A 72,089-nucleotide genomic window follows, 5' to 3' on the forward strand; every position below is an offset into this window, starting at 1 on the left:
GCCGCGGGTAGGTTTTGTTTTCTCTAAAGCTATGTACTTGAAAAATGGTGAAATGAAATAAACTTTTTGTCTGAAAAAGTGTTACATTGGTACATTTCGTGCATTGCATCGCATTGCGTCATATTACACCTCAATGTAAATGAGATTGATCTCCTGTCTGAAAATCAAACACTTGCATTGTAATAACCAGATAATGAACCGGCCAACAGCAAAACAACTCAAACAACCCACTGCTTATTCTGAACACTTGGCTCGTAACACAGTGCTTGGTTTAATCTGCATACAGCCCATACACACAGCTCATACAACGCGCTGCTTGTTCTGAAAACTGCTCATTCTGAACTCATGGCCCATAACACAATATTCTTAGTTCATTCTGCACACGGCGAAAACAGTCCAAATCTGAAAAGACGGAATACAAAGGTAGAATCGGTAGAAGCTGAAACACACTTAGATGCAATCCGGAACCCATATGTTCACTGTTTCCAAGTGACCCGGGTTGAACCCCTGCGGTTTTACAAAAGAACCAAACCTGTTTTGCAGAAATGTGGAGAATGGCACAGCACTCTGAGCACAAAATGATTTGAGAAAAGGGTTTTCAACCGAGTATTGAGCCTACGACTGAACACAGTGAAAAAGACTCAATAACGAAAAACAAAAGGTAAACAACCTAAACACAACGAGACACGCTCGGAACCGACTCAAAACAAGAGTTGAGGTAAACAAAACAAAAGACACGACACACAGACATGTTACAAAGACGAGAGACCTCAGATCACAAGGAGCCAGTTTCTTCAAGTATTGTTTCCCACCCTACTTATTTGTGATTCTCACATCACTCGGCCCTCAGGCTCGGTTTTTTTCTCTCAAAACCCTTCTGCTCACTTTTCTTTCATCGCACATGTCTCTGTTCTTTAATTTCTCATTTCTCATCCCTCTCCAGATATGGTCGGTGAATAAACAAGAGGTCGTGGGTTCATGCCCAACACTGTTAGCTCGCAGCTATTTCCTCCGGTGACGTTTAGTCGATGTTCCTGATAAGGGAGTGGAGTATCTTGATCCATTCCGGTTTGCGCTTCGCACTTGGCTCGATACCTCGTTGCTCGGAGGTTGAGAGAGCTTTCAACCCTTTAATGACAGTTTCAGCTGTGCCCTTTTTGGCAAGTATGCTGGCGATGGGGGAAAGACAGGAAGCCTGACTCAACTGTGCCCTTAGTTCATCATTTTGACCATTTTTTTTTGGTTTTCTACTAAAACAATTTTAACCAAAATGAGAGTCACATTAACATACTTGTTCGATTTTTGATTTAAAATCATGCAAGTTAGGCTATGAGCACTGAAAATTTTCCTTTTTGGGTCTAAGAAAATGGTCCAGTTTTGGAAAAGATGGAATAATTTTCGCGAAAATTAGTCAACCTCAGTAAAAATTCTCAAAAATCATTTTTGCAAAGGGGCCACTGCTCAACGAGCACGAAACCTACTCTCGAGATGTACAACCTCGGATCGGAGGCAATGGAAAATTGTCCCTTGTTCTAAAGGGCACAGCACGACAACGGAAAGTTGTCCCTAGTTTGGATGGCGACTCATGGCAACGGAAAGTTGTCCCTTGTCTGGATAACGCCGTAGCATACTGTAGTCAGTCCTCATTAGTGATGATCGCAATCGAACTCTCGGATACAGAGAAGATGAAGATGGTCAAAACCAATATATGGACACAGTAGCTTTGAAAGTGCGTGTGACTGGACTTCAGGATGAAGTTGTCTACGTATCCCAAACATGGGAATCAAGCCTTACGTAGTTCAAGTTAAGGTACACTCGTGTATTAACCCTCACTTTTCTACGCTCTAACTTTTGCCAATGCCGCCCTTCTGGGTTTTCAACCTTGCGAGCTTTGTTTTTCTTTTCTTTTCAACTCTTCTCTTTTTGTATCTTTTCATTCCTTTTTCTCTTTTTTTTTCATCTTTTCTCTTCTCTTTTCTTTTGCATTTTTTCTCTATTTTTTTTTGTATTTTTCTCTTGCTCTAACTTTTGCCTGGGTCACCCTTCCGGGTTTTCAGCCCAGCGAGCCTCTCAAAGGGTAAAAGTGTAACAAGTCCATGCCAAATAGTTTTAGGGTTTTGAAGCCATCCGTATTCAGGAGAGTGGCTGTTGTATCGATTTACAGAAAGATCCATCTTCGACTCTTCGAGCACATCGGACATTTTTGCCCCTAGTTCGAGGGGCGCTTCTGATTTAGCTTTGCAAGCTTCTTATGATGAGGTCTGATCTTCTTGATCTGACTTTCCTTGCCTCTTGTTCGAGGGCTGCTTCAAATCTGGCCACACAGGCCTCACATTGCGGTTGACTGTTGATCATTCTGAATTCAAGGTCAAGGTTTTGAGAGCAAAGAGATTGAATCTTGAGGCTGAGAGCGATCTTAAGCTGCACAATCTCAAGAGCGATTCCACACAGGTCTCCGCAGGACTGCGCAAAATATTTTATTTTTGAAAGTTTTTTTTTTAAGAAAGCGACAAATCGCTCGCGCTGAAGATAGTGCGAAACCAATCTGGATCAAGCCAGGGTCCTTCTCAGTACTCATGCTAACAAACATGATTTCATTCATTAAGGGCTTAGCAAGCCTCTCTTTTTCTCAATTGACCAAGTTTTTGCAAAACCCGAGGAATTCTTTCCTCTTTGTTTTCATCACCGCAGTGTTCAAAAAGTTTTGAAAAACTTAGGTCAATGCAATGAGTTTGGGGTACAGAAGAGTAAGTGAGATGCTCCGCCGTTTCATTCAAATCCTCTGGCACAACTAGCTTAAGGTAGTAATAAACACGGAAAACATGATAGCCGCAGCCGTTTCATTTAGATTTCCCTGGTTGCAACTGGCTCCACAGCAGAGATAGACTCAAAAAGAAAGCAAAAAGATAATTACAAAACAAAATGGTGTTCGAGGCAACAACCCCGGAATCACCTGACATTCTATACAATGGGACTGACTCGATACAACAAGACAGACCTTTGAGCAAAGAGACTGACTCAAGACAATGAGACAGATTCAAAACAAAAACAAAGAACTGGCTCAAAACCCAAGCCAGAAATTACAAAACTGCATTCGCAAATGCTCAAAACAGTGCGTGCCAAACGCCACATTTGAAATACATCGAGCGTCGCCCGCAGGTGGTCTAACCCCTGATCACATACTTGTAGTATCCTCGAAGTCCAACAGCTCAGTGGTATCAGACTTTGCTGAGGTGGGTGGGAGGATGACCTCATTGTCGATCAAATCTTGCACTTCGTGGCGAAGGCGGAAATAACCGTCGGTGCTGTGACCGGTTTGCTGGTGGTACGCACAGTACAAGGCAGCATCATGTGTGAGAGGAAGATTTTTCGGGAGAGGTCGAGGCTCGAGGGGTTTAAGATGCCCATTTTTAGCCAAAATTTGAAATGCCCTAGACAAAGGCATGTAGAGGGCATGAAAGACTCTGCGCCCTCGAGGTAGATACTTTGAAGCCTGAGGGTTCTTGCTAGACGCACTAGTGAAAGGGTCGGCAGGCATTGCCTTGGCTTTCTGATCTTTTCTCGGTGCAGGGTTGGGAGTAGAAGGAACTGTTCTGGCATGACGGGGCCTATCCCGATTTTCTGCCTGGCTTGAACTGCCTTCGGTTGGAGTGGGGAAAGCATCATCCATAGTCTTAGCCATGACTGCGAGTACTTGTTGCTTATTCATCCCCCCGACTTTCAAAGCCTCGACTGCCCACAGTAGTTGTTTAACGGGATCAACATCTGTTCCCACTTTATTCTTACCTCTAGCCTCAGTCTGATCGAGGGTTTGGGTTGCTATATCAGAGCAGAACCCAGTTGTTGTTGACATGTCATTGCCATAGCTTGAGACAGCCTCAAGCTGGCTGAGCTCGATCACAATTCGTCCTAGTAGCGGGGGCTCTTGCGGTATGAAATTCCCGACATACGATGTGATTGGTGGCGAAGCTGACATTCTATAGGTGAGATTAGCCACAGACCTCTGAAGGTCACCAATCATTCCCATCAAATCAAACGTGGTGGGCTCATGAGCTTGAAATAACTGGGGTGTCCAGATCGGGTGTGCGACAGACGACCTGGGTGGATGCGGTACATCAACATTGGTCTCATCCTGCAAGATGATTCCTTGGTCTAATGCGGCTGCCATAACCACAATTTCCTCTGAACTTTGCATCATCATAAGTTCGCTGAACTGAATGGTGACTGATGGATCAGACGTCTATCTTGCCTCAGCAAAGAAGAACACTGGCTATTCTGTACTAGGTCTCTGAACTAAAAGAGAAAACACGCAGCATTTTGGCCCAATCAGAACAGACACAAGCATAGCTGAATAACTGTACTCTACCAATGATCACTGTTCCCCAAAATCACTGCCCCAAAAAATTGAATCTGATACCCGTAGATATAACCGATTCCCCAAAACACTGATACTGATGCCCTCAGGCCTAGTACTAAATTTGCAAACTGATATGTGCGTTCCTGTAGAGATACACTCTAAAAGCACATAGCAAGTAAATGAGAACCAAAACACCCCTATGTTGGGGTAGGGTTTTCCTGTCTTATTTTGTCAGGAGCTAGGGTTTCACTACGCACGCAGCGGTTTCAAACAACCTATAATCGGGTAAGCAACCTGTCCTAGTTTGGAAAAGTCACTACGGATTCCGAATATGCACTAGGTCGAATGGTCAAAAAGGGTGCCCCGGTAAAACCGGGGTTTGTGTTCCCATCGTGGCAGAGCCCGTAATCGGTCAGTCTTATGGCACGCTTAACAAAGCAAGCCTCCGGCAAACCGTTCAGGAATAGCAGACAGCAAACACGGTGTCCTAGGCGCACCACATGCAATGCAAAGAAACACATGAGTGTAATCAAAACAAGATATCATGAGTTCGAGTCAAGCTCTCTAAACTCCCTAGCAGAGTCGCCAAAAACTGTAGACGTCCCCTCGAACGCCCCGGAAGGAATGAATCCCCCGTTCTGTTCGTTTGTGGGTTTACTATAGTTCAAATTGTCACGGTTCTTAATCTGATCTCACAATGCGCAATGTGAGATTGATAAATCACCAAAGAGTCCAAATTCGGCAAATTATTTTTGAAAACAGATTTTTTTTAGAAAGAAGTGCCAGACATGAACTGCTTTGCCAGATACAGAGTCGCCACCTAAATATTTTTATGGGGGAATTTAGGAAACCCTGACCCGTTTGCCTAAGGCCACGTGTCCGTCATCACCAAAGTTGCCTCGGCTCGGGAACTTGGGTACGATTGGGGAAGGTCAGCTATGAGCACCCCCTCTCGCCCGATCAAAGATCAGCCTCTACTAACCATGATATCCAGTTTTGAAAACATTATGCGTTCTTATTCCGATTAATTAGCTAATCTTACTATGTGATGCGCACGACACAAAAGTATAGACTAGATCGCCTAATTTGGAACAAAGCATCGCATATCCGTTTGTTTGGAAATCGGTTTGAAATTTGCTACTCGCAAGTAGGCTAAAACATGGATTTCAACGAGTTGTTCCAACTCAAACAATCCAACCTTCACCCACAGGCACTCAGGCAGATATATCACATAAGCATATAGCCACATGGTAAGCATACTGTCATGTTAACATTCACACTCATGCGAGATGCTAAAGCATAAAACACTTACAGTGTACTCTAAGCCAAAACATGTTAGCAATCAAATGTATGATCCAAGTCCATGTTAAATGGCTAATGCATCGCATACAAAACGCAATCTAGAATAGGCTCGGCTAATCTAAGAATGGCATGTGGAATGCAACAAGTAACACGTATTCAAGTTAGATTTGAAATACTATCCAGTTAGTATGATGCGCCGAGCCCTGTGCATGCAATACAAATGAATGGATGCACGCATGCATAGCATAAGGATGCTAAATTAAATATGTCCTAATACTAACCATCAAAAGCAGGTAAGTAAAAGGGAGAAAGAAGTAGGGGTTGGAAGACATGCACACACGCACCCACACTTATTACAAATTCGCCCTCGCTCGGAGGGACCGAACGAATAATACAAATTAATTAACCTACAAGCTAATTAATTAATTTATACAACACTCAACCAATTAACGAATCAATTAAGCTACTGAAAGCAGTAAAAGGCCTCGGGAAGAGGGATGCACGCATGCTCGGATTGGCTTCGCCCGGAAATCCGCCGCCATGCACAAGCTGCCACTGTTTTTCCTGCTTTTCTCCTCTGAGACTAACACAAATCCCAAGAATGCTTCAGTATCACTCCCTGAGGGTTGTGGGATGTCACCGGCTAAGGGGAAACACCACCGACCATAGGGAATTGGTCATCGACCAAATATTCAGCTCTCGACCAAATATTATTGGTCGGTCGGCACTTTAGGCAGTCGACCGGCCATCCATTCCTGCAGAATCCTATTTTGACAGCAGCAGAGGGAAAACATGGCATGGCAATGCATTTCAAGCAAATGTGTGCACCAACACCCTCCTTATCATGTTCATGACTCAAAGGAGGATGGTCCTTGACCCTCGGAACACCAATTGCGCATTTCAATGCATGATGGCCAAATGAGTCAAGTTGTGCATTTTGATGTCAAATGTAATGCACACAAACACATAAGGCCCAACCTCTATCATAATCAATTCAAGAGGCAAGGCATGCATGCCAAATGCAACCTAAGCATGCGAGCTAAGTATGCAATATGAGCATAGGCACAAGCAATGTATGTTAAGCACACAACCTAAGCAAACAAGCATGCGAGGCATGTAACAACATATGCAAGCTAACAAGCATGCAAGATGCAATGCCAACATGCAAACGTGCAAGACATATTACATGTTGAGCAACCAAGACAAAAGAAAGGATGCATGCCAAATGCAATGTGATTCAAGCATGCAACACATGCGATAGGCCAAGTATGCAACAACACACAAGGCGAGCATGCAACAACATGCGAATGATGGACTTACACCAAGATGGACAGCTCTCTACTAGGCCCAAAACAATGGCCAAATGCTAAGGAAATGAAGGCCAAAACACACACAAACATACATGCACACATGGTTCAAAACTTAAGCATCAAAGAGAAACTTTTAAGCACACTTAAAAGGGACAAACATGGACACATGGCATGCATACTAAGCTCTGAAAATCATGTTATAAAGGTGCCAAATCAAGTAAACAAGACAAGCCAAGCATGCAACAATGTCCAAGACTCAAGAGGGGGCTTAAACCAAAGCTATATGAAGCAAGCCCCAAAGGGCCAGGAGGACCTAAAACAGGTCCAATGTAGGTCTAAACAAGACCAAAGACGCACCTAGATGGCATCTAAATGGTCTACACATGGAAGCATACATAAAGGTCCAAACATGGAGCATAAGACACAAGCCTTTTAAAACATTAAAAGGCCATCAAATGCAAGCATACAAGCATACCACAAGGACTGAAATGATGCTATAAGTGGTGCCAAACCACTGAAACAAGCAAGTAAAGCATGCTAGAGGAGGTCAACACTCAAGGCTCACAAGGGGGACTACATGGTAGCTATACAAAACAAAGCATGGATGACCCGAGCAACCAAAAATGAACATTGGGCATGCTAAAACTTGCATAAAAGCTTCACAAAGCTAGTCCAAAATAAGTAAGCATGGTAGTCTAGATGCTAGGAACATGTTAAGGCAATTCATGGCATTACGAGACAAGTATGCTAAGCATGCATGGTGTGTCTAAACCAATTAAAAACAGTGCTATATCATGGAAAAATAAGCACAAATAACACTTAAGGCATGGCCAACATCTACTTAAACAAGATGCTCACACATGAGGCTAAAATGGCCAACATTGAAGGCAACAAGGAGAGGGGATGACCCTCTCCTTCTTAGGACCTTAAAGCACCATTCCCACCACTGAAATCCCTCTGAATTTCAGTGGTGAGGAGGCCCAAACAAGGTGGTCCCGGAGCTCACCAAAAATGCACAAAATGGGGGCTAAACAAGGCCTAAGAGGGGTCAAACAACCCTAAACAACAAAGTGACCTTAATAATAAACTATTTAGAGCACTAAAAAAAAAGACTTTTATTAGTTATGCACAAAGTCTAAAAATAGATGCAAGGTAGGTTAAAAGACTATGCAAAAATGGGAAATAAAAAGCAAGAATCTTACCCTTGTAGACCCCTTCAAGGATGGATCTCTAGCAGTCTTCCTTAGCTCAAAACTAGCTCAAAACTTTGAAAACAAACCTTTGGCACCTTAAAAACCAAGGTAAGGTGTAGCACTAGGTGTTTATGCACAAAAGTAAGACACAAACACACTTATACACGCACAAAGGCAAAAAGAGAGAGAGATATAGAGATAGGTGATACACAAACCCTAACCCTAATCCAGACCTCTGGAACTCAACGTTCTAACCCTTGAGGAGGGAGGAGAAGACCTCCCTTTATAGAGGATCATTCTTGCAAAGCTTACAAAACAAGCTAAGCAAGAGTGAAATCCCCCCATACACGTGTATGGAGGAGGGACAAAGTGGGTGCCAGCTATCACAGCTGGCACAAAATATCTACCAAAAACAGATGCACAGTGGTCGGCCAGCCAAAGATGCCAAATTGGCCAAAACAATGGTCGGCCGACCATCAATAGTGCCGACCGGCCAAACATTTGGCCAATGGCAACAAAACAGTGGCCGGTGGCCTCAATCCATGGCCGGTGAGGTGTGGGGATGGCCAACAAGCCATTCCCTGCCCTCCAAAGCAAAAACACCAGTGTTTGGTGCAAAAACTAAACACAAAACAGTCGAGTCGAGAGATCCTGAGGCAAGACGCGTGGCCGAGACCTCCGGGAACTCAAGACGAACACAAATATGGATGATCACCGAGTGTTCAAATGGTGACGTCCAAGTCTTGAGGACGGTCAAAAATGGGGTGTCTACATTGATAGGAACAGAAGCATGAAGCAATAAAGCAATAGTTGTTTCGACTATGTGCCTGTGCTTCCTTTCTGTAACACCATTTTGAGAGGGTGTGTAAGGATATGAATGCTGATGAACAATGCCTTCAGAAGCAAGAAAATGAGTTATTTTATTATTAAAAAACTCAGTACCACCATCTGTTCTGAGGACTTTTAAAGAAGTTTGAAGCTGTTTTTCCACATAAGCTTTAAACTTAATGAATTTGGTGCAAACTTCACTTTTATATGACAAAGGATAAAGCCAAGTGAATTTAGTAAAATCATCAACAAATAGAACATAATACTTGTAAGGAGAAGTAGACTGAAAAGGGCCCCATACATCACTATGAATTAAAGAAAATGGTTGATTGCTAGTAGAATTAGACAAGTGAAAAGGAAGCCGGTGGATTTTAGTAACACAACAATCAATACAAGTTTGAGATGGGGATTTATTAAAAACAAAAGAAAAATGTTTCTTAAAATGAGAAAACTTTAATAAACTTGGATGACCAAGCCTATTATGCCAGATGTCTGCAGAAACAGATACTGAAGAAGCACCAATCTTAGCACTAAGATGTGCTTGTGACAGCAGGGAAAATTCAGCAGATGAAGATGGAAGAAAATGGTAAAGACCATGGACATTAGTTCCTTTGTGAAGCACTCTCTTCGAATGCTTGTCATGGATAACAAAATTAGCATCATCAAATGTTATGAAACAATTGTTATCTCTTGCTAACTTGTGAACAGAGAGTAGATTGGAAGAAATGGGTGAAGTATGAAGAAGATTGTGTAATTTGAAAGAATGATGAGGAGTAGGTAATATGCCCGTACCAGTGTGTTGAATTGGTATAGAATTACCATTGCCAATAGTGATTTGATCAGTTCCTTGATATGGTTGATAACAACTCAAATTACCTATGTCATTGGTGATATGATCTATAGTTGCAGAGTCAAGATACCAAGGCACTGGTGATGAAGATGAACCAGAGACAGCAGATCCAGAAGATGCCACAAATGCTTTGGAGTGTTGAGGAGACTGAGAGGAAGCAGCAGATGAAGATTGAAACTGAGAGTCCATGCGATACCAACAATTAAGAGCTAGGTGACCAAAACCACCACAGATCTGACATTGAGGTGAGGAAGAAGATCGACCTCTACCTCTAAAAGCACCTCTATTAGTATTATTATAATGGCCTTTGGACTGAAATCTACCTCCTTTATTACCTCGATTGGAATTTCTACCTCTGAAATGATTAGGATTAGATCCCCGAGACTGAGAATTTCCTTTAAAAGAAGCAAATGCAACTGTAGGATCAGTGGAGGACTTCTTGAGTTTAGCCTCCATATGAATTTCTTCGGAGCAAAGAAGAGAGGAAACTTATTCCGGAGTGACAAAACCTGATTGAGCTCGAATAGAAGTAGCAAATGCATCATATTCTGCTGGTAATCCATTGAGAGTGATTAACACTAGATCCTCATCTTGAATCAACACTGAAACAAGTGCTAATTGATCAACAATTTCTCTGATCTTTGTAAGATATTCAGTCATTGAATCAGTTTTCTTCGACACTGTTCAATTGATTCTTTAACTGATGAACTTGAGATTGAGAGAATGAAGTGTACCGCTTATGTAAAGCAGACCACACTTCAGAGCAATGAAGATAGTGTAAGACAATATAGTAGATAGATGAAGAAAGAGTTGCAGTCATACAACTCAGTAGATGTGCATCCACAAGATTCCATTGTAGTCATTCAGGATTGGGAACAACCTTTCTCAAATCATCACTGACTGTTAATGGAGGACAAGAGACTATATCTTCAACATATTCAAGAAGATTTGTTGCTTTTAGAATGTTTTGCCATTGATTCTTCCAAATGACAAAATTGGATGCATCAAGTTTAATTGTAACAAAAGAGGATAGATTGGAGATAAGCAAAGAAAGATTTGAAGGAATGGAAGAATGTAGAGGTGTAACAATGGTGGAAGGAGAAGCCATGGATCTCTGTGTACATGATGGTTATATACATATCAAATGATTACAACCAATCCATAACTAATCTATTACACGTGTACACTAACAAACACTCTAACAGATTCCTAACTAACTGGCTGGAGTTGATTCGGTGACAGCACCTGCATGGATGAGTTGCTAGATCTACACCGGATGTTAGAGCTGATGCTATGTATCTTATCAGATTAATACAAATGAAGATTTAATTTTGAGTTGAGAATATACCTTTCTTTTTCTTTTTTTCTTTTTATTCTTTATTTTTAAATCATTGAAAGAAATTATTTTTATAAGTCTTTTACATGAAATCACACACACAATGACAAATTGTCATACGTCATTAGCAAATTTATTTGTATTTGACTTTCAATTGTTAAAATTTTCTACACATAAAGTATTAAAACTCCAAATTAATTTTGTATTTTAAAAATAAATTTTTGTATATCGCACGGATCACCTACTAATAATCTATGAAAACAAAGTCCAACAATAAAACCAAATGAGTTACATACACCCATATCCTAACTTTAAACAAATCCCATTAGTGAAAAGAACAAAACCAGTCATGGGATGTTTTGAGAAGATGATTAAAAGTTGACTTTTTAATTTTTTAAAAACTTTTTTGACTTTTTTTGTGAGAGACGAAGTAGGTTTAGCTGAGAAGTGGCTTTTAACCCACTTCTCAAAATACCCCATGGTGCTCCAGAGAAACTCGACTGTTAACTTATCTATATCTATAATTATATAAAAAACAACAAAACTAATTGCGTTTAACACTCCGACTAAAAGAAAAGAAAAAACCAACCGAGGACTCTTATTTCCCTCTATTCTCCTATTTTTCTTTCTTCTCTCTCATTCCGCTACCACCACACATCACCGCCACCCAAAATCACTACCACTCCATTAACATCCAAAAGCACTATAGCCAGCCATCTCTACCACCCAATACCACTACAACCACCTATCTCCATCAATCAAAACTGCTATAACAACCATCTCCACCACCTACAAACACAACCACTACCCATCACCATGGCTTAAAACTACCATTAGTAACTTACTCCACCTTGTCTTCCCCAACCAGTGTCACTTCCATCCTTAGTTCTCCCTCCCTAGCCAGTCGTTGCCCCATCTTCTCTCCTCTTCCCTTCTCTCCCATCCTCTTCTACTTTGGTCAACACAACCTCTAATTTGCTTCACCTCGCTACGTCGTTGTAACCTATCCCCTCACCTCCCACACCCTCATCGTCGCAAACCCTCTCCTCCTCCCCTCCTCCATCCCGTCGTTGCATTTATTTACGCTATTTACAAAAGTAAAAGGAAAATGAAAATGAAATGATATCTTTACTGTAAAATTTCCTATAATGAAATTGCTTTTAAGGGAACAAGCAAATTCTCTTGAAAAGCAAGAATAATAGTACGCAAGAATCCTAAACTAGAGATCTCACGGGTTCATCATTACAGTTAATATATGCCAAAAGCTATCATCCAGCAATTCATTGTTAGCAGTACCTACACAATTTTGATCCATGAAAATAGAAACAGACAACTAAATAGAACATCCAGTACCCTAATTACTTGACTCTGAAATAGTATAGCATCCCTACCTCCAATAACAAACATCTTAGGGATGCCTAGAATGTGATCGTAAAAACATAAATAATTCTTGCAAACAACAAACAACTTCACTCATCGTTGGTCGTTGCATTGGATCATCACACACACAACGCATTGCCAATTTCGTGATTTCAACTCCATCATGGACATTGAAGAATGGATCATTCTCAAGACTTTTGTGCACAAGTGACTTGCACTTGCGTTTTTTGTACAGTCTTTTGGCCTACAAATGAACAATAATATCATCTCCTAGACGCTCATGTTCATTCAGATCATACACTCTTTTGCTTATAAGCCCCAGAAGTAGAACACCATAGCAAAAAAGATCTGTTTTGTCCGACCAATCACCAGTTCAAAAGATTTTCAGAAACATTATTAGCCCCAATTTTTCTTATGCTTGTCAGATCATAGAAAAAAAGAAAGAAAGTTCCAGTTTAACATGTGACATAAAAAGATCAAATTAGTGAGAAATAAGTTAACAATACATGACAATATTTAAAATCCCACTTGAATACATACATACTTGACACACAACCAACCTTGAAATGCCATGTGAATATAATCAGACCCAATCAATATTCACCGAGGCTCATTCAACCTAATGCCGTCTAATTTTTGGCAGCAATTTGAATATGTATTCAACCATAAGTTCATCTCTGAAAGGCATGTAGATTATGCTTGCCTATATTTGGTGGATAAAGAAACTTTGCGAGGCCAACTCAAGTACTAGTTTTTGCATAAAAGTATTGCCAGTGAAGGACATTTCACTTGCCAAAATTAAAATATTAAAAAAAAAAAAGAAGGCAAAAGCAACATTTCCATTTCATAATAGTTATAAAAAGTATCTACAGGCTGGAGTTGAATAGTTCTTTAAAATGAAACCAAACTAAACCAAGTGTCCCACTCAATTGGGGTTGGCAAACCATTTGATGATAGTTATAGATCTTTTGTTGTAAACGACCAAATCATCTTAGTGTGTTCTCCCTCAATTTATCCTACTTCTTCCATTTCACTAATATATTCATTTTTAATTCTATCTTTCTTAATCTTACCACACATCTACCTAAGTATACTTATCTCAACTACACTCATTTTATGAACGTGTTGTTTCTAAGTTACCTAATATTTTGTTCTGTAAAGCATCACTGGCCTTATAATTGTTCTATGAAAATTTTCTTTCAATTTTTTGGATACTCCCCCCTCTCCCCCGGTGCCAATTTACTTTGATTCTATAGATCACGTTACCTTCTACTTTACCACCTTATTAATAACCGAACTTAGGTAACAAAAATGTTCCCTGCTTGTTATCTCCTAGTTTTCAATATTTACTTATCCATTATTTATTATTTCTACTTCTACTAGTTTTCAATATTTCTACGAACACAGACATGGGACATAACGATTTTAAAAAATGGGGACATAGCAGGAACATGCAATAAAATATATTTTCATATATTTTTATTTGCTATTTAGATTAATTTTACATCCACAAACAATCAATATTAACAAAAATAACTCTAATTCTATATTTTTTTTTTATGGATGATCTATTAAGTATTTAGATTTAAGAAAAAAAAAAAAATTAGCATTCATCAAAAGCACTAAAGAAAATAGGGACAAAGACAACTTGACATGTCCCTAGTGTGTCTCTGAAGTGTTCCTGACATGTTCTCTAAAAATAAATTAATTAACTAAGAGGATATGTCATGTGTCCTCAAAGTATCCGCGTGTCCCCAAAGTGTCTATGTATCCGACACCGATACGACATTTGTTTTGAAGTGTCGATACTTCATTGAAGAAGAAAAAAGAGTACCTGGCTTTTAGTTGTGAAGCTTCTAAGTCCCAACTTCCAACAAATCTGAAGCTCAAAATCTCTCTTTCCCCCAATTGTTCTTGCCCTAATCGATAAGCTCTTTAGACTTGAGAGAGTAATATTTTATTTGCTTTAGAGACTGTGTACTATGACTTACAGTTGTCAAACAAATGATAAAAGATGCCCAAAAATGTGCCTTAAACAGGATCGCAAATAATGGCGATCCAAAATCTATCCATTACGATCCTATCCCAATCCTGACATAGAGCCGACCCAAAGTACGATTTAGATTAATTTATATAAATTGGATTGTAGGATCGTACAATCGCACGATCCGGATCGCGATCGTAACAACCGTGTTAGTAGTTGTAGGAAAGGGTTCAAGAAAGTAGTTAGAAAATTCGAAGATCCTTGAAGAACAACTTCGAATTCTCTAGAAAATGATGAGAGGCTTAGATTCTTCAATAGTCTCAACTCAAGAACACAAGAGTAAAGGAGATGATGGAGATAAGAGATTGAGTGAAGAAGAAGGCAAAATAGCTAGAGAGAGAATAATGGCAAGGCTCTCCTATGGATCTTCCACTTTCACTCTCAAGGTTGATAATGGAGATGGGAAATTAGTTCTTTCCCGAGAGTCATCTCTCCAAAAATTCATCCCTTGTAAAGCTATGGGTGGGTGCTATTTATAGGCACCTCATGATGTAGGATGGAGCCCATGTGCAAGGCACATGGGGAGTATTCTCTCTAACCACCTTGTCCGAGGAGGTGACCTCTCCGAGGATGAGGAAAACCCCGAAGAGGAGATCAACCCCTCGGCGAACCCTTCTTCTTAGCCACACATAACCAATGATCCCCAATCATCCCAAAGGGTCAGGGGTAGTCCCAGAGGACGTCCTGCCGCAAAATATTGCCGAGTCTCATGGACCCCCCGGGGTCGTGCCACCTCGACCCGGGTATAGGCTAGTTTAACCGAAGAGTGAATTTGTCTCCACTCACCGTCCTCGGGATCGGGTCCTTTGTTCGAACTCCATTACACCCATGGTTCTGGTGCGTAGATCTCGGAAAGCTCCGAGCCCGCAAGTGTTCTGGGACTCATTAACGGAGCGACTTCTAGATTGCGTCTGAATCCGTTCGAAGCCAAGTACTTCGGATCTCTAGATTCGTGGATCCGAATCCTTTCGAGTTCGAGTGCCTCGGATCTCTAGGCTTGCTCAATACCCTTTCGAGTCCGGGCCTGAGTAAGTCTCTAGGTTCGTGGATCCGAACCCTTTCGAGGCTTAGAGCGATTCAATCCGTTTGATGGCGATAAATCTGGGCTCACCGATTTTTGGACTTGCGATAAATTCGGGCGCACTAATCTTGGGTTAATGGGCCTAAATAATTTAGTGGGCTTAAATTAGCTCCTCTTACAGTAGTCCTTATTCCAAAAATAGAGGGAAGTAGAGGTTGGGTTCAGTTTGCTAACATTTGTATGGAGTTTATTATTTAGAACAACGATAAGAGTGGAAAGAAGGGGAAGAGCTTCTGGAGGCAACTAAGGTGAAGAGATGGGCGACATCAAATTTTAGGATTTTGTTCGTTCATGAAGTTCAGGGCTGCGATGTGTCTTGGCTTGGTGGGTTGATTTGGAAACATTGGTGGTGCGGTGTTGCAGCTCGCGGATGTCAGAACTTGGGTGGGAAAGAGATGGAAGGTTCTTGTAAGTTGTAGGTAGCGCGGTGCTAAATATTGCCTAATCTATTAAAATTGCACTGATTTGTATTAATTTGTACTGCTTTATCCGCTAATTACAGTTTAAACTTTAAAATTTATAAATCATCTTTAAAACAGCTCTGTTCTACTATAATTAATACATATATATTTTTAATCTACAATGAAATATCAAAGTAAAAATGAGTGAAAAAAAATTTAACATGTGAAATTTATTATAAATTAGTAGTTATATATATAAAAAATATTATGCAAAATTAGTTTATGTTATATTTATGAAAAATAGTATGTAAATTAGTACTATATTATGCAAATGCTTAATAATTGATTAGAATATTTTTCAATCCATCAATTTACTAATCCGTCATTCGATTTATAATTTTACTATTAAATTATCTGAACCGTACCGTACCGTACCGTACCGCACCCTACATACCCTTAATTGTAGGAGTTCAAGTGTTTGAAATGTTGGAAGTTCTTTTCCTGTTGGTTTTCCCTTCTAGACGAGAGGCAAAAAGGATCTTACAAGGTTGATTGATGATTTTTATGATAAGCCAATTTTCCTGATTGATGGACACTTAAGACACATGGACACACAACCAGATATGGACATGCAACGTACCAAATTTGGTTGATTTAATTTTAAAATTATGATTTGAATATAGAATTTTGATTTAAGTATAGAATTATGAATTAAGTTTTGAAAAAAGAAAATTTATTTAGTTATGAGATTTGAAAAGAATTTTTGAATTTAAAAAAAAAAAAAAAATTGAGTTTTGAAAAAAATTTTGAATTGTATTTTGAATTTCAAATTATATTTTGAAATTTTTTAGATTTATTTTTTAAAAATATTTAAAAATGTTTAAGAAAATTTTATTTTTTTATTTTAAATATATAATTTTTATTTTAAATATTTTATTTTTTTAAATTTTAAATATTTAATTTATTTTTTTTAATATTTTAAACTTAAAACACAACTCTACACTCAAATCATAACCAAACACATAACTCAAACTTAATCCAAAAACTATTTTCAAAACTCATAACAAAACACATAACTCAAAACTCAATTTAATTTTTTTTTTCCAAACTCACAACCAAACCCTTTTCAAAATTCTATTTAAAAAAAATTAAAAAATATATATTTTTATTTAGTTCTTTAAAATTATTATTATTTTTTATATTTTTTTCAAAAAATAATTTTAAATATTTTTTTAAGTATTGGCAAAATAATTTGTTATGATTTAAATATATATGGGGATCCAAATTTTTTTTTTAAAATTAAATATTTAAAAAAAAATAAATATTTAAAAAATTTAAAAATTAAAAAAATATTTATAAAATATTTTAAATAAAAATTGTACATTTAAAATAAAAAATACATTTCTTTAAATTTTTAAATATTTTTAAAAAAATACAACTCAAATATTTCAATATATATATATATAGCGCACAATTGTATGAAATACAGTGCACATTAAAAAAATACAACTCAAAATTCTTTTTCAAAACTCATAACCAAACAAATTTTATCTTTTCGAAAACGGATAACTCAAAACATACCTCTACACTCAAATCATAATCTTAAAAATAATTTTTAAAAACAAAATAACAAAATAATTTAATTTTTTTTTTAAAACAGAGTTTTGAAAAGAATTTAGTTATGAATTTTGAAAAGAGTTTTGAATTGAGTTTTAAATTGTGTGTTTAGGGTTGGTTTGGCAAGTTTCAAAAAAGCCAAAAAGTCAAAAAGTTACTATCCTATTTAAGTCACATCATCTTATTTAAGTGACATCACCTCTCTAATGTATCACTTCAAACCCAACCCATATTTCATAAAAAGTCAAAAAGTGCACTTATTTAGATCATCCCAAACAACCCCAGTTAATGAGTTTTAAAATAAGGAGCTGCCCAACCTATGCACGGATGCTCTAGCCAAATTAGGAGCTGCCCAACCTGAAGACATCCTAGTTGTTCATGACCCCCATCTGAGATTCGTGAGCTGCTTGTGGTTGACATGCTGGGGATGGGAAGAGAGAGGGCTTAGTTCTATGTAATATGTTTTTATTTCCGTTGTATCAAAAAAAAAAAAAATAATAATAATAATTTAGTTTTGAGTTGTGTATTTGGTTATGAGTTTTGAAATTTTTTGATTAAAATCACAATTCCAAAAGTAAACCAAACAGAACCTATAATTTTATAAATTAATTATGTATCATATATATGAACTAGCGTATGCCCGTGCCTAAAGGCACGGTGTAAATAATATTGTGATCAAAATACAGTTGTAAATCATACATATCATATTAAAATTTATAAAGTCCGTAATATTTTTTGACAAAAATATTGAAAAAATATAAAAAAAATACTATTCTTTTTAAAAAATTGTAGCAATTTACTTGTATCATACGCTTTATAAAATTCGAATAAAATAACAACAAAATAGCCCAAAACTCTGGTGATACAGCCCACAAAGAAGCACCGAAATACTCCCACTGCCAGCAAACAAATAATTATTCTGTTGTTTATACCCATTAATATATATAATACTGCCAAAATAAATAATTATTATGTTGTTTAAGAATTTCAATTTAGTAGTTTGTCCATCAAACAATAAAATCTAAATAAATTAAGATTCTAAAAATAAAAATAATAATGAATACAGTATTGTAATTTCCCAAAAATTGTGGAATTTTCGGACCCCCCCTTCCCTGGTTGGTAATGGGTCACCCAAAGCTTTTTTTTTTTTTTTTTTTTCTTTAGACTTCACTCTCTGTCACTTTTCTTGCTTGCTTTTTCCATCTAGCCAATGACATTTTGCCCGCATAGTCTTCCTTTTGATGAACCAATTTCTAGAGCCTTCAAAGCTTACAACATCTTGAAAGTGCTTAAAAAGTTTAACTATCCTTGGCAACAATCATAATTTATCTGGCAATAGATTCTAACACATTCAGATTTTAACACCTTCAAACTACTGATTTATAGGCTGATAAATAATACAATTCTAATTTATGGTGAGTTTGATGAATTTAAAATTTTGAATTATAGTAAAGTAGTTTCTAATCAAGCAAGTCCCCAGGGTTGGTTTGAAGGTTTAAAAACGTATCACCCATAAAAGTAATGAGTCACCTAGTGTACATCCGTGTCTAAATTAATTATAAGATTAAAATATAATTAAATTTAAAAGTATTGATTTAAAATGTAATTTATCAAATTTATTGACTTTGAAATGAATTTTGTAAAAGTACTCAACATAAATACAACCCAATAAAATTGAAGTAAAAATTGAAAAATATAATTTCTTATAAGAAAAACTCTTCTTTTCAGTTTTTGAACAAATCACACTACTATCATTATTTCTATTCTCTTTCTCAAAATTCACTTTTATGATCATTTTTTTAACATAACCCAATCTAAACCTAATTTAAATTTTGAGTTTTAATAACTCAAAAAAAATTTCTACATAAACATAACTCAAAACTCAATTTAAACTCTATTTAAATTTTGAGTATAAATTAATCCACCAAAAAAAAAAAACCAAACATTTTTCAAAAATGGTGGATTTAAAAAACAAATAAAAAAAATTTAAACCCACTTTTTTTTGTGTAGTGTTGTACCGAGTGACCCCCTAACCTCTCTTCACTGTCTCCCACTCATTCTTCCTCTCCATCTTCCGCCCTTTCTCTCTCTAATCTCTCCAAAAAGGTCTTTTTTCTCATTCTCTCCTTTTAATCAACACCTGTTCTCTCTCTTTCTCATTCCCTTGTCTCTTTCTCAATTTTAATGTTTAAAAAAACAAATCTTAGAAAAACAAATATTAGCTCAAATCTTAGAAATACAAACCCAAACATCCCCCAAAATCGAAATTCTCAAACATCCATGCCTCGTGGGTTGCCAAAAGGAGGCTTTTAGCCCGGTCCAAAATAATCAAGAAATTAAAAATTTAAAAATCAATCCACATCCCAATTGCAAAATAAAAATCAATCCACAAAATAACCAAAAAAATTAAAAATTTAAAAATCAATACACATCCAAACAGCAAAATAAAAATCAATCCACAAAATAATCCAAAAAATTAAATTTTAAAAATCAATTCACATCCCAAACAGCAAAATAAAAATCAATCAAAAAAATAACAAAAAAAAAATTAAATTTTAAAAATCAATCCACATGTCCAAACAGTGGCTATGGAGATAGTCTACCTTTCACAACAGTGCTGTCCATAGGGAAAAAAGAAGTAAAGATTCAAACCTTGAACACAAACCCAAACATCCCCCAAAATTTAAATTCTCAAACATCCATGCCCTGTGGGGGTACAAAAGGAGGCTTCTAGCCCAGACCAAAATAACCAAAGAACTTAAAAATTTAAAAATCAATCTACATTCCAAGCAGTAAAATAAAAATCAATCCATAAAATAACCAAAAAAAATTAAATTTTAAAAATCAATCCACATCCCAAACAACAAAATAAAAATCAATCCATCAAATAACCAAAAAAATTAAAAATTTAAAAATCAATACACATCCCAAACAACAAAATAAAAATCAATCCACAAAATAACCAAAAAAATTAAAAATTTAAAAATCAATCCACATCTCAAACAGCAAAATAAAAATCAATCCACAAAATAACCAAAAAAATTAAAAATTTAAAAATCAATCCACATCTCAAACAGCAAAATAAAAATCAATCCACAAAATAACCAGAAAAATTAAATTTTAAAAATCAATTCACATCCCAAACAACAAAATAAAAATCAATCCACAAAATAACCAAAGAAATTAAATTTTAAAAATCAATCCACATGTCCAATCCAATTCACAACAGTGCTGCCCATAGGGGAAAAAGTAGTAAAGATCCAAACCGCCCATGTCCAATTCAAAACCAATTGATTATTTTAACAAATCCAAACACACACAAGTCCAAACCCATTTCAAAACCAATTGATTATTTTGACGGTGGAGGAAGGAGACGCTGTGGCGGGAGAAGAGATGAAGAGGTGCTGTCGGTGGAGATCGGAGGTGACGCAGTGATGGAGGCCACGTAAAGTGGCGCGACTGTGGAGAGTCTCTGTCGGTGGTAGCGGAGGGAGAGGGGGAGCGAGAGGAAGAGAGGGAGAGATCTCTGAGGAGAGAGAGTTTGAGACCTGAGAAGTTTGAAGAGAGAGAGAGAACAAACATGCGATGTTTGCTCTTTCATGCAACGTTGCCGAAGGTTGCGTTGCTTCGTGGGGTAGTGAATGGGGCTGCTGATGCCTGATGATGATGAGATGAAACTGTGGTTTGTAAGCCTTTTTCTTGGGTTGGCAAAGAGAGAACGTGGGTGACAAATGAAAGTTAAGGGTCATCTCAGCCATCCATTAAAATGAATCCTGACCATTAAAATGTCTTAGTAGGACAATTGTCTCTAGGACAAATTCAAAAACTCTCTTCCTTTATTATATAGATATTTGAGTCAAATATAATTATTTTCAACGTCTATAGGGGAAAAACAAATACAAGTTTTTATTTTTTATTTGTTTTATCATCAAATTCTAAATTATTTTATTTAAACTTATAACGTGTTTTATATGTGTTTAAATATTAAAAAATATTTGATGAATATCATGTCATGTTGGACACGAGATATTACTGTCTTAGAAGTGTTCGCGTTTAATAGGGTGGATGCTTAAAGCCGAGTGTGTCACTGAAGAAGGTTTTGGTTCATATTGTGGGTTATGGGTTTTTGTTGCCTATTTGGAATGGCACCACCCCTGGAAACTTACGCTAGTTCTAGGATCCAGTGTAGCTAGAGAAGATGATTGGGAGATAGGGGGCCATGTGAGACCAACACATCGGATGTAGTTGGGTAGTGTCCCTGGGAAGGACCTCCATGCACATGGCACAAGGAGAAAGATGGAGTTAGAGGGAGGGACCGGGGGGGTGCTTTGGTTACGCCACATGGTGAGCCAAGTCATATGGGTAGGATGGATCAGAGAAGATCAACCCAGTTTGTTGGTTAGTTAAGCAGCAGGCCTTCGTTGGCTACTAGGTTTGAGCTTGACCCGTTAATAAGTAAAAAGGAATCCTCTTGAAAAATGGGTTGTAGCTTGAGAAGATTTTCTTGGGCTGAGAAGGGTAGGTGGTCACTTTTGAGTCTAACAAAGATAGTGGTTTTACAAGCCCAACCACCGTTTTGAGTTCCAAGCTTTTTAAGCCCATTTCTTCTTCGCTTGGTGTTAGGTGGGTAAAGAAGAAAACAAACCCAGTTCCTTATCTTATTCTTAGGGCCATTGTTTTTGTTGTGGTTAATGAGGATACCGATGAGGAGGGGAGGGAGTTCATCTGTTCATGATGAGGTAACTTTTCTATGGAGAGGTGTGTGGTGTGGGGTATGAAGGCCCCCACAAAAATAGCTTTCTAACTTGTACTGCAGCCTATGGAAAGATTCTCCCTATTGATATTCTGAGGAAGATGAGACAAATCCATGCGAACTAGTGTTGTATATGTAAGAGGGATTAGCCATTTCCTTATTCATTGTAAGGTGGCTAATGCTTTGTGGTCTTTGGTTTGAATCAGTTGAGTTTTCCTAAAGGACGTAAAGCGTCTCCTTCATTCTTGGAACTTGATGGGGTAGGATATTATGTGGATCATTTGCAAAGAACATAAGAGTAGAACCTTTGAAGGGATGGAAGCACCACTCTAAATTTTTGGATTTTGTTGAGTCTTTTTAATAGCTTTGGAGGTATAGTTTGATGGTTGTATTTCTACACATTCTGGGGTTATGAGGCCCAATTCTTTTTGTATACGGGTGGCACCCCTTCATACTTATCCAAAAAACAAAATTAGGGTTTGATGCACTGTTATTGATAAACGACTAGTGGGAAGATTTATCAGCATTAGATTTATTAAGCGTCTCTAGCGACAACATTGCACTATTATCATCTTTCTCAGATTCTTAGGGTTTGATCAAAAGAGTAGTGAGGTCATTTATTAATGTGAGGTAGGCAAGGTCCATAACTATGCTTAACTTGTGTAAAAAAATATGGGTCAATATGGGTCCTCTCTCTCTCTCTCTCTCTCTCCAACACACATAATTGGTAGAAGGGTATCTCTCTGTTCTTCTCCTGCGAAAAGAATACCAGGAAGACATTGAGCACTCCCTCTTTTATCTTCTTTCTTCTCTTCAAATTATTATATTAAAGGAAAGAAAAAGAAAAAAAAAACAATTTTATTTCTTCCATATCTTCAAAAGTACTATTGTTTAAGTGATATAATATAATGTAACCTTTACTAGGTATAGAGAACAGTTATGGCTAAGAAAAAGAGGTAGTGGAGGATTAAGAATGACAAAGAAGACTGGAAAGGCTTGCCAGGAGAGAAAGAGTTGAGGGATGTCCTCCAAACCTTTATAATATTGGAAACTGATGCATACAAAGATATGAAAATGCTACATATGTACGTATACAAATTATTAAATTAAGCAAAGAGAGAGAGAGAGAAAGAGGAACCTACGTAACTTTTCCTAATCAAAATTCATCACCCTTCATGACAGTAGTTTTAGCCTTTCAAACAGGATTACTTTAGTCCTAAACAAATGAAATAGACCCTTGACCTAATGCCAACTCATATAAAAAACGACTACGTAAGATCTATTCTATATAAATTAGTCTTCCTTTCTTGTAGAGGTTGAACTCCTCTTTCTTCTTTTTTTTTTTACTTTTTTGGTTCGGGGGCACCTTGTCTCAACTTTTAATACAAAAATGGAGAACTTATTAATGAAATCAACTGACCTAGCCTTTTTTTAGTTAGGGTTATTTAAACCAAGAGGGAGGGAGTTATTTATTAGTTAAACCAAGACCCTCTCAACTATTTGTGAATCGCTTTACCTGTCTCATCTATGAACCCGTATATTTTGACCCTCTCAACAATAAAAATGTATCACTCTCACCTCATGCAGATCCCTTTGGAACCCCTCCAAAATAAGTGTATTTATACAATTTTCATAGTTGAAGGGGTTAATATGTACGGATTCATAAATGAGAGAGTTAAAGTAATATTCACTGCTAGCTAAGTGGCTTGTCACGACCTGCTCCTCGTACCTAAAGGTTAAGTATTGTGATGGCCAATAACTGAAGTTACCTTCGGCCAATTCTTGAACAAATTAATAAACGCGAGCGGAAATAATATTCAAGTGAGGGTACCAAAATAATCATTGGAGCTTCTATTTTTATAACAAAATTTATTGACCAAAAAGGCCGATGTTTACATATAAAAACATCATAAAAGTGTTGTGTGTGTCTATTCCGCAATCTCGCATCTAAGACTTCCCAAAAGCTATTTCTAAATTGCACTGTTTCCTGAAAATTGGTAAACAACTATAAGCACATGGCAGAGTGAGAAATATTATGCCAAGAGTATAAGGGACACAAAATAACCATGGATAGTTATGTAACTAAAATATTTAAGATAACTCAGTCTGAACAAATAATCATTTAAGTAGCAAAACTGAGATTATGTAAATAAATAACCATAACTACGGTACAGAACAGAATAGAACAGAGGTCATAGGAGTGACAGTCAGAACAGAGGTACGGATTCAAGAGGTGGCTCGTACTAACAGAAGTTGAAAAACTAATCAGAAAAACAGAAAATTGAAAACTATTTTTTACTTGATGAATTAATGTGATTGTGTTTACACTTATTTATACAAAATGGCTAGAGTTTGTTATACCAAACTCTAACTACCTACTAACAAACTCTAACTGCCTCTAACTACTTTAAAGTTACATTACTATCTCTCTTATATCTATACAACTCTTTGTCTCTCTCTTGTTCCTTCAGATCTCCTGGCTTCTGCTATGGCTTAGGTAGCTTATCATCCCCCCTCAAAGTAATGGGATTTGGAAAAACCATTAGTTTGTCTTTGAGATAATGAAACCTAGAAGAGGTTGAGGGTTTAGTGAATATATCAGCTAGTTGATCGGCAGTAGGGATGTAAGATAAAACAATTTGCTTGGAAACAACACGTTCTCGAATAAAATGGCAATCCACTTCAATATGTTTAGAGCGAGAGTGAAAGACAGGATTAGAAGCCAGGGCCATGGTAGAAATGTTGTCACACCAAAGGACCAGAGGAGAATAGCTTGAAACAAATAAGTCTTTGAGAAGTTGCTGCAACCAAACCAATTCAACAGCAGTGTTGGCCATAGATCTGTACTCAGCCTCAGTTGATGATCTAGAGACTGTGGGCTGCTTCCGAGCAGACCAGGAAATTAAATTTGGACCCAGAAAAACACAGAATCTAGAAGTGGATCTTCTGTCAACATAATCTCCTGCCCAATTTGAGTCAGAATAAGCATGAAGAGTAAAGGGTCCAGGATTGAAAGTGAGACCATGATGAAGGGTACCCTTGACATATCTCAAGAGCCATTTAACTATTGCAAAATTGCCAAGTGTAGGAGCTTGCATATACTGACAAGCTTGGTTGACAGCAAAGGCCAAATCAGGTCTTGTAATCGTCAGATACTGGAGAGCACCTACCAAACTCCGGTAAAAGGAAGGATTAGAGTAAGGCAAGTCATCTGAAGAAGAGGAGTGGGAGGATTTAAGAGCCAATGGAGTAGAACAGGACTTGCACTCAACCATCCTAGCTCGCTGAAGTATTTCAGTAGCATACTTTTGCTGGGAGAGAAAATAACCTTGAGAAGTAGAATGAACTGATATCCCAAGAAAATAGGATATATCTCCAAGTTCTTTTATGGGGAAAGCAGTGTGCATATGAGTAATGAGAGAATGAATGACCAAAGGATCACTACCAGTGAGCAAAATGTCATCAACATAGATGAGTAAAATGGTAATATGAGCAGGAGTATGTCTGACAAACAAAGAAGAGTCAGAGGAACTAACCTTGAAGCCTTGGCCTAGTAAAAATGAAGAAAATGTGGAATACCAAGCGCGAGGGGCCTGTTTAAGACCATACAAAGCTTTCTGAAGCTTACAAACATGATGAGGAAAATCTGAGTCAATAAAACCTTGGGGCTGAACCATGTAAACCTCCTCCTCAAGGTTACCATGCAAAAAAGCATTAGATATATCAAGCTGTTTAAGGGACCATTGATGCTGAAGAACAAGACAGAGGAGAATACGAATTGTGGGCTGTTTGGCAACTGGACTGAAGGTATCTTGAAAATCCACACCCTCTTGTTGCAGATAGCCTTTAGCCACTAACTGAGCCTTGTATCTGGCAATAGTACCGTTAGAATTTTTCTTGATACGAAAGACCCACTTATAACCAATGGCAGTTTTGTGAGAGGGAAGAGGGACCAATTTCCAAGTGTCTTGTTTTTGAAGAGCAAGAAACTCCTCAGTCATAGCAGTAGTCCAAATAGAAGATTGCAAAGCTTGAGTAGCATTAGTGGGCTCAGTAAGAGTAAGATCAAGAGAAGGAGCAAGAGTGAGATGACAGGCTTTAGACCTTGTGATCATAGGATGAGTGTTAAGAGAAGGTAAGGCAACAGAAGAAGAGGGAACTGCAGAGACATAGGAAATAGGTAAATGAATTTGAATAGAAGAAATGGGAATAGGAGAGGAAGTAGACAGAGGTGGCTGAAATGAATGAGAAGGAGATGAAGAAACATCAGAGGAAAGGAAAATTGCCGACTGAGCTACAGGAGCAGAGGTAGCAGGTTGAATTGCAGCAGCAGGTTGAACTGTAGCAGCAGGCTAAACTACAGCAGCAGGGTGAACAGAAGCAGTAGCAGTAGGCTGAACTGCAGGCCTAGACAGACAAGAATAAGGCAGTGGAACAGATGATGAAGGTCTAGAAATAGGAGATGGAACAGAAGTAGACCAGAAAAAGGACTGAACAACAGGTAAAGATGAAGAATCAGTCGATTGAAGGGAAACAGGGAAACAGGTCTCATTGAAAAGAACATGTCGAGAAAGATACACTTTCCCTGAAATAGGATCCAAACATCTGTAGCCTTTGGTAGTAGGATGATAACCCAAAAACACACAAGGAGTAGACCTAGGTTCTAGTTTGTGAGACACATAAGGCCTAAGCCAAGGAAAGCATTGGCATCCAAACACTTTGAGAAAATGATAATCAAGAATTGTATGAAATAAAAGTTGAAAAGGAGATTTGTGATCAAGAAAAAGACTAGGCATCCTATTTATAAGAAAAATAGCAGTAGCCATAGCCTCAAACCAATATTTAAGGGGAAGAGAGGACTGATGAAGTAAGGTGATAGCAGTCTCAGTGATGTGTTGATGCTTCCTCTTAGCTATACCATTTTGTTCTGGTGTATAAGGATATGTGAGGTGATGAACAATACCATGAGTGGTCAAGTAATCATGCATTTTAGTATTAACAAATTCAGTCCCATTATCAGTCCTTAAGATTTTTAAAGAGGTAGAGAATTGATTTTCAGCATAAGGCTTAAACACCAGAAAAGTAGAAAAAACATCACTCTTAGCATAAAGGGGATAAATCCAAGAAAATCTTGTGAAATCATCAACAAACAACAAGTAGTATTTATAACCAGAGACAGAAGCAGTAAATAGTCCTCAAACATCACTATGAACAAGAGAAAATGGTTGTTTAGCAGTGGAGCTAAATAGTTTGAAAGGTAACCTATGAATTTTAGCAACATTACATGGTGTACAAGAAAATTCAGTACAATCTTTATTCTTAAAAGTAGAAGATATATGTTGTGAAATATGATGAAATTTTACTGGTGAAGGATGGCCAAGCCTTTGATGCCAAATAGGTAATGAAGCTTGTGAGAAAGTATGAGCAATATGAGCTGGATGAGATTGTGGAGAAGAGGAGGCAAAGTGATAAAGACCATACACATTAGGACCTTGGTGCAGAACATGTTTCGTAACCTTGTCTTGAACAACAAAGGAATTAGCATCAAAGGTAACTGTACTATTATTATCCTTAGTTAACTGATGAACAAATAAGAGTTTGGAAGAAATGTGAGGAACATGTAGAAGATTGTTAAGCTCAAAAGAATATTGAGGAGTAGGCAACAGACCTTTACCAATATGTTGAATAGGAACATTTTGACCATTTCCAACTGTCACTTGATCATGTCCTTGGTATGGATGGTAGAGATGAAAATTGCCAAGGTCATTTGTGATATGATTTGTGGCAGCAGAATCAATATACCAAGGTGTGGCAGAGGAATATGGAGAAAAATAAGTCTGATTCTGATTGGAAGAAGTTGGACTGGTAGTGACTGAATAAGCCTTAGATGGAGACATGAAAGGATTAGAGAATGAAGAAGAGTGAGACGACTGATAGTTGGAATCCATACGAAACCAGCAGTCCAAAGCAATATGATTGAATCCTCCACAGATCTGGCAACCAGAAGTATTTGAAGAACTAGGACTGGTTCCTCCAAATCTTCCTCTGTAAGATCGATTTGATCGACCTCCTCTATATCTTCCACCTCAAAAACCATGGGAAGAATTTATGCCTTTGTAACTAGACTGTGCAGAGGAATGAGTCCTCAAATACTAAGAATAAGGTTGTGAATTCTCAGAACTTTTAGTTGTAGAATAAGCAACTATAGACTCATTTTGCAGAACAAGTTTGGTTTTGTTCTCTATGTGGATGGCTTCAAAACATAGGAGTGATCACAGATCCTCCATTGAAATAGACTCTACTCGAGCATGAATTGCAGTCTTGAGAGCATCATACTCATCAGGTAATCCATTGAGAGTGCAAAGCACAAGATCTTCATCATCAACCATTGAAGAAGCAAGTCGAAGCTGATTGGAAATTTCCTTGATCTTAGCCAAATATTCTTCCATCGTAGCACCTGTTTTTGTGGTTGATTGTAACTGAATTTTCAAGTGATGAATATGAGATCGAGATAATGAAGTGTATTTCTTCTTGACAGCACTCCAGACTTGAAAGCAGTGTTGGTGATGAAGTACTGAAGAATATACAGAAGGAGAGAGTGTTGCAGTGATGAAACTCAGAAGATGAGCATCCATCGTCTTCCATTCTAGAAATTCAAGATTTGACATAGTTGCTCCAGAGGAATCAAGAATGTCAGATACAGGACAAGGTACCAAACCAAGAACGAAATCAAGAAGATCAGTTGCTCTAAGAACATTCTAAAGCTGATTTTTCCAAATCAAAAAATTTGACGAATCAAGCTTAACAGTGACTAAAGAATTGAAATTTGTAAGAAGAATACTTAGATTTGATGGTATAGATGAAGAAGAAGATGAAAGCACCATTGTTAGACCGTGCTCGTAGGAGCTTGTATTGGCTTTGATACCATAACAGAAGTTGAAAAACTAATTAGAAAAACAGAAAATTGAAAACTATTTTTTACTTGATGAATTAATGTGATTGTGTTTACACTTATTTATACAAAATGGTTAGAGTTTGTTATAACAAACTCTAACTGCCTACTGACAAACTCTAACTGCCTCTAACTACTTTACAGTTACATTACTATCTCTCTTATATCTATACAACTCTTTGTCTCTCTCTTGTTGCTTCAGATCTCCTGGCTTCTGCTGTGGCTTAGGTTACTTATCAAGTACGGATTATAGAGGTGGCTCCCACAATAGTGTAGCATTTATCTCTGCACAACACTTTGCTCCGCACAGAATAGAGGTCAATAGATCCATGACAATAGAGGGCCACAAAGTGACTAAATAGAAGCTGATGGTTATTTAAGTCCCTCAAGGTGTGAGACTCGAGAGGCGGCTCGTACGAACTCTAGAGGTGACTCCTACAACAGTGTAGCACTTAGGTCCGTACAGCACTTTGCTCCACACCAGAAATTAGAGGGTCAATGGATCCATGACAGACAGAGGGTCACAAAGTAACCAAACAGAGACCAATGGTTATTTAAGTCCCCCAAAGCGTGGGACTCCCGTGGTAGTACTTACAAAACATAATTATTTATAAGGTTATAGTCAAATATTCTTTAAAATATAAACAAACATATCCATGAGTTTCATTTTAACAAATAGAGTTCAGAAATTAATCCACGTAACTGAAATATTAATATAATTTATAATAATTGATAAAACATAACTTGTATAAAATAAATATGGTAAGTCAAAACATATGTAAAATATATTATGATAACTCAAGGTATAATATAATTCACATTAACTTTAATACCTTACTCTTTTTTTCCACTACCAAAGATCTTCTTAGTATTTTCTTCCCCTTTCTTTCCTTAAGTTCCTTTCCTTTCATTCCCTTTCTTTCACCCCAGCAAATTCTCTCTTTTATAGAGAGATAGCCATGGCCCCAAGCCATCAAGTTGCCACGTGTCGCATTTCCATCAATACGAAATTAATTCAAGCTTATCTCTAACCTTAACTTTAATACCTCACTCTCTCTTTTCACTATCAAAGACCCTCTCGACTTCCATGATTTTTTCTTCATTTTCTTCCTTTCTTTCCCTTTTCCTTCCTCTCTCTTTTCCCTTTTCCTTTCCCCGGATCACCTCCTCCTTATTTATAGGGAGGTGAACGTATCATTCAGCCAACACGTGGCCCGCATATCCCTCTCCAGATTTGATAATAAATTCATGGATTATTCTTATTTTTAATAAATATTTAAGATAATTACATTTTGGCCCAGTTTTCTATTATAACTACATAAATAAATTACACTCTATCGTATACTAACAGTAAATTAATTATTTATTTTATTACCACACCCATTATTATTATTATTATTAATATTATTATTTATTTATTCTTACTTTTATATTTATTTATTTACTATCTTTAATTTTAATTTGGCCCAACTAGTATTATAATTTCATATTTCTGTTAATTTGGCCCCAAATAATAATCCCTAATTAATCCCATATTTGATAATCCAATGCCAAATTAGATTCTGTATTTGTTATTATTTATTTAATAATATATTATCACATACAATCATAATACTAGTATAAAATTTAAGGGACAACTTAAATTTTCTTATTGTTACAATCTTCATTCCTTTTAAAAATTTCGTCCTCGAAATTTGTCATATGTGTAAACTATCCGCTGCGCACTCAGATAAATATATATTAGATGATTAATATGATTGAAAGTTTTAAAAATACTAATTTTGAAACTATTTTCCATCAGTGGAAAGTTCACGGATAAAAGAAATGGGAGCTCATCTCAAACTCGTTCAACTCTTGCATACGACTCTGTCATTTCACTTCTAGTCACTTGTTTGATCGTGTTCTCATTTTATTTTATTTTCGGAAATAAAACTAGTGAAAAGTTTTTAAAGGTACCGATTGTTTCTTATTTTAGGCCAAAACAATTTTTGACAACTAGACAGTGAGTTGTTTTTGATAATTTTTTTTTTGAGGTAATATTTTCTATCAGATTAATTATCTGATGTATATTTATCAGAGTGCGCAGCGGATAGCTTACACATATGACAAATTTTGAGGACGAAATTTTAAAAAGATGGAAGATTGTAACAATCCAGATTTTTAATTATTCTGTAAAATTTATACTAATATTATTTAATCATAGTTAGGAAAATATATGATTTATTTTGTATTATTATATATAATTTTGTAAAATAACATAATTATTAAGAATTTAGGAGTCAAAATATAAATAAATAACTAAGTTAAGCTTATCCCTTGAATAGGTTAGAGATAAGCTTGAATTAATTTCGTATTGATGGGAATGTGACATGTGGCAACTTGGCGGCTTGGGGCCATGGCTATCTCCCTATAAAAGAGAGAATTTGCTGGGTGAAAGAAAAGAAAGTAAGGGAAAAGGAAAAAGAGAGAGGAAGGAGAAGGGAAAGAAAGGAAGAAAATAAAGAAAAAATAATGGAAGTCGAGAGGGTTTTTTATAGTGGAAAGAAAGAGTGAGGTATTAAAGTTAAGGTAAGTTATATTATAACTTGAGTTACCATAATATATTTTACGTATGTTTTGACTTATCATATTTATTTTATATAAGTTATGTTTTATAAATTATTATAAATTATATTAATATTTTAATTATGTGGATTATTTCTGACCCCTGTTTAGTTAAAATGAAACTCATGGATATGTTTGTTTATATTTCAAAGAATATTTGACAATAACCTTATAAATAATTATATTTTGTAAGTACCACCATGGGAGTCTCACGACTTGGGGGACTTAAATAACCATTGGTCTCTGTTTGGTCACTTTGTGACCCTCTGTCTGTCATGAATCTATTGACCTTCTGATTTTTGGTGTGGAGCAAAGTGCTACACGGAGTTAAGTGCTACACTGTTCAGGAAGCCATCTCTAGAGTTCGTACGAGCCACCTCTTGAGTCTCATGTCTTGGGGGATTTAAATAACCATTAGCCTCTGTTTGGTCACCTTGTAGGCCTCTATTGTCATAGATCTATTGATCTCTGTTCTGTGTGGAGCAAAGTGCTATGAGGAGATAAGTGCAATACTATTGTGGGAGCCACCTCTATAATTCGTACGAGCCACCTATTGAATCCGTACCTCTGTTCTGACTGTCACTCCTATGACCTCTGTTCTGTTCTGTTTTGTTCGGTTCCGTAGTTATAGTTATTTATTTACATAATCTCAGCTTTGCTACTTAAATAATTATTTGTTCAGATTAAGTTATCTTAAATATTTTAGTTACATAACTATTCATGGTCATTTTGTGTCCCTTATATTCTTGGTATAATATTTCTCACTCTGCCATGTGCTTATAGCTGTTTACCAATTTTCAGGAAACAGTGCAATTCAGAAATAACTTTTAGAAAGTCTTAGATGCGGGGCTGCAGAATAGACACACACAACACTTTATGATATTTTTCTATGTAAATATCGGTATTTTTGGTCAATACATTTTGTAATAAAAATAGAAGTTCTGATGATTATTTTGATACCTTCACTTAAATATTATTTCCGTTCGCATTTATTAATTTGTTCAAGAATTGGCCGGAGGTAACTTCAGTTATTGACCATCACGATGCTTAAGCCTTGAGTACGTGGGTGCGAATCGTGACAGTCCTAGTGTAATTAACCCTTTTAGTTGTTACCGGAATGGCCAAGGCTCAAAAATGGAGCACAAAATTTTATCCTAGCTAACAAGAGCAGAAAGCTAGAAGATCCAGAAAAGTTAGTAGGATTCTTAAACCTTATTCTTGAATTAGCTTTGAACCTTCACCCTAGTAGGATCAGTATCTACTGAGAAAGCATAAGACAAGGCAGTTTACCCCTCACAAGGCCAATCTATACCCTAAAAGCGTTCAGGTGTAAGCTTCTCCAAACTAAATTTCTTTAATCTATTCTCCATGTATGTATATCATTGGCATGTAATAATAGTGAAGGAAAGACCGTTCAAAATGTTTTTGATGAAATGAACGATATTAATAAATTTGAAAAGATGAAGACAGTTAAATGCAGAATTAAATCCTTTGAAAAACAATAGTTAAAAGCATTATTGTGTACCAAAACTCAGGGTGCAACACTTCCAAGACATGGTATCTTGGGTATAACAGTTTAGTTGGTCTGTCTTGTCAGACCATTCAAATTTCCAGAAATATCATTAACCTAAATGGCTATAATGTTCACATAACAATAAAGCAGAGACAAATGAAAAGGAAAAAGGTATCATTGGACCTGTAGCCAACAAAAGAACATTTTTGGGTTACTTCATTGGAGGCCGCCTCTAATGGACTTCTTACTTGTGTAGTGTTTGTACAGAAAAGGATGTACGATGTTATCATCCAGTAGTTGCATCATGTGCAGAGCCATTAAGCCGATAATAAATTGGCCAACAACCACTTAGCACTTGGGTAATTCAATTAAGTCATTCATCTTCCTAGTGTCTTCTATTATAGGGGAGAAAACAAAGATATCAGGACACCATCCTTTTGATGTCATTGAAGTCACATGAAGACATGTACAGCAGTAATTAGAAACATTTGGAACAAAATAAAATATATACTGAACCTGTTTATATTTCATGGGCATCAATCATGCATATACACAAGTATTTCCCAACTGGGATGCTGAACCCTTCTTAGTTCTTATACCTCTATGCTGACAAACATATTGAACTTAAAATGGTTAAGCTGTCTGGAGCTCTAGGCAAGAGTAAGTGACAGGTTGGACATATATCTCATACCCTTAATCAACTGTAAGACACCGACTGCATAAAAAATAATCCATGACAGATGTATTAACCATTGATGTGGAATGTAAGGTTGTGGAACATTTCCTTTTTTTTCCCCTAAAAATCCTAATCCTATGAAACAAAGATAAAAGAATAAAAACTGTCAGCCGATTTTCCTCCCAAATAAGTGCAAGCTGCAAAAGTTGGATTTAAAAGTAATAAATAACTATACTATTTATTTTCTTTCATATACATATGCTTTGTAATTTTCCGACAATCTAACTTCTAAAATTTTAAATCATTTTTATCTCTCAAGTTTTAAATCATTACCTTCGTTATTCTATAGTTTTCATATATACCTTGCATTTTAGAATTTAATTCTAGATGGCTTTCAGAAAGGAAGGGCAAGGGGCAATCACATTTCAAGAAGCTCACGGCACTGTGGGGTCTTAGTTCAGATGCATGTGAAGAGGCTGGTTCCATTGTATGAACCCATGACGCCCACATCGCAATGGAGCAACCTTACCACTGTGCCAAGGCCCATCCTCAAATGATTTTCTAAAAATAAAACAAAACAATGTCGAAACAAATCAAAATAAAAAAATCTGAGAAAAAAGAAGCTCGATGTCATAATGCTAAACTGTCATATTACCTCCAATCAAAACTTCATCCCCAATTAAGATATGCCAAGGCAAAAGTTCAAAACAGTAAGACATAAATTAGTAATTTGTACTCATTCGTCATCAAATCGGCTTCTAAAATAAGGAAGTCCCCAAGACATCATGACTTTCCTACATAAAGTAATTGAGGTTAAGAGAGAACCTGTGCTGTTTCGCAACAATTAGCGAATTTGGAACAAAATAAATTTTAAAGTTCCAAGAACAAAGTTCTTTCCCAAGTGGTAAAAAACATTAATGAAGTGGAAGCATAAATAAATCTAGCAGTCGTTTATTACTGAATATAATCAGAGATTGAGAAACAGTACACCCTTCTTGCCCAACAGTACACCCTTTTTGGTTAAAACCTGTTTTCTGTGGCTTTAACTTTTCAGTTCAGGATTTTGTGTTTAATCTGAGGCAAATCAGGAAGTGCTTGGGAGGGTCTGCTACACCTACATAGTGATTCTGGTGTTGTGTGCTGTTCCTATTATTGTGGCTGCTGTATTGCTCTGGTGTTGGCTGCTGTATTGATTCTGGTATTGTGGCTGCTGTATTGGTGTATGTTGCTGTGTTGAGCTGGTGGTGTATGCTGTTCTGCTGGTGTTTGCTGTTCTGCTATGGTGAGTAGTGTGGTGTATGCTGTTCTGCTGGTGTTTGCTGTTCAGCTATGGGGCCTAGTTAGTGGGTGCTGTATTGCCCTGTTGGTGTATGCTGTTCTGCTATGGTGCCTAGTTGGTGGTCTGAATTGTGGGCTGAATTGTTCGGGAAGGCTATCTCTGTTATGGTGGTCGACTTCTGCTGTGGCTCCATTGTTTCAGTTGTTTAATGTAAGCAAAGCTTGTCAAAGTGGGGAAAAGTCAGTGCTTATCAGTCTTATTATCTGTTTTGGCTCCTGCCAGTTTATCTATCAGTTTGGTTTCTTAGTTCCAAGTTATAGACTAGTTCATCTATCTGTTTGTCTTTTATCTTGCTCTTTTTTGTTGGTTCCTCACCAACTGGAGCTTGGAGCTTTTTCTTAGCTCCAAGCTCGTCTTTATTGATGTAATATTTCATACTCTGTATGTTTCATCAATAAAGATTTTGTTTTTGCCGATCAAAAAAAAAAATAATAAAAAAGACAATCTAAACTGTTTGTCATAATTTAAAAAAGTCAAAAAGTCACTATCCTATTTAAGTTACATTATCTTATTTAGGGCACATCACCTCTCTACCACATCACTTCAAACCTAACCTATACCTAACTCATATTTCATAAAAAGTGAAAAAGTGTACTTATTTAGATCATCTCAAACCACCATCCCCTATGTAGGCAAAGGCATATAGAACATAAATGATTAATCATTTATTAACCTGGGAAAATTGGGTTAGTGGCCTTCACAGAGGCTCATAGATAGACAACAAAGAAAATTTCAATCCAGTGAATTGATGTAACTGACATGTATATCACGAAATTAACGAAACAAAAATCTAATTTCAATATTGATCTCATGCCTAAGAACCAGTAATTACCATTTATGGCCTTTCTACCGCAAAACTTTTTTCTTCCAATTAATAAGAATCCAAATTCAATTGCTCAAAAACGACAAGTAAACCCCAAAACGAAAAATCATAATCAAAGTGCTCATGTTTGTTTTCACATACATTGCCTAACTCAACTCTATCCCAAATAGTTGTTCTAAAAACTGGGAGGAAGGAAGGAACAAAGGAAGCACAAGGGCATTCTCATGGAGCTAACCTAGCACTGTAAGAACAATAAAAACTGCAACCTTGATTGATACGGTACAATTGAAAAAACATAAAATCTAGCTGGTAAATAGTTAATTGGTTTAAATACACTTTACTCCTTGTGGTTTAATCAAAAAATACATTACCTGCCTAAGTTTTAAAATATACACATAACACCCTTATAGTTTGGAGTGAATTGCAAAAGTAACAGGATCTATCTAAATTAACAATGTGTGTCTGACACACTCTGAATTATACGTATGGTGCAAAATATATTGAGAAAATGACACTTTTATCCTTCTTTTTATTTATTTATTTATTCTCTTCTTCATTACTCTTCTTCACTGCAACACCACCATGGTTTACTGTCCATCTACTTCATCACATCTCTCTCAATTCGTCCAACAACCCAAGGCCACGCAAACACCTTCCACCATTTCTAATCACAACATCCAACAGCACTACAACTATATATATATATATATATGTATATATATCTAGGTTCAAAAGCAAATCTCCAAACAAATTTGTGAAACGAATTGTATCCAATTGGAATTAAAGGAAACATTGTTTAATTAAAATTGCAAATTGTAATGCAAAGACTGGTAAGTCAATAAGTACACAAAGTTATTTAGAGACTACCCAAGACAAACAAAATGTTTTCAATTACATCTTACCCAACACTAAGTAGATTTACCAATGAGTGCACCGTAAGTTGGAATTGGGTTTTGGTTTGTGGTTGCTTCAGATAGGACAACCATGGCTTCTTCCATAAAATAAAATAATAAATAAATAAGAGAATAGTAAGCGCTGCAGAACGGTGAAAAAAACAGAAAGAGATTATGGTCATTGGATGTGCAAACAGCTGGTGATGTCGTGGGTTAAGCTCCAATACGATGAGAAAGATTGGATTGTGATGTCATACAAAAGAAAATTAAACAACAAAATAAGGGTAATTTAGACTTTTTGTAAAAGTTATCGACAGTGTTAGACTTTATATTTTACTCCGAATTACAATAAGGTTATGTTATGTGTATATTTTTAAATTACAAAGAGGTTATGTGTTTTTTGAGCTAAATCATACGAAGGTAAAGTGTAATTAATCCTAGTTAATTTTAAATTTTTTCCAAGAATTTACAACCCCCATTGAACAAAATAATGCAATCAATATATTTAGAACTAACATCGATTCCAAAAAATAAATAAATAAATAAAAGGAAATAATTTCATCATTTTAGACTTGAGGGTCTTGGTCTGTAGAAACAACAAATAATTCAAAATTTTGGAAAGAAAAACAAAATTTTACTCAAACTGCTATAGGAAAGTAACTCTAACAGCAAAACTTCTTAAAAGGTTTCAATTTTATTTCTAGGACATTGAGATAAAAAGTCTGAGTTAAAAAAAATCACTATGTAAGCATGTAAAAAATTAATAATGATGTCTAGCACATTCTGAAATGGTAGAATAAACAATCAAACAGCTGTCTTTTGAGTACAGAATAAAAACAAATGTAACAAACATTTAGAAGACTTGCAAATGTATGGATCCACATGGGCACAACGCCCCCAAAAATATTCCTTCGGAGGAATTCCACCAAACACTCCTCCAACAAGCATATTGAAGTTGAACAATATGGGATTGAAAGCCTACATGCCAAGATAACATAAAAGCTTTACAACTTTTTTCAAAAAGTTTTTCAAGAGAACATTAATACTAACACAGCAAAGGAGCAAAAAAAGGATAAGGCCTACCTTGTCAACCATTATATGATTTCCATCAACATTTCGAAGCAAGAGTACTCGCCTATGCAAAACTTCAAGAGTGTGTGCAAATCCAAGTGCTACCTTGATTCGAGCAATCCACTTAAAATCATCTAGAAATGTAAAATGGCTAGTAAATATACAATAAACAAACACAAATGATTCTATTTCAAGATTTTGGACCATAACACCGTGCCCAAGTAATAGTACAGTGGTCTATTGTTTTAACTGATCAAAATTTTCAATTTTTTTTTTAATTTTTGCCCGCAAAATCTTTTTAATCTTCTGAACAGATCAAGGTCTGAATAGGAAAAGGCATGCTAACTAGTGATTAAAAAAAAATCCAAACTAGATAATTAGATCACCTTGTATGAGTAGGTTTTCTACAGTATCAAGTGGTTGTAGCTGATATACAACACCCAACTGTCCATTTTCACAGCAATATCCAATCAACTTCACCAAGTTTGGAAGCCAATTCACGCCTGAATAAGTCAGTAACTTGATTTCATACCATCAAGCGCAATAAGAAACTGTGTCCAATCAAAGTCTTTTCAGCTACTTACTATCAAATGAGATTCTTGGGGCTTCCGATTGTACACACTTACAATCTTCCCAAATTTTAACTGTAACCTCTTGGGTTCCCAAACCATGTTGAATTTTGCCCGGAACACTTTTCCAAATTGGGTATCCCTGATAAAGTTTTTAGTGCTGAATCCCTTTGTGATTGTAACGACCCAATCTTGGCAAGGCAAAACCCTGCCAAGAGGGTGCACCTCAAACGCTATAGCACCTTTACACCACAATTCCTGTATAATTCATACATCACATCACCACATCACCAAAAATGCATAAGACCTTTCAATTTCCTAACATATATGAGATGATCTATTCAAAGACAAAAAGTATTATCATGCTACAAGATAGTTCCCAAGCATTTCCTCCCAAAAAAATATAATACATACTAATCACGAATCCATCAATACATCCAACTTCATAAGCAATATTTACAATCAACCTCCTTCATAAAAAAAAGGTAAGCTTACATCCTAGAATGACCCTAAGCAAAACCTCAACCACAAGATGCCCACCTGTGATCCTTCAAAAAATTTCTAGTCTTCCAAGTTGAGGCGAGCCACACAAAAGTCTATGAATCTGGAAAAAAATTATTTAAAAGAATGAGCTAAAGCCCAATGAGTATACCAATACCATGGAGTTATAAAACTTGCTCCTACCAATAGGGTTCAAAATAAAGATACTAAACATAAGAGCTTAATTGGACTTAAATTTATACAAAATAAAAATAAAAATGATGAAATACAATTTTCATAAAACGTTATCAAGATTTTTCCAAGGAATCTCATAAGGCAGAAAAAAAAAAAAAACATTTGGATAATGAAAGTAAACAAAAATATAACTTTTCAATACATTAAGATTTCCTGTCCATCATACAGTCCACTACATAGCCTTAGGGTCGCGTTACCTCGCGACTTAGGTGGTGACGGTACCGTTACCCAAAACATAATCATAGGAACATAGCTCATGTCATCGTAGCACTTCAATTCTTGTTTCAATGTTTCGGTCCCCAGGACCCCTTATACATACAACGACCCTTATGGTCCTTAAAACATTTCGGTCCCCAGGACCCCAAAGCATTTTGGCCCTTGTGGCCCCAAAGGCTATATTCGGTTATATGATCAATAAAATAAATACCCTCACATAACATTTCACTGTCATTCAATCATCATAATCATAAAATTTGAAAGACTCAACTTAAATAAATTCTCATAAAAAAAAATTAATGCTTCATTATACAAATGAAATCATATCTTTATTAAAACTCAACCCTTGGCCTCAATAAATTTATAGATTTTCTTTTTATACATATATCATGATGAAATGTATCATTCACTTCCTTTAATTCAAAAATTATTTTCAAACTTTGTAATAAAGATAGAGGTAAGGTAATTTCCATGGTAAGTATACTCACCTCAAAAAATAGCAAAAGTGTAGATTTGAAACTCTACAAATTAATTTCCAAGAGGTGTAGATATGCCTTCTTCCAATCCTAACAATTAGTAAATAGGATCTCAAATTAGGAAAAGCTTTCAATAAAAATTACAACATCTACAAAAATGATCCTAAATAAAATTATGCTAAGGAATGGCAAGCTAAAGAACTCCTCCAACTTTAAGTCACCCAAACAAATAACTTATCCAATCTCCATAACACCCATCCTTTGAACATCTTTGAGTTAGTAACTTTTTAAATATCCAAATCAATTTATATGCACAATACCACCATCAATTTACTACAAAAGTCAAAAAATCAACATTTTTGTATAAACTCAACAACTTAAGTAAAATCTCTTCAATCACTTATAAAATTCCTCCATAGAACATAGAGATACCCAATCCACCATTTATCAAATCAATTTCAACATATAAATTCCCTAACACCAAAATCCCCAATTTTTACATCACATTCAAACCCTAGATTAACCCAAAATCTTAATCTCCAAATCAACCATCAAATTGACCATTTTTTTTTTTAACATCTAAAATATTCATGGAAACTAATTGAGAGTATAAAAATTCAACAATCAAACCCCAAATCATAATAGATCTAAAACACAAAAATTTCATCATCTCTAACTCAAAATATGTAAAACCTTAAACTAAACTTTTAGAGAAAAATTCTTACCAATTACAAGCCTCTAATCCATCAAGAAAATAAACCCCATGCTTTGATTCTTCAAAAGATTAAGAAAAAATCTAGAGTTGGTGCTTCTATTGTGTTGTTTTCGGATGGATCTAAGGAGTGGCCGACCGGACCCTTTTTCCGGCGAGATAAGGTGGCCGGAGGTGGTGGAGATGGTGGGTTAAGGTGGTGGTGTAAGGGTGGAGCAAAGGTGTGGTGTTTGGCCTCCAAGAAAGTAAAGGAAAATGAGAGAGAAAGTAGAGAGAAGTTAGAGAATGAAGAATGAAGACAATGAAGAAAAAAAAATCTGCACTTCTATTTTTTTTTTTTTTTTTGTGTTGAAATGGGGTGTTTGGTCACACCTACATCAAGTTTGGAGTTGGGTTTAGATATCCTAAATGGAGTTTAACATAAGAGTGTGTTTGGCTCTAGATGAAAAGTTGGGAATATTATAATTCTACCCCCCTAAAGGAAAATTTCGTCCACGAAATTTATTCGTTTGTTTAGTCTAGTTCATACCTTGAAAAAGATGTGGATATCGAATTTTCATATCATCCTCCCGCTCCCAAGTAGCTTCCTCCAAAGCATGATTTTTCCACAATACCTTTACTAGTGGTATGGTCTTGGAACGTAGTACTTGATCCTTCATGTCCACAATCTCTATGGCTTCCTCTTCATAAGACAAATCATCCTTGAGTTGGATTGGTTGGAAGTCTAACACGTGTGATGGGTCAGGTATGTACTTCTTCAACGTGGATACATGAAACACATTGTGAATGCGAGATAGACTAGGTGGTAAGGCCAAACGATAAGCAGTCTTGCCAATGTGCTCTAGTATCTCAAATGGCCCAATATACCTTGGACTTAGTTTGCCTTTCTTACCAAATCGCATCACTCCCTTCCATGGCGGGATTCGTAAAAATACATGATCTCCCACTTGAAATTCCAAATCCCTCCTCCGATTATCTGCATAGCTCTTTTGTCTACTTTGAGCCGCCTTCAACCTTTCTCGAATAATATGCACTTTATTGGTAGTAATTTGAACAATCTCTGGCCCTAACAATTTTCTCTCTCCAACCTCATCCCAACATACGGGAGTTCTACATCTTCGCCCATATAAAGCTTCATAGGGAGCCATTCCAATACTTGATTGATAACTATTATTGTATGCAAATTCTATTAAGGTCAAGTGTTCATCCCAACTACCTCGAAAATCTAGGACACAAGCTCTCAACATGTCTTCTAAAGTTTGAATTGTCCTCTCGGATTGCCCGTCGGTTTGGGGGTGAAAAGCTGTACTGAATCTCAATTTAGTACCCAAGGCATTTTGAAGACTAGGCCAAAAGTGGGATGTGAAGCGCGAGTCTCTGTCTGAAACAATAGATACCGGCACACCATGCAATCTCACAATTTCATCCACATAAATTTTTGCTAATCGATCAAGTGAAAAGTTTTTCTTAGTAGCCAAAAAGTGTGCAGATTTGGTCAACCTATCTACAACAACCCAAATAGAGTCATGCCCCTTATGTGTGCGAGGCAGGCCCGAAACAAAATCCATGGCAATAGGCTCCCATTTCCATTCAGGTATAGGAAGAGGTTGAAGTAAACCAGCTGGGCGTTGATGCTCTGTTTTAATCTACTGACATACCAAACACCTTGACACAAATTCTGCTATCTCTCTCTTCATATTTGGCCACCAATAACTTTCTCTTAAATTTCGATACATCTTTGTACTCTCCGGATGCATTGCATAAGGTGAATTATGGGCCTCATCTAATATCTCCCTTTTAATCTCGGGCTCATTTGGAACACATAACCGATTTTTAAACATCAACACACCATCTTCTTTAATAATAAAGTCTGACAGAGTACCATCTTTCACTCGAGCTCGGGTCTTCTCCAAAATTGAGTCTTTCCCTTGGGCTTCTCGAATGCGATCCACTAACAAAGGTCTCACTTTAATTGTAGCTAACAAGGATCCCCACTTCCCAACTGCTAGATCAACTCCAATAGATTTTATTTCATGTAAGAGACTAAATTGAATGCCCTGAATGTGAGTTAATTTCCCTGTAGATTTTCGGCTAAGAGCATCGGCCACCAAATTAGCTTTTCCTGGGTGATAATTAATGGTGCAGTCATAGTCCTTAATCAGTTCAACCCATCTCCTTTGCCTCAAATTTAAATCTCTCTGTGTGAATAAATATTTCAAACTCTTATGATCAGTATATATCTCACATTTTTCCCCGTATAAATAATGTCTCCACAACTTTAAAGCAAAAACAATCGCTGCGAGCTCTAAATCATGGGTGGGATAATTGCGTTCATGGTTCTTCAATTGTCTAGATGCATAGGCCACTACCTTTCCATGTTGCATCAACACACAACCGAGCCCTTGATGAGAGGCGTCACTATAAACAATAAATCCTTCACCACATAACGGAATAGTAAGCACTGGGGCAGAAGTTAATCGCTTCTTTAATTCTTGAAAACTCTTTTCACAATTCTCCGTCCACTCAAATTTGGTATTCTTATGGGTCAAATGTGTTAATGGTGCCGCAATCAATGAAAACCCCTCTACAAATCTACGGTAGTAGCCTGCCAACCCTAAAAAGCTCTTCACCTCGGTCACGTTAGTAGGACGATCCCAATTCACCACAGCCTCTATTTTCTTCGGATCCACAAAAATACCTTCACCCGAAATCACATGCCCCAAAAATACGACACGATCTAACCAAAACTCACATTTGCTAAACTTCGCATACAACTTCTTTTCTCGTAAAGTCTGCAATACCACCCGCAAGTGTTGTTGATGATCCTCTTGACTCTTGGAATAAACAAGTATGTCATCAATAAATACAATCACAAATTGGTCAAGGTATGGTTGGAACACTCTATTCATAAGGTCCATAAATGCGGCGGGGGCATTAGTTAGACCAAAAGGCATAACAAGAAATTCATAATGGCCGTAGCGAGTTCGAAAAGTAGTTTTCGGTATGTCTTCTTCCTTAATCTTAAGTTGGTGATACCCTGATCTGAGATCGATTTTGGAGAACACACATGCTCCCTGAAGTTGATCAAACAAATCATCTATATGAGGCAAAGGATATTTATTACGCACTGTGACCTTATTCAACTGCCGATAGTCAATGCACAATCTCATGGTGCCATCTTTTTTCTTCACAAATAACACAGGTGATCCCCAAGGCGAGACACTTGGCCTAATGAAGCCTTTATCCAATAACTCTTGCAATTGTATCTTAAGCTCCTTAAGTTCCATTGGGGCCATACGGTAAGGTGCACTAGAAATTGGGGCAGTTCCAGGAATTAAGTCAATAGCAAACTCAATTTCTCGATCTGGGGGTAATCCAGGTAGTTCATCAGGAAAAACATCTATGAAGTCACACACAATTGGTATATCCTCCAATCTTGGACCACTAAATTCAGAGTCAATCACATAGGCTAAGTATCCTTGGCACCCATTCTTAAGCATTTTTCTAGCGGTAATAGCAGAAATAACATAAGATGGGGACGCACATCGATCTCCACAAAATCTAAATTCAGGTTCCCCAAAATTGGAAAATACTACCTCTTTCCTATAACAATCCACCGAAGCATGGTAAGAAGCCAACCAATCCATTCCCAAAATCAAATCAAAATCAAGCATCTCTAAAGGCAATAAATCCGCTACCATCTCCCTATCTCCCAACTGTAATACACAACCTCGATATACCTCCTTAATTATAACACAATCCCCAATAGGAGTAGTAATGGATAAGCAATAGCCTAGAGGTTCAATAGGTTTATCAGCATGCAAAGAAAATGATAGAGATACAAAAGAATGTGTAGAACCCGGATCAATAAGTACATGTGCCTCCCTACTGAACACATAAATAATACCTGTTACCACCTCTGGATTAGCCTGAGCATCCCGCTAAGTCAAAGCAAAAACTCTCCCCTGCGAGGTTTGTCTATCGGATTGAACACCTCCTTTATTCTGCTTGCCAAACCTAGTCCCAACCTGACCTCCTCCTCGGCTTCCCCCTCGGCCGGCACCTGAAATTTTATTACTACCAACTCCAGTACTAGCAGATGAAGCAGTTCATGTGTAATCCCTAGCCAAATGTCCGGGTTGTCCGCAATTGAAGCAAGCTCGTGTATCTCCCAAATTAGTCATTTTAGGAACTGTGCAATCTTTCACCAAATGGCCCTTCTGGCCACAACGAAAACACAAGTCGGTACCAGCATGACAAACACCTGTATGTGCCCGCCCACATTGCTTGCAAACAGTTCGAGTAAACTGAGATGATGTCCCACTAGACTGTCCATGACGCTGATTAGAAATGCTTTGGGTTGGGGTGGGATGCTCTCTATTTTTTTGATATGCACTAGAGCTCTTGACTGAACCATAACCATGACCACCTCTCTTTGACGGTCTATTAGATGTGTTCTCATGATGGGATGAACTAAGGTGGCGCTTCTTCTGTTGTTCCACTAACTTCATTTCTATGGCATCTTTCTCAGCTGTTAAGGCTTTATCAACCAAGGTCAAATAGTTAGTTATTCCCAATACTCGGATACGAGATTTGATGTCCAAATCCAACCCATCTGTAAAACGACGACATTTGACCTCCTTATCATCCACAAACGAAGGGGCAAAACGAGATAAAGAAATGAACTTAGCTTCATATTGAGCTACAGTCAAATCCCCTTGCTCTAGACGAAGGAACTCTCTCTCTTTTTCATACCGATAGGTAGCTGGAAAGTACTTGTCATTGAAAACCTTAGTGAATTGGTTCCAGGTCAATCCTCCGGTGCCACTTGCTGTAAGTAGGCGTTGGGTGGCCTCCCACCAATATTCAGCCTCCTCCACCAGCATAAAACTAGCAAGTGCAACTCGCTGCTCGTCTGATACTTCCATCACAGAAAATATCTGCTCTACCCTCCTTAACCAGGCCTCTGCCTCCATAGGATTGGGCGATCCAGAAAATGATGGAGCCCCAACTTCTTAAACCTCTCAATTGCGGTGAGGCGGTTCTCTGTAGGTTGCACAAATGGCCTAGACTGTGCTGCATTCTGTTGTTCAAGGATGTGAGTTTGCCTCTCCGCTAGGCTAGTCATTGACTCTAAAAGGCGCTGCACACTAGGGTCTAAAAATGCTGGAGCTGCGTCAGCCCTTGGTGGTACGACTCTATCTGAATGTCCCACTTCTGGATTGGCACTTAACTCTTGAGTTTGCTCATTATGCGATTCATGTTCAATCTCTTCTTCCTGAACCCGAGGTGGAACTTCATTTCCAACACTAAGATGTGGCTCTCGCTCAGCCTCAAGTACTTCCATAAGGGGGCGACTCTTATGAACTTTTCGCCTTGCCATACGCGCCTGTATAACAAGACAATTAAAACTTAGAATACTGGATCGCTATTAAACATCATCACTAATCGAATTACTAACTACAATACCCTATCAACTTTAATTCTAAAGTAACTAGTCTACAGATTCATAACCTAATGCTCTGATACCAAAAATGTAACGACCCAATCTTGGCAAGGCAAAACCCTGCCAAGAGGGTGCACCTCAAACGCTATAGCACCTTTACACCACAATTCCTGTATAATTCATACATCACATCACCACATCACCAAAAATGCATAAGACCTTTCAATTTCCTAACATATATGAGATGATCTATTCAAAGACAAAAAGTATTATCATGCTACAAGATAGTTCCCAAGCATTTCCTCCCAGAAAAATATAATACATACTAATCATGAATCCATCAATACATCCAACTTCATAAGCAATATTTACAATCAACCTCCTTCATAAAAAAAAGGTAAGCTTACATCCTAGAATGACCCTAAGCAAAACCTCAACCACAAGATGCCCACCTGTGATCCTTCAAAAAATTTCTAGTCTTCCAAGTTGAGGCGAGCCACACAAAAGTCTATGAATCTGGAAAAAAATTATTTAAAAGAATGAGCTAAAGCCCAATGAGTATACCAATACCATGGAGTTATAAAACTTGCTCCTACCAATAGGGTTCAAAATAAAGATACTAAACATAAGAGCTTAATTGGACTTAAATTTATACAAAATAAAAATAAAAATGATGAAATACAATTTTCATAAAACGTTATCAAGATTTTCCCAAGGAATCTCATAAGGCAGAAAAAAAAAAAAACATTTGGATAATGAAAGTAAACAAAAATATAACTTTTCAATACATTAAGATTTCCTGTCCATCATACAATCCACTACATAGCCTTAGGGTCGCGTTACCTCGCGACTTAGGTGGTGACGGTACCATTACCCAAAACATAATCATAGGAACATAGCTCATGTCATCGTAGCACTTCAATTCTTGTTTCAATGTTTCGGTCCCCAGGACCCCTTATACATACAACGACCCTTATGGTCCTTAAAACATTTCGGTCCCCAGGACCCCAAAGCATTTTGGCCCTTGTGGCCCCAAAGGCTATATTCGGTTATATGATCAATAAAATAAATACCCTCACATAACATTTCACTGTCATTCAATCATCATAATCATAAAATTTGAAAGACTCAACTTAAATAAATTCTCATAAAAAAAAATTAATGCTTCATTATACAAATGAAATCATATCTTTATTAAAACTCAACCCTTGGCCTCAATAAATTTATAGATTTTCTTTTTATACATATATCATGATGAAATGTATCATTCACTTCCTTTAATTCAAAAATTATTTTCAAACTTTGTAATAAAGATAGAGGTAAGGTAATTTCCATGGTAAGTATACTCACCTCCAAAAATAGCAAAAGTGTAGATTTGAAACTCTACAAATTAATTTCCAAGAGGTGTAGAGATGCCTTCCTCCAATCCTAACAATTAGTAAATAGGATCTCAAATTAGGAAAAGCTTTCAATAAAAATTACAACATCTACAAAAATTATCCTAAATAAAATTATGCTAAGGAATGGCAAGCTAAAGAACTCCTCCAACTTTAAGTCACCCAAACAAATAACTTATCCAATCTCCATAACACCCATCCTTTGAACATCTTTGAGTTAGTAACTTTTTAAATATCCAAATCAATTTATATGCACAATACCACCATCAATTTACTACAAAAGTCAAAAAATCAACATTTTTGTATAAACTCAACAACTTAAGTAAAATCTCTTCAATCACTTATAAAATTCCTCCATAGAACATAGAGATACCCAATCCACCATTTATCAAATCAATTTCAACATATAAATTCCCTAACACCAAAATCCCCAATTTTTACATCACATTCAAACCCTAGATTAACCCAAAATCTTAATCTCCAAATCAACCATCAAATTGACCATTTTTTTTTTTTTAACATCTAAAATATTCATGGAAACTAATTGAGAGTATAAAAATTCAACAATCAAACCCCAAATCATAATAGATCTAAAACACAAAAATTTCATCATCTCTAACTCAAAATATGTAAAACCTTAAACTAAACTTTTAGAGAAAAATTCTTACCAATTACAAGCCTCTAATCCATCAAGAAAATAAACCCCATGCTTTGATTCTTCAAAAGATTAAGAAAAAATCTAGAGTTGGTGCTTCTATTGTGTTGTTTTCGGATGGATCTAAGGAGTGGCCGACCGGACCCTTTTTCCGGCGAGATAAGGTGGCCGGAGGTGGTGGAGATGGTGGGTTAAGGTGGTGGTGTAAGGGTGGAGCAAAGGTGTGGTGTTTGGCCTCCAAGAAAGTAAAGGAAAATGAGAGAGAAAGTAGAGAGAAGTTAGAGAATGAAGAATGAAGACAATGAAGAAAAAAAAATCTGCACTTCTATTTTTTTTTTTTTTTTTTTGTGTTGAAATGGGGTGTTTGGTCACACCTACATCAAGTTTGGAGTTGGGTTTAGATATCCTAAATGGAGTTTAACATAAGAGTGTGTTTGGCTCTAGATGAAAAGTTGGGAATATTATAGTGATAGACTCCAGCTCTTCATAGGTGTACACATCCAAACCACTAGCGGATTCCATACCTTCAAAGCCATACGTGGAGGTAAGACAACGTTGATGTGCAAGCACACAAAATGAACTAATACAGAAATCAAAATTTGGGACAAACAAAGTTTCTGGGGAGCTTTCTTATAATTTATTTCTTTGTACTGCCATTTCAAAGTAAAGTTCACACTTTTTAAAGAATCATAAAGATGACATGTACCAACCTTATCCTCAGTTGAGCCAAACTAGAGAGAAGCACTGAAATTCAACATACTTGACACATTTACTTTGGTTTCTGTAAATAACAACAATTATCTATACTACTATAAGAGTGACTCTCACTGCTGGAAATTGGATTTTTAGTGGCATTTAAAAAACGCCGCTATAATTATAAAAAACGCCGCTAATTCTTTTGGGGCGTTTAGTACCAAACGTTGAAGATGCGACTGTCGCTATAACTTTGTGACGTTTTAAAAACACCGTGATATTAGTATAAGAGGCGTTTTAAGAAACATAGCCAAATGTCCTACGATACACACGCTGACGTCACCAACGATATTTAGCGACATTTTGGAAATGCCGTCGTATCTGTTTTAAAAAATATGACCGCTAGTATTTAGGGTTTAGGAGGCATTTGTAGAAACACCGTCATATCCCCTCTTCTTTTTTTTTTCTTTTAAATTGTGCTAATTTTATTTGATTGAATTAAAAAAATACCTGTAATAAAACTGACATATAAAATATTAACTCTCATTCAAATAACAACTGAAACATTAATTCATTTTCTTATTCAATTAATATCCAACTCTCATTCAAATACTTGTAATAAATATAAAATAACTAACATATAAAATAATAACTCTCATTGAAATAACAAATGAAGCATTAATTCAATTTCTCATTCAACTAATATCTAACTCCCATTCAAATACCTGTAATAAAACTAAGATATAAAATAATAACTCCCATTCAAATAACAAATAAAGCATTAATTCAATTTCTCATTCAATTAATATCCAATTATCATTACCCACAAAATAACATATCCAAAATCTAAAAATCATGTTTTAACATTAACCACAAATTAGCATATATCCAAAAATCATGTTTTAGCATAGAAGCTCACTAGTCTACATGTCTGCATTAGAACATAAACTGCAATCAGATTCATCAAAATAAACACAAATTGAAGAATTTGCACCCAATACAAATGAACTTGATATAGATTGCAATTTTGCACAATAGTTATTATAGTCAGAAAGAAAATGTTTTAGAGAGCTAAGGAATGGAAATACATATTTTCTATCCAAAATCATATCCCTGCTTCCAAACAAAAAATTTCTAAAATTGAAATCACATAATTATATAAGGTTCACCCAAAACATTGTTTTTCATCTGTAGGCAAAAATTGATTACAATAGGAGATGAGTCCAAAGAACTCTGCGCTCCAACTTCAACCCACCCAAATCCTTCTCTTCATACTCCACAATAATAGTTCTACTAGAATCCTTCCCTAACATCATTTCTCCATCAGCTTTTTCCTCTTACTACCACAATTGCAACCCAAAATAACACCATTATGATATGACAACTCAGCCTTTAAATATCGCAATAAAAGTGCAAGTGAAGCCAATCTTAAAGCTTCCATTAATCTTGTCTTGGTTTCTCACGCTCATTGTCTTCACATATTTCTTCCTGATTCATAATTATTCTAAAAATACATCTTCAAAGAAGGGATGTATCCTCCAACTGAAAAATATATTTAAAAAAAAAAAAACTAGTAGATAAAGATATCATCAAATTCAGCACTCTTAAGTTTCAGGCTGATTATAATATCCATACAAATACCATAATTTAACATTTCCTTAAAGTTCTGCAAGATTGAAATCCTCTCAAGCTTTTAGATTGAAGCACCCGGGTTCAGCTAATTGTACTCTTCTTACCATATGAGCACTCTTCTTACACACAAGTTTTTCAAAGAAGTTTCCATCTTAAAGCAGCCATTCAGATACTATGGTACTGCCCTATAGTTTGCATAAATCCAAAACTACTACTAATTTCTCAACTAATTTGTACCCACATAATTTATCTAGTTCTTTATAGCATTGAGTATGTTTTCCACCTAGGAAAATTTAGAATATAATTATCTAGCAAATTGAGGACTACATAGATAAACTAAGATGCAATAAGTACCATGTTTGCTAATGTGTGTTGGACATTCTCACAACACTCTTTCTTTTTCTTAGACACTTTCCAAACACAGTGTAGGAGAAGAAGAATAAACCATACTTGTGAAAGCCACTTGCAGTCCCTTTAAAAATAGTCTCCTGCCCTTATAAAGTTACAAACCCAACACTCCCCCACAAAAAACATGCACACACACATAAAGAAGAAGAAGAAAATGAAAATTATCAAATTTTGATGGTTTTGAATTAGCCTCCCTTCCCTTGGTCTTGAAAGTAGCTTTTTTTCCCCTCCATATGATCACAATAGCTCGGTAATATTAGCAACAGGAATATGCTAGTATTTTAGTCCAGTGATACTTAAAAACAATGTATATGAACATGTGTTATATAAATTCAAACACCCCCCCTCCCTAAAAAATATATAAAAAAATAAATTTAACCATTATAGAGTAAAAGAATCCAAGATTTTCTTCTACTTTAAGTTATAGATCAGCTCTCTCTCTCACAGTGTCTTGGAGAACAGTATTCGGTTTCAGCTTTAGGCACAAAGAGATGAGAAAGCAAGAAGGACTAATTGTCATAATAAAATTTATAATTTAAGGCATAAAACTCTTATATTGACAGCATACCTCTTCACAACCTGATTCCATCATCACTTTAATAGATCTGGTCATAAGTTCTATAGCTGCAATATGAGAAAATTGATTTAGACAGACAAAATAACATTCAGAAAAAAGGGGAGAAAAATGACAAGTAATTTACATATGATTTAAGAAAGGAGTAGTCTTATTATAATTAGAATCTGCACCAAACACATAGATTTCCAAAATAAATGAAAAACTTTGTACGTTGAGGAGTTGCCGTTAAATTGTTACACCGACGGCTACGTTAATATCACAATTGAGTTAATTATTTGTAGATTATTAGAAAACTAGTGATGTTAGTACTTTTACTTGGTTAGTTCTTCTTCTTCTTATTCTTCTTCTTCTTCTCTTTCTTTGAAAGATGAACCTATATTTAATCAGAACAAGTATTTTAATTAATAAGATATTGTATTGTTAAAAAAACTTTGATTAAATGATTGCTTACCTCTTGGGATGAAAATGCATGAGATTTTTGTTGATGTGACATTGGCTGAACAGTGGGATGACTACTAAGCAAATCAACAACCTATCATTTAATAAGAGGCTTAAGTTGTATAGTAGCTCTGGGCAATTTAAAGTAATAACTAGTAAAAATAATGAAAATACCTGCTGCCTATGTAATGGGTTCGAGGGTGCAACAACTGGTGCAACGGACACGCCAGTAGCTTGCAATTGAGATTCCAAAATCTCAATTCGTGACTGAAAATCTGCGCGTATAGCCTGAATTTGCTTCTCCATTACGTCATTCATCTTCGACTCTAACTGCATTTGATACCGTTGAAGTTGCTCTTCAACTTGTTCTTGAACTCAAGTTTGGAAGATATGATTTTGGTCTTGTGACTGCCTATATCTACCTCCAAAAACATCAGTGGGGGATGGTCCTAATCCAAACGTCCGAACACGACCAGGTCGCTCCGGCCCATAACTTGTGTGAAAATCTGTTCATTTAATGCAGCAGGGTCCGAAGAAGATCCCTCTATGTGCTCCGTTAGCTCATTCATTTGAGTTTGCAATTTTGAATTCAATAATTAGCATCCAATATAAATCATATTAAAAGTCTAATAAAGTAGTATCGCATACCGTAACTTCATTAACTGAATCACTATTGGAAGTACCATCTTTCATGTATGCGGCCATCCACACCTATGGTCGACTAGCAGGAACCTCATTGTTCTTTTTTGTCTCCTATAAATAAAAGTTAGATAAAAACTTGATTTAGTTTAGTTATAAGTTGAGCTAGCTAAGTTATAAGTTGTTTAACTTATAAACTTAACAAATTTCAAAATATGTCCAAGATGTAATGTCTAATTATACCTCCACTCGAACTACCGATAAAGGCTTTCAGCCTGTTCTATGATGTAGTGTCTTCTTCTTCCGGATTTTTCTATTCTTCTTGCTTGATTTCTGTTAAATATGAAATTCATTTGAGATATTATCAAAAATTATCATATATAAACATTTTTTTCACATATATAAAATTGTACCAATGCACTCTAAATGCCCCAATAGTAGACCAAGGCCAGCCACTAATCCTCATGTACTCTATCCGGTCGATGAGCCAACCTTTCTGCATCATTCTTGAAGGGTGTGTATCCCATATTTTTCACTCCACTTTTTCAATCTCTCAATTTCTTCCCAAATGAAGTCATTATTTTTCTCTTCATGGAATCATCTGCATTCGTGTGAGCCTGCATTACAATTATACACACTTGTAATATGCAATGTCAACTACACTTGTAATATGCATTTCATATGGAATCCAATTGTAATATGCATTTCAACTTATTTCATATTAAATATCTGTATTACCTTTATCTCCCTCCATATGTTATCTTTATTTTGTTGTGGGACATAATGCCAAGTCGTAAAAGTGAGTGGTGCAAGACTCCCATCTCATGCCAAAACGCCCAAATGTGAAGTAAGGGGTGTGTATCCTTCAACTACTTGATTCAACTCATTTGAAACAAGTTTTAAAACGCCATCGTTTGAAGTACCCCATTGACCATGCACATATGTGGGACCCCTTGTCTGCTTTTGTGTGGCTTGACTTGAGCTAGGACCTATAAAAAAAAAAAACGAGGCCAAAGAATTGATTAAATATAAATATATATATACACTACTGCAACAACAAGAAAATGTAAATGTGCATGTGCATGTGTTACATATAATTGTTGCATAATGCAATTTAGAGGATATTTTAAAGAAAACCATGTACTAAAAGGGAATACAATCTACAATAAACACATGATCTAATCAAAATTGTGCAAGCATAAACCAGGAAGTATAATTAAATTGCAGTAATGTCATCGGTAACGGTACCAACTCCCCCTGATACAATACCAGTAGCAATGTTAAACAATTATATTCACAAAAACACTATTTTAGAGTATACATTTGGTTCTGAAAAGTAAATAACAATACATAAATTTAATTCTAAAACTTCGTTGAACAACAAAGAGAATTATGTTTAAAAACAAATGGTAAAGAAATGGCACAATCTTTCTATAGCAGAAGTGAAACAACTTGGAGAAGCATTGTCATATTTCATTGTAGCACCTTCTTCCTAACTATGGGCAATTTATAGTAGATTCACAACAAGATCCAAATAGACCCTGAATCTTCAATTTCTCATTATTTGGGGATATGACAAAAAAAATTCCACAACATCACAACTGAATCACTGATGAGAAATCAATTAAAAAGAAGAATCATACTATTCATAGAGGAATAAATCTCAATCAATATGATAAAATAAAAAAATAAAATAGTTCAGTAAAATATGAAAATAGTTATACGTACTAGCTGAAACTGAGCCATGTGATGTACTACCGTTACGTGATGTGGTAGGAAGACTACCTGGTGGATGCCATGATGCCGGTGGATCGGGTATGACTCTCATCTTAAGTGTGGCATGAGTCTTATCTGAACTAGAACTATTAGAGCTTGATTGCTCACTCTCACCAGAAGAACTCTCGAAGCTAGAACTCATAGATAATCTATAAAGAAACTACAAACATAAAAGTATGGACATGATAATCTATAAAGAAACTGCATTCAAAACAGAATAAGAGTACATGAAAGGTAAAAATGGCCATTTAAAGAAAACTACAAAGGTATAAAAGTAAAGATTTTATTAACATGAATATCCGTATAGAAAACATAAATGTAAAAGTGAATATGCAACCAATTACAATATCATATCATTTCTTCGTCATCTTCAAATGGTGCCTCTGTAGATGCTTCAAGAGGTCCAATAGTTTCATCAACAGTTGTTCCATCAATACCTTGCCTAACCCAATCCATGTCCTCCTCACAAGTGAATGAAGCTACATCTAACTCTTGATCACCAAATCCTTTCACTTCGTTGTGATGTAGTCCTTCATCAATAGTTGGTTGTTCTCCACATGCCTCATACAAGTCTCTAGGTTTCATCTTGAGTACAACATTCCAATCTTCATCAACAGAATCATTAACATAAAAGACTTGTTGTGCTTGAGATGCTAGGATGAATGGCTCATCACTGTCATGTTTCTTCGCATATAACAAGTGATTGAAATTAATAAGTGTAAAACCAAAATCATCCCGCTTGAGTCCCTTATTGTTATCAATCCAGTTGCACATGAATAGCTTGTATCTATGGTCATGTGAGTAATACAATTCAATAATATCTGTCACATATCCATAGTACGCTACATCACCTTCCACTGGATTAATGTCTTTCGCACTTGCGTAGCTAGAAGTCTTTGCCTTCACCATAACTCCACTATTCTGAGTTTTTCTTTTCAACTCACGACTCCTAGTATGATACCTAGTACCATTAATTATATACTCATTAAATCAGGTGGCCTTTTGGCTGGGTCCCAAAGCCAAAATTTTAATCTCGTCTAACAACGCTACATTTTCAATAGCTAACAGCTCTGCAACCTATTTTTAAAATAAAGTTATCAATATTAAACATCAATTAACAACTTAAAAAATATAGAAACACATGTATTACAAAAATATAAAAGACTTGTTGTGCTTGACATGCACTTATATGAGAATTGAACAATTTGGGAAACTCATCATTGTGACGACAATCCACATCATAATCTCTTAGACGACGATGTGACTGCTTAATAAATTCATGATGTTCCCTACACAATTAAACTACTTGTAGAATGCAAGATAATTATAGTTGGTATAAATATATTCACGATGAGACAAAGGTTGTATCTATCTTACTCTCAATATAGGACAACCGTAACGATGTTAAATAACACATACCGATAACCCTATACCCATGTTGTGTTATCAAGCACAAACCCTTTTCCTTTTCCTAAAGCCCGCCCCATTAATATCTCAGGATTGTCGCTAACATCACAATTCCTTCACGGTCAATGCAATTTCAACTTAACATCATGCAAGTACCTTGAGCAAAATGTCATACATTCTTCGACTAAGTATCCCTGTGCAATTGAACCTTCAAGATGACTTCGATTACGCATGTATGATTTAAGCGTCATAAGGTACCTATAAACAAAAAGATACATACATGACTTCCAAGTATTAACAAGCAAATATATACAAAATGGACAATGGAGTAGAATTACACACATTTCTACAAAGTACATCCATCGATATTGCACCGAACCGGCAATCTTTGCTTCCTCTGCTAGGTGAATGGGTAAGTGCTCCATTATATCGAAAAATGATGGAGGAAAAATTCTCTCAAGATGGCAAAGTGTAAGAGCAATTTGGGACTGAAGATGATTTAGACCATCCACCACTAGGGTTTTGAAACACAACTGCCTGAAGAAATTGCTTAACTCAATTAATGGTTCAACCACTTTCTTCGATAACAAATTTCTCACTGCTATTGGAAGTATTTGTTACATGACTATATGGTTATCATGACTTTTCAGTCAAGATATGCTACGCTGTTTGAGGTTAACCCGATGAGAGGTATTAGATGCGTAACCATCTGGAACTTTGATATTCTTTAGAAGTGTGCAGAATAGACTTTTCTCTCTATTGTTCATGGCAAAACATGCAAGAGGCAAATAATACTTGTTTCCAACCCTTTTCTGAGGATGTAGTGCCTTCCGAATTCCCATATCTTGCAAATCTCGACGAGTATTTAAATTGTCCTTCCCTTTCCCATCAACATTTAATATCGTCCACAATACATTATCACACACGTTCTTTTCAATGTGCATCACATCAAGATTGTGGCGAATCAAATTATGCTCTCAATATGACAGCTCAAAGAAAATACTCTTCTTCCAATTATGATCCGAGTCCTCATTTTCCTCCTTTTCTTTCCGCTTTCTATTCCGTTTGCTAGATTGTTGATGCTTAGAATTCAATTTGAACTTAGGGCCTAGTTGTTGTAGCACATTAGCCCTTGATAACCGAGTTGGACATGGTTCGAATTCACGAGTGCCATCAAAAGACGCACTAGCTTTCCGAAATTTGTGACCCCCATTCAACCAGCGACGATGCCCCATGTAACATAATTTCCTTCCGTTCTTCAAATATCGAGAACGAGTATGTGTGTTACAACAAGGACAAGCTAAAGCGCCTTTCGTGCTCCATCCAGACAAAATTGCATAGGCAGGAAAATCATTTATAGTCCACAATAACACAGCATGCATTCGGAATATCTGATTAGTTTTTGCATCATACATGTCAACACCGTTTTCCCACAATTCTTTCAATTCATCCAGTACAAGGCGTAAGTAGACGTCAATGTTATTTCCAGGTGAAGAAGGACCATCGATGAGCAATGTCATCATCATGTGAGGCTGCTTCATGCACAACCATGGTGGCAAATTATATGGCATCATAATAACTGGCCAACTGCTATGAGAGACATTTATTGCCTTGAATGGATTGAATCCATCCGCTGCTAAACCCAATCTGACATTGCGAGGCTCACTCGCAAACTTAGGATTCAAATTATCAAAATTTTTCCAGACTTGAGAGTCAGCGGGATGTCTCATTTTGCTGTCATCAATTTGGCCCTCTTCATGCCATCTTATTAAAGATGTTTTGGATGATATAAACAATCTTTGAAGCCTTGGAATCAATGGAAAGTATCTATCAATCTTCTGTGGAATTCTTTGTTACTTCTTCTTAACATCATTCTCTTCCCCCTCAAACTGTTTGTATCTAGGCATATGGCACACTATGCAATCATCCATACTAGCTGTTTCCTTCCAATATAGTGAACAATCCCTTGGGCATGCATGTACCTTATGATAATCGAGGCCCAAGTCCCTAAGGAGTTTCCTAGTTGCATAAAATGACTTTGGCAAAGTTTCACCCTTTGGGAACGAATCCTTTAAAAGCTCAAGCAACATCGTGAAAGACTTGTCACTCCATCCACTAAGGCACTTGATGTGCAATAACCGAACAATAAATGAGAGCGTTGAAAACTTCTGACACTCAGGATACAACTCTCTTTCGGCCTCTTGCAATAAATTGAAGAATTTTTCAGTTTTCTCATATGCACCTTGTTTAATACCAGAACTTGCTGCCTCATGAATAAAGCTTGGTGGAGGAAATCCAAATCCTTCATATAGCATTTCATAAGTTTCGTCACCATCGTTCAAATCAGTTTGCGTCACATTGTGTGGCACAGACGACGATAAATTCTCCCCATGAAAAATCCAACTAGCGTAACTTGGAAGAAACCCGTTGATCATTAAATGTTCCCTTAACGGGCCTTTCTCCACCAATTTGACATTACGACACCGTTTACATGGGCATGTGACTTCATTCAACAATGGCTTATTTTCGCATGCAAATTTAATAAATTCCTTAACCCCTTGTATGTATTCCGGGTGGAACCTATGCTGATTTACCCAACTTTTATCCATCTGATTCTGTCTTACACTACAAATGTCACTGCCAAATTAACAAAGTTCAAAATTATCTTTCTATTTTAATTAATCTTAACCTCAATTAAGTACCTTATAATGCATGCAATATGACATCATTCACCTCTAATTGGTCTCTAATATGTTGGTTCATCCTACTTTCCTATTCAGGAATGCACTGTCTATATTGTAAAAAGCAACTCATAATGCTCTGCTCATCTCTAACGAAATTTCGGCAGCATCTCCCCATGGTTCTCCAAATACACGACATAGACTAGGTGTACTACTACACCTTGTCTAGTATGCACTCGGAGAACACAAGGAGTTGCTACATGAAATCTCTACGAGATGGACTATAAGCAGTAGAACTACTAATTACAATACAAACTTGTGCTCCTAAACTGTCCAAACTGGACAATCCAAGAAGAGCTTCATTAAAGATGACTAGGTATATCTAATGAAGATTCTTGGACGGGTCTAAGGCTATTTATGCATACATGCATCATTAATGATTGCATCCTGGTGGTGCAATCTAAATTAGTACTATCAAACATACTAGAAGCATATCTAGTATAAAGCATATTAATGAAGAAACCAAAATTTTTTACAATGATCTTGATAGATTATGATAGATTCAAGAAATACATTGCTCTCTCAAATCAATCAATAATAGAATAATTTTGGCAAGAACTCATGGATGTGGGAAGTTCAAACCCACTACCCAAACCAATAAGTGTACCAAAGCTCGAATGCTTTTGATGATGATGATGATGATTCAGAAAACACCAAAGAGCAGCTACCAAATGAGGAATTACATTCACAATCACCACCGCAATCACAATCATATTAGTTGAGGAATCACAATCACAATCACAATCACAATCACAATCACAATCATAGTTATCCACATTAATAATTATGAAGAAAACTTGTTTGAATTGAAGACCAAACTTCACCATATAATACTACAAATCAACTAGTGCTAAAGGTTCATATTGTTTCTGTACTAATATAACTGTAGAAATGATTAGAGAAGTCAATTATGAGTTGGAAAAAGAGGGATACACTACAGACGAAGACCTAATAATGGAGATTTGATGAAATGTCAACTTTGAAACTTTCACAAGGGACATACATGTTTGATTAGTTTTTTCACTAATGATGTGATTCATGTTTTGTAAGCTAACATCTTGTTCACATGCCATTCTTTTTCTAAAATTTTTAACTCAGTTTATATTTTCTAATCTACCTAGCAGCATCTAATAGGATGTGACTCACACATGACGGTTCACGGATTTGCAAATAGGAATAAAAAATCATAATAAGGACAATGTTCTGAGTTCAAACAATCATTATAAATATTAGACAATTAGACCCATTTTTCACCCTTCTAAAAGTACCTAATTAGCTAAGCTAGTAAATTTTCTTCATTGAAATACCGAAGATGGTAGATCAAATCTATTCAATGCTCCTATATCAACTCCTACATTGTGTTTCTTTCTTATGGGTACTTGTAAGGTTAGATTCAAAGTCTGCCACTCAAGTAGAAGTTGGTGTTAGTCCTCTTGCAATTTACAGATTGCCTGAGGATAAAATGAAAGTACCTATAGTTAATGCAAAAAATAAATAATAAAATAGTTTGGCTAAACCACTAATTTTACCTCAAAATAATCCTTCAGCAAAAATGCTAGTTTAATTCGAGCCTGTCCTGGAGTTGGTGCAGCTATACTTGAGGAAACCAAGGAACTAACTTAAATAGGTCCACATATGCTGGTTGAGAATGTTTCTAGTTCTCAGCCTAGCTCTGTCACTACTCTTGTGATTCAATATGTTATTGTTGCAAAGCTTTGAATCTCATATCATTGAAGTCAGATGATGCGATCAATGTTTGACAGATGATTCCAATCACAAACAAAATGGATTCATATATATGATATATAGCACTAAACATATGTAAAAGAATGTGGGCTAGAAATTTGCCAACAGGGAGTAATATCATCAAAATTGAATTGACTAATAGAAAAATAGAATTAATATCTCATTCTCCATAGTTTATTCCTCTAAAAAAAGTAATGAAATAACTAGTGCTTGATGCCAATACAGTAATTCTTTATTTTTCCTAAAGACCACAAATAGAGCGAGACAGAGAGAGAGAGTACCGATTATAGTTCAGAAACAAAGTAGACTATTCAATGGAGTTTGAAATGCGAGTAACCAAGGGGTCAGAGTTCAGATCTGAATCTTCGAAATCGCTTCAATGGAGCTTCAAAATCGCAAGCGATGGAGCTTCGAAATCGCGTCAATAGAGCTTTAATCTAAATCTTCGATGAAGCTTCGATCTAAAATTGCATCGATGGAGCTTCGATTTGAATCTTCGATCTGAAACTTCGATGGAGCTTCGAAATCGTTTCGATCTAAATCTTCGATGGAGCTTAGAAAGGGTTAAGAGGGAGAGAGAGAGAGAGAGAGAGAGAGAGAGAGAGAGAAAGTGCTTTGATTCAAAATAAGGTTTCACAAAAGGAGACGCGTGTGGCTACCGCATTTGGAGGCATTTTTAAGCGTCTTCCATTATAAAACAGTGTCGTTTTGTTTAATAGAATATGCGGCGTTTATAAAACGCCATTAAATACTAATAACAGTGACGTTTAAAAAAACGTCGTTAAAAAAAGGCCACCAAATCCCCCTTTTCCTGTAGTGTCTAGAGATGTAAAAAATTATTTTGACAAAATTATTCCCATTAGAAGAAATACTAACATGCTCTCTAGCCCCGATGAATTGCTACAACGAATATTCTTTGTAAAAGTCATTAGATGCCACATTATCATACACTACAACAAAAAAGGCTTTTAGTGATAGACTGATTTTGTCTCCAAACATCAAATTTTCGTCACTAAAGTGATTTGTGGTGAAAAAAATTTGTCACCACATTTGTTGCCTATACGTTGTCGCTGAAAGTACCTAGTGACGAAAAATAGTTTTGTCGCCTATTTTTCATTTTTGACGACGAAATGTTTCGTCTCCAAATGTTACATTTTTCGTTCTCTATAATATCAATTTTGTCACCAAAACTAAATAATATTTTATTTTAATTGTTTTTGGCAACGAAATATTTTGACCCCAAATAGATTTTAGTGACAAAAGTTTTCCTCGCCAATGATATGGATTAAGGTGACAAAAAAATTCATCACTAAAATGAGCAGAAAAGAAAATTCTTCAATGACAAAAAACATTTTGTCAGCAAATATTTCAATTTAGCAACGAAATATTTAGCAAATGTGACGAAATTATTTGTTTGGTACTATATTATTAGTGACAAAATTATTCGTCATGTTTTTTGGAAACTAATAGCGAAATTTTTTATTTCGTCGGTAATAAAAATTAAAAAATTTTAAAATGGGGGTACTATTTTCAAATTAATTTTTTTCTTTTCAGTAAAATTTCCCTGCGCATTTCAATAACCTGTTCAATAAAATATCTATTACAAATCAATACAAAAATTTGTTCATTTTCATAAACATCACAATCAAATTTCAACACTATTCACAAAAATACAATATGAATTGCATGCAGATTATAAACACGTCTCCTAATATTCACAAAAAACATGTCTACTAATATCCACAAAAATATAATATCAACTGCATGCGGATTACCAAACACGTCTCCTACTATGCACAAAAAACATGTGTACTAATATCAACAAAAATAAAATATCAAGTGTAGATTACCAAACATGTCCTGTAATACCAACAAAAATATAAAATTTACAACGCAACCAAAATACATATAAGATAATATGAACAAAAACACAAAATGAGCTAGCTTTTGCTCTCCAAATTACCAAACATGTCCATATCAAATCTCGAATCTGCAAAAAAATGAAACGCAAAAAAAGGAAAAAAAAAAAGAATGCAAGTTAGACAATTATTATCTTATCAATAAAATATACAATTTAACATGCATTTTTCGACTTAGTTTTCAAATCGAAAGTCCGGTGCTAGTTCCCTAAATTTCCACAACTAACATTGGTCCCTCCCGGGATGTTTGAGGTGTTCCCCGGGCCTTCCCATGCCTGTTACACGATTTTGGCCCCCCGATGGCCTATTTTCAAGCTTAAGTGTGAAAAAGTACATTTTTGGAGTTAGTTTTCAAACCAGGAGTCCCGTGCTAATTTCGTAACTTTCTACAACTCACATTCGTCCCTCCCGATGTGTTTGAGGTGTTACCCGGGCTGCCTCGAGACTGTTGCACGATTTTGGCCTCCGATGGCCTATTTTCAAGCTTAAGTGTGAAAAAATATATTTTTGAACTTAGTTTTCAAACCGGGAGTCCCGTGCTAGTTTCGTAAGTTTTCACAATTCACATTGGTCCCTCCCAAGGTGTTTGAGGTGTTCCCCAGGCCGTCTCGTGGCTGATGCACGATTTTGGCCTCTGATGGCCTATTTTCAAGCTTAAGTGTGAAAAAGTGCATTTTTGAACTTAGTTTACGAACCGGGAGTCCCGTGCTAGTTCCGTAAGTTTCCACAACTTACTTTGGTCTCTCCCGAGTTGTTTGAGGTGTTACCCGGGCCATCTCGTGGCTGTTACACGATTTTGGCCCCCGAAGGCCTGTTTTCAAGTTTAAGTGTGAAAAAGTACATTTTTGGATTTAGTTTTCAAACCGGGAGTTCCGTGCTAGTTCCGTAAGTTTTCAAAACTCACATTGGTCCCTCCCGACATGTTTAAGATGTTCTATGGGCCGTCTCGTGGCTGTTGCACGATTTTGGCCTTAGGTGGCCTATTTTTCAATCTTAAGTGTAAAAAAGTACATTTTTGGACTTAGTTTTCGAACCGAGAGTCTCGTGCTAGTTCTGTAAGTTTCCACAACTTACTTTGGTCCCTCCCGAGATGTTTGAGGTGTTACCTGGGCCGTCTCGTGGCTGTTAGACGATTTTGGCCTCCGATGGCCTATTTTTCAAGCTTAAGTGTGAAAAAGTATATTTTTGGACTTAGTTTTCGAACCGAGAGTCCCGTGCTAGTTCCGTAAATTTCTATAACTTACTTTTGTCCCTCTTAAAGTGTTTGAGGTATTACCCATGCCGTCTCGTGGCTGTTAAATGATTTTGGCCCCTGTAGGCCTATTTTCAAACTTAATTGTGAAAAAGTGTAATTTTGGACTTAGTTTTCAAACTGGGAGTTCCGTGCTAGTTCTGTAAGTTTCCACAACTCACATTGGTCCCTCCTAAGGTGCTTGAGGTGTTTCTCGGGCCATCTCATGGCTGTTGAACAATTTTGGCATTCGATGGCCTATTTTTAAGCTTAAGTGTGAAAAAGTGCAGTTTTAGACTTAGTTTTCAAACTAGGAGTCCCGTGCTAGTTCCGTAAGTTTCCAAAACTTACTTTGGTCCCTCCTGAGGTGTTTGAGGTGTTACCCGAGCCATCTCATGGTGGTTACACGATTTTGGCCCCCGAAGGCATATTTTCAAGCTTAAGTGTGAAAAAAGTGTAATTTTGGACTTAGTTTTCAAACTGGGAGTCCCGTGCTAGTTCCGTAAGTTTCCACAACTCACATTGGTTCCTTCGGACATGTTTGAGGTGTTCCCCAGGCCATCTTGTGGCTGTTGCACGATTTTGGCCTCCGATGGCCTATTTTTCAAGCTTAAGTGTGAAAAAGTGCATTTTTAGACTTATTTTTCGAACCGAGAGTCCCGTGCTAGTTCCGTAAGTTTCCATAACTCTCATTGGTCCCTCCCGAGGTGTCTGAGGTGTTTCCCGGGCCGTCTCGTGGCTGTTGCACGATTCTGGCCTCCGATGGCCTATTTTCAAGTTTAAGTGTGAAAAGTGCATTTTTGGACAGTTTCCAAAATGGCAGTCCTGTGCTAGTTCCGTAAGTTTCCACCATTTACTTTGGTCCCTCCCAAGGTGTTTGAGGTGTTACCCGAGCCGTCTCATGGTTGTTACAATTTTTGGCCCCCGAAGGCCTATTTTCAAGTTTAAGTGTGAAAAAGTGCAATTTTGGACTTAGTTTTCAAACCGGGAGTCCCGTGCTAGTTCTGTAAGTTTTCACAACTCACATTGGTCCCTCCTGACGTGTTTGAGGTATTCCCCGGGCCGTCTCGTGGCTATTGCACGATTTTGGCCTCCGATGGCCTATTTTCAAGCTTAAAGTGTGAAAAAGTGCATTTTTGGACCTAGTTTTCAAACCGGGAGTCCTGTGCTAGTTCCGTAAGTTTCGACAACTTACTTTGGTCCCTCCCAAGGTGTTCGAGGTGTTACCCGTGTCGTCTCGTGGTTGTTACACTTTTTGCCCCCCAAAGGCCTATTTTCAAGCTTAAGTGTGAAAAAGTACAATTTTGGATTTAGTTTTCAAACTGGGAGTCCCGTGCTAGTTTCGTAAGTTTTCACAACTCACATTGGTCCTTTCCGAGGTATTTGAGGTGTTCCCCGGGCCGTCTTGTGGCTGTTGCACGATTTTGGCCTCCGATGGCCTATTTTCAAGCTTAAGTGTGAAAAAGTGTATTTTTGGACTTAGTTTTCAAACCGAGAGTCCCGTGCTAGTTCCGTAAGTTTCCACAACTTACTTTGGTCCCTCCCAAGGTGTTTGAGGTGTTACCCGAGCCGTCTCATGGCTATTAAATGATTTTGGCCCCCGAAGGCCTATTTTCAAGCTTAAGTGTAAAAAAGTACAATTTTGGACTTAGTTTTCAAACCGGGAGTCCCGTGATAGTTCCGTAAGTTTTCACAACTCAAATTGGTCCCTCCCGACGTGTTTGAGGTGTTCCCTAGACCGTCTTATGGCTGTTGCATGATTTTGAACTCTGATGGTCTATTTTTCAAGCTTAAGTGTGAAAAAGTGTATTTTTGGACTTAGTTTTCGAACCGGGAGTCCCGTGCTAGTTCTGTAAGTTTCCACAACTCATATTGGTCCCTCCCCGACGTGTCTGAAGTGTTCCCGGGCCATCTTGTGGCTGTTGTACGATTTTGGCCTCCGACGGCCTATTTTTTAAGCTTAAGTGTGAAAAAGTGTATTTTTGGGCCTGGTTTGGGATGTTTTAAATAAGTGTACTTTTTGATTTTTTATGAAATATGGGTTGAGTTTGCGTTGGGTTTGAAGTGATGTGATAGAGAGGTGATGTGACTTAAATAAGATGATGTGACTTAAATAGGATAGTGACTTTTTGACTTTTTTAGGACATGATAAACAATAGTTTAGTTTTCGAACCGGGAGTCCCGTACATGTCAAATAATTAGCTGGCATCATCAAAAAATATATGTTGGTTCCTATATCAAATCATCCTCGTACATGTCAGGATGAAGCCTTATTGTCTCCAGCTCTCAATGGCATTTTTTTTGTTCCAGTACTTTTAAAACTCTACCAAAGGCCCTACAACTATGTCCACTAGCAATCAATAATTGGTCCAAAAATCAAATTCGTACGCTGCATCACCCAAAACTGAGAAAAATATAAGAAAATTGGCAGTAATTGTTCAGTTATCTGTAGCAAATCCCAAGAGTACACAAGCAAGGAGTAAAATATTTTAAGTTGAAGATATTCCAAAGACAAAAAGAAGGCCAAAACAGATGATTACGATTGTGCGAAGAGGCATGATAACTACGATGCAACAAAACATAAGGCCCTAGATAAAGCTAAATCGTGGAAAAGAACCCTTGTAACATACCTTAAATAGTTCAAAGAAATCTTGTTAAGTTGTGTGTTTGTATGTGATAGCATGCATGCATGTTTGTTGAGAGAGATAGAGAGAGAGAGAGAGGGAGAGAGAGAGAGAGAGAGACGTACAATGTTGTCAAAGATTGTAAGGCTAAAAACCATGCAGTAACATCTGACTCGTTAAAAGAATTATTGCTAATAGACCTGCAAGTCACATTTTAGTCAATAAATAAATTGGTATCTATCACGTGTAACGCCCTCAAAAATAAGCCATCAATCATACATTCTTAACATGATTAGACATAAGAGAGTAAAGCATTATTTCATTTATCGGAGTATTCATTTCAAAAAGTATTACATGTTGACATCAAAAGTAAATGCCCTTTGGGCTTATAACTTTCCAAGCCAACACTTGGTTACAAAAGAAGAGTACTAACTCTTAATACAAAATAAGCCATTGGCTTGATTTACATGTAATACACAATTAATCACAAAAAGGAAGCCTTCAGCTTCAACAACCTCCCAAGCTACATCTTTGGAGGCGGTATGTCGCATGTACCTGAAAATAATGTCTCATATAGGGTGAGCTAACGCCCAGTAGAGATATGCTAAATATAATATGGGCAATAACTAAAACATTAGCATTTGATAAATGTTTAATTGAGAAAAACCAACATACAGTACGATCCAGTTTCATAGTCCTTTACTTAACCAATTCTCAACTTATAAACACGGCTCATAACCTGGCCAAACAACTTAAATGAGACTACAATTCAAGCCAACCATATTTCAAACTGCCATTTTACGGAAATTGCATTCGCGGGATTCGGCACCTATGTATAATTATTTTCTTGTGGCCATTTTACGGAAATTTCATCCGTGGGACTCAACACCCATGTATAGATATTTTCAAATTACCATTTTACGGAAATTTCATCCGCAGGATTCGGCACCCATGTATAATTATTTTCGAGTTGCCATTTTACGGAAATTTCATCCGCGGGATTCGGCACCCATGTATTCAAATACACATCATATACAATGACTTACTAATACACATATTCGCTGTATTGTTCCAACCGTCATACTCAATGACATACTCAAATTGATTAGTTTTAATTCACCTAATCATCATGCAGTGTCTATAACAATCAAGACTATTCTCCACTAATAGCCCAAAGTAGCTATTTCTAAATAGATAATAAATGCACCAACAGATAAATTACCAATAATTTCTCAAAGGTGAGTGGTTTTTAAATCCAACTTCACCATTCTACTACATAATGAGTCAATTTCATTATTCCCAACTCAATTTCATATTACCATAACATTTCCCAAATTAATTATATAAATTAATCCATGACATCAAATTAGGGCTTTTCTCCCTCTTTCTCTATATTGACCCAAAGGCTCAAAATATCTACAATATCAACAATACCCTTATTTTATGACCCAAAATACACAAGTGTGGGTCAAAATAACAAAACCTCTCTTTTCATTTTGAAACTCTAACACCCGAAATTGCCCAACATCAACATTATATCCAAATGATTAAAAATTTATGTCAAAGACCATAAGAGTGAGTAGTTATCCCTACCTCAAATTCGGAGCTCAAAGGGAGAATATGAAGAATTTCGAGATGCTCCAAATCCCAAGATTTTCGGATCAAAATATAGCCCACAACAAGATCAACACTTTTTACAAAGGCCCAAAGGTAGAGGATCACTCTTACTAGATCAAACCGTAGAGAGAAGTCAGAATTTTAGAGTGAGGTGCTCTTTAATGGAGGTTTTGAAAAAGTAGAAGAGAGAAAGAAAATGAAAAAGTGATCCAAAATGTCACTTTTCGGATTGAAATAAGAGTCGCCCCGCTCGAGCGTGGAACTCCCCGCTCGAGCGTTAGACACAGACTCACGCTCGAGCGTCAAAAGCGCTGCTCGAGCGCCGGACGCACACTTCCAGAAGTTTTGCAGACCATGGTTCTCGCTCGAGCGTCAGTATAGAGATCCCGGGTTTACCCTTGTTGAACAGTGATCCGGACATGTGTCCGTGGATGTTGGTAGTTGTTTATTATCTTGTTTGCATCCTCTTAACTGGTATATTAAGTTATAGGATGTGTTGGGCAGGTTTGTTACAGGTTGGTTGTGTTTGGGAGCCTAGTGTTGCTGCCCAGATTTTTGGACCTTCGCTCGAGCGAGGAGTTTGTCGCTCGAGCGAGAGTTGAGTTGTGTCTGGTGGGTCGAGCCAGAGTGGCTTCGCTCGAGCGAGCGATGGCGTCTGGTTCTGGACCTGAGAGTTGTGTTTCTTGGCTCGAGCGAGCTTTTCTTGGCTCGAGCGGTCTGGTTTGTTCTTCGCTCGAGCGAGAGGTATGTCGCTCGAGCGTGCTTCTGGTTGCAGACCTGAGGGTTTGAGTTGTTGGCTCGAGCGAGCGTTCTTTCGCTCGAGCGCACTTTTGAGTTTTTGGCTCGAGCGAGAGTTCCTTGGCTCGAGCGAGAGTTTCTGTGTCTGGTCGCTCGAGCAACCAAGTCTTCGCTTGAGCGAGAGTGTTTTATATCAGCGGACAGTAGCGTTTTTGAACATCACTTTTTCACTCTCTTTTTATTTTTAACCCTAGATCCGAGACTCTCTCTCTCTACACTTATATTCTCTCTAAGAATTGATCTCCCTAGAGTGTGAATCTAGCCTAGGGCCTTTGTTAAAAAGATAGAGGGCATTGAGAGCTTTGTTTTAATCTGAAAAAGTTTGGATTTGGAGCACGTTGGTCTTCGAGTCTTCATCTCCTTTTTGGCTCAAACTTCGAGGTAGGGATATCCTACTCCTCTCTATGGATTTTGTCTTTAAATTTTGGTATTTTGAGATATTGGGGTTGGTTTGGTAATTTTGTGAAAGTTTGGGGCTTTTGTGTAATTTTACAAAAGTTGGGGTTTTATTCATAATAAACCTAGATGCATGTTTGGAATAGAGAAATGGAATAAATGTTAAATCATTGATGAAAATGGGACCTAAGGGTTGAAATGTTAATTATGGGAATTGACCTAATTACATTGTTTAATTAATTGGGATAATTAATTGTGAGGAATGAGGAAATGAAATGTTGATTGAACATCCATTGTGCATTTATTTTCTGCTTAGAAATAATTGCTTTGGGCTATCGGTGGAGGATAGTCGTGATTGTTGTAGACAATGCATGATGATTAGGCAAACTGAAACTAATCAATGAAGTGTGTCATGGAACTTGACGGTTGATAGAATACATTAACTATATGTATTGAGTGATTGTATATAGAACCCTTGTGTTTATATACGTTATGTGTAGAGGAGGAGATGGGGGATGTACTCCGCGGTTTAGGGGAAGATAGGGGATGTACCTCTAAATCGGATGGTGTTGGGAGAAGATAGGGGATGAACTCCGTAGATACAGCTCATATGCTTGTCTAGAGAAGTGAAGATAGAGCTCATATGCTTATCTTTGTGATGTGTGGATATAGCTTATATGCTTATCTGTGGATATTGTGGTTATACATATCTGTTGTAGAATGTGGATATAGCTTATTTGCTTATCTGAGAATGTGGATATTGTTGTTATACATATCTGTTGAGAATGTGGTTAGTGCTTATATGCCTATCCGTTGAAAAAGGGAAAATGAAAGGAAACTTGGACTCATAAGTCGTATGACATAAATATGTGATTTATGTGATTGTATCAGTGTTGGCCATCTATCAATTGCTAATATTTTAGTCATTGTTCATGGTTGGTTTAGTGTATTTCTACTGGGCTGTGGCTCACCCTATATGGGAATATCATTTTCAGGTGCAGGAAGCATGCCACCTCCAAGGACATAGCTTGGGAGGCTAGAGGCGGGCACACTTCTGTTGTTTTACTTTTGATGTATTACATGGAAATTCAAGCCAAGGGCTTAATGTGTATGAGTTAGTACTCTTTTGTTGTAACCAAGTGTTAACTTGGAAAGCTGTAAGCCTTTAGGGCATTTGCTTTTGTTGTTAACATGTAATACTTATGTAATGAAATTCTGATAAATGGAAGAATGTGGAACTCTTACATATCAATGCTTGTCTTATTTGTTGGGTTTAATGTTATTATTTTGAGGGCGTTACAGTCAGACTCCCCACTCAAGCGGAGGAACAAAATCAAAGGGCCCGCTCGAGCATCAAAACTCCCGCTCGAGCGTACGACGACCTGCAGAGCAAAAATGCTAAGAGATGAAAAACCACGCTCGAGCGTCAAAACGCCCGCTTGAGCGAAGAAACAAAAACGAAGGGCTCACTCGAGCATCAAAATCCTCGCTCGGGCGTGAAGGCCAAAATCTGGGCATCAAATCTAGGTTTCTAAACACAACCAACCTGTTTCAAACTTGCCCAACATAGCCCAAGACTCAAATACAAAGAGTAAAGGATGAAAATGAGAATAAGACAACAACATAACCATGGAACCAAGTTCGGAATACAATAAACAAAGGAAGGGAAAACTGGGATTGCTATAACCTCCCCCCTTAAAGAATTTCGTCCCCGAAATTAGGTACAAGTTTTCAAAAAACAAGTTTTCCTCAATTCTCAAAAACATTACCAACCAACATTCCATAACTTGACCCATCACCGGTCATCCCCTCTCTATCCCAGAGGCAAATTACAACACAATCTCTAACATGCATTATCAACATGCATCACAAAACATATTCAATGCCAATATTATATTTGCATTTCTAAAACAGAATTAACATATGCAATGTTAAAATAAACTTCCATAAACCGAAACATTTACAATGTTTTACAACTTAAGACATATTCAATGCTCTTAAAGTTCATCAATATTACCAAATTACCGATACATGATTACACGTTAACAAACAAGTCCGGATATTTCTCACGGACCTCCAACTCACGTTCCCAAGTGGCTTCGTCCACTCCGTGATGCTTCCACAAAACTTTTACCAAGGGAATGGTCTTGCCTGGCAAGACTTGATCCCGCCTATCCAAGGCCCGAACTGGTCTCTCCTCATACGAGGCATCCTCATCAACCTCTAAGTCGGTCCAATCCAATACATGCGATGGATCCAGTACTTCCGAAGCATACTAACATAAAACACATCATGCACCCCGGACAACTACGGTGGTAAAGCTAAACGATAAGCAACCTCCCCAATCCTCTCAAGGATCTCAAGAGGACCGATAAACCGAGGGGATAACTTCCCACTCTTTCCAAACCTCAATAACCCCACCTAGGTGATATTTTCAGAAAAACATGATCACTCGCCTCAAATGCCAAAGGCCTTCTCCTACGGTCGGCATAACTCTTTTGGCGACTCTGGGCTGTAACAAGCCTCCTACGGATAAGCTCAACTTTCTCCGTCGTTTCCCTCACCAAATCCGAGCCCAACAAAGGTGCATCACCCACCTCGGCCCAATATACTGGAGACCTACATGGTTGGCCATACAAGGCCTCAAACGGTGCCATACCGATGCTCGATTGGAAACTGTTGTTGTAGGCAAACTCCACCAAGGGTAAGTGCCTTTCCTACGACCCACTAAAGTCAAGAACACAACCTCGAAGCATATCCTCAAGGATCTGAATAGTATGCTCGGACTGCCCATCAGTCTGAGAATGGTAAGCCGTGCTAAAGGTCAATCTAGTGCCCAAGGCACTCTGCAAACTCTGCCACAACCTAGCGGTAAAACGCGGATCTCTATCTGAGACGATCGACACTGGGACCCCGTG

At 36.8% G+C, this 72,089-nt stretch overlaps 1 protein-coding gene and 2 long non-coding RNA genes across 4 annotated transcripts; 1 reads left to right on the forward strand and 2 right to left on the reverse strand.

Moving 5' to 3' along the window:
* The first annotated feature begins 31,827 nt into the window (after positions 1-31,827).
* LOC114317286 (uncharacterized) lies at positions 31,828-35,981 on the forward strand. Its single transcript, XR_003648478.2, has 2 exons — positions 31,828-31,972; positions 35,252-35,981. It is a non-coding gene; the product is annotated as an uncharacterized LOC114317286 (long non-coding RNA).
* Positions 35,982-37,927: 1,946 nt separating this feature from the next.
* On the reverse strand, positions 37,928-40,409 carry LOC145804294 (putative serine/threonine-protein kinase PBL21). 2 transcript variants are annotated; one of them, XR_014345928.1, is made up of 6 exons: positions 40,332-40,409; positions 39,433-39,496; positions 38,908-39,150; positions 38,710-38,826; positions 38,336-38,457; positions 37,928-38,230 (listed from the first exon to the last, which is right to left on the reverse strand). XR_014345928.1 is itself a non-coding variant. In XM_082897990.1 (4 exons), the coding sequence occupies exons 1-4, from the start codon at positions 38,992-38,994 to the stop codon at positions 38,057-38,059; spliced, it is 471 nt and encodes a 156-aa protein (XP_082754116.1). In that variant the 5' UTR covers positions 38,995-39,150; the 3' UTR covers positions 37,928-38,056. The 2 variants fall into 2 exon arrangements, 1 of the variants encoding a protein (XP_082754116.1); XM_082897990.1 differs by lacking the exons at positions 39,433-39,496; positions 40,332-40,409 and having other exon boundaries at positions 38,710-38,797.
* Positions 40,410-46,703: 6,294 nt separating this feature from the next.
* On the reverse strand, positions 46,704-48,829 carry LOC145804299 (uncharacterized). Its single transcript, XR_014345932.1, has 3 exons — positions 48,543-48,829; positions 47,828-47,905; positions 46,704-46,993 (listed from the first exon to the last, which is right to left on the reverse strand). It is a non-coding gene; the product is annotated as an uncharacterized LOC145804299 (long non-coding RNA).
* Between the last annotated feature and the right edge of the window lie 23,260 nt (positions 48,830-72,089).

The sequence above is a fragment of the Camellia sinensis genome, chromosome 1, assembly GCF_055761805.1.
Source record: "Camellia sinensis isolate YWXY chromosome 1, ASM5576180v1, whole genome shotgun sequence".
In the NCBI taxonomy this organism is placed as follows: domain Eukaryota; kingdom Viridiplantae; phylum Streptophyta; class Magnoliopsida; order Ericales; family Theaceae; genus Camellia; species Camellia sinensis.

What these genes read in the sequence shown, in the direction of transcription:
- LOC145804294 (XM_082897990.1), bottom strand. Translation starts at nt 38,994, where the DNA reads ATGGTTTGGGAACCCAAGAGGTTACAGTTAAAATTTGGGAAGATTGTA. An exon ending in AGAAAACCTACTCATACAAG is followed by an intron (nt 38,458 to 38,709) that starts GTGATCTAATTA and finishes TTACATTTCTAG; the next exon opens with ATGATTTTAAGTGGATTGCT. An exon ending in ATCATATAATGGTTGACAAG is followed by an intron (nt 38,231 to 38,335) that starts GTAGGCCTTATC and finishes CTTGGCATGTAG; the next exon opens with GCTTTCAATCCCATATTGTT.